General features: G+C 40.4%; 2 pseudogenes; one reads left to right on the top strand and one right to left on the bottom strand.

Moving 5' to 3' along the window:
• Positions 1–3,557: 3,557 nt before the first annotated feature.
• On the bottom strand, positions 3,558–4,021 carry LOC147826938 (small ribosomal subunit protein uS9 pseudogene; annotated as a pseudogene).
• A 34,250-nt stretch (positions 4,022–38,271) lies between these two features.
• Positions 38,272–38,440, top strand: LOC147826937 (U2 spliceosomal RNA; annotated as a pseudogene).
• Positions 38,441–72,089: the final 33,649 nt, after the last annotated feature.

The following is a 72,089-nucleotide window of genomic DNA, read 5'->3' as shown; positions in this document are numbered from 1 at the left end:
AAATTAGATAATTTGGGCGGGGGATTTAGCTCAGTGGTTTTGCCACCTGCTGCACAAGCTCAAGGACCCAAGTTCGATCTCTGATACCAAAATAAATAAATAAATAAATAAATAAGATAATTTATTACCTTCTGGAATAGCTGGGAACAAGTTTAATTTTTCTCACACTCAATAAATAATTCCTGGTTCCTTTATAGTTCTTCCAAATTTTGTTTGTTTCTTAGCTGATCTCTCTCTCTTTCTCTGTCTCTGTCTCTCTCTCTCTCTCATTGTAGCTAAAAGAAACCAGTTGGCACTTTCAACATTCACAAATGAGTTGATCTGGTGTAGCTTCTGTTTTTCATGTAGTCAATAGTGTTGCTAAACTTTCTACCACCATGTAAAAAGATTTCCTTTTCCTCTGGCTTCCAATAATTTTCTCATTTTCCTTTAAGCCCTCATCAACATCTTCTGGAGCCCTCTTAGGATTCTGCTAACAATCTTCTCAAAAAAATCTTCCAGTTTATTCCTGCCACACAGCCCCAAAACCAATGCCACATACTTTAGGCTTGCCTGACTGCCTGCCCGCCCGCCTGCCCGCCCCCCTCCCTCCCTCCCTCCCTCCCTCCCTTCCTTCCTTCTTTCCTCCCTGCCTCTCTCCTTTCCTCTTCCTTCCTCCTCCTCCCCTTCCTTCTCTCTCTTCCCCTCCTCCTCATCTCTCCTCCTCCCTCTTTTTTCACTCTCCTCTTCATCTATGTTGCTCAAGCTGGCCTTGCACTTTCATTTTGTTTGTTTTGTTTTGTTTTATTTAGTGATATAAAATAATAACCACTTTATTTTGCTCTTTATACAGATAGGGTACAAGGAAGACTTGTTATGTTCCATGACATTGGGTCCTCCAAGAGGAAGACTTGAGCACTGAGAGGACCATTTGGCTGGTGCATGAGTTCATCTAAAACACACATCCAAATGCCTGGACTAAAATGTGTCAGAGGTTCACCTGGGACTGCAGTCAGAGTGTCCACATCAAGCTTGGTCTCCTCCTAGCAAGGCTGCTGCTTTGTGAGTGGCAGCCTTCTTTTTTTTTTTTTGGTACCAGGGAATCAAACTCGGGACCTTGCACTTTTGAGGCAGGCAGCAGAACCACTGAGCTAAATCCCTGGCCCAGCAGCCTTCTGAAAGTAAGCATTCCAAGAGAACCAGGTAGCCTGGCATGGTGGTGCTGAGGCAGAAGAGAGAGCCTGGGCTACATAGTGAGTTCAAGGCCAGCCTGAACTATATAGGGACACCCTGTCTCAAAAACAGCAACAACAAAAAGAAAACCAGGTGGCAGCCAGTTCCACAGCCTTTTCTGACCTAGCATCAGATGTTACACAACATCACTTCAGTGCTTCCTGTCAGTACTGGATAGCTTTAAACCTAACTCAGCCTGAGGTTTGTAGGCCGACCCAGGTAATGTAGATCTGGGCTGTGAGCCCCACACTAAGACTGGTCTGTAGATACAACTTTTTAGGGCACTTCCTCTCTCTGGTCTGTTCAGCAACGTTTTTTGCTGTCTCCTGGGGTAAGGATGAGGATGGGTTTACTTCTGGCCCCAGACTTTATGAGGCTAGGATCCCCATTAGCCTCCCACCTTGGATGGGTCCTACCTTTATCTTCAGTGAGAACTGAGTTTCATATGTGCCAAGTTTGGTAAATCTTCTCCAAACCAGCTTCAGTGCTGCACTCACCCCTTTTGAGTCCTGTTTCCTCTTAGATTTTAGAGTAATATTCTTTTTACTATGTTGCAAGCTGCTTTTTAAAATATACTTTTGCTGTTGGTTGTGGTGGCGCATACCCACAATCCCAGCACTCAGGAGGCTGAGGCAAGAGGATCTTCACAAGTTTGAGGCCAAGCTGGGCTGCATAGTGAACTCAAGGCCAACCTGAACTGCACAGTGAAACCCTGCTTCAAAAAAAATAAAGTAAAATAAAATAAGAAAAAAAAAATCTATATATGGCTGAGAATTTAGCTCAGTGGTTCTGGCGCCTGCCTCACAAGTACAAAGTCCAGAGTTCGATCCCTGGCACCCCCCCCCCAAAAAAATTATATATACACCAGCAATCTTAGTTGTTTTCAAAAGAGGGTCAATCTTGAATACTTAGCTTGTTATGTTATTAGAAATGGAAGCCTCTACTTTAGGAAATTGTATCTTTAATCAATCGGTTGTTCATTTCAGAAACTTAGTAGTTCTTACCAGGGAAACTCGGGTCCTTGCTCTTGCAAGGCAGACGGCAGAACTAATGAGCTAAATCCCTGGCCCAGTAGTTCGTTTTTTAAAAGAGCAGCTTTATTAGAGCATAATTTACATATTATAAAATTCACCCATTTAAAGTGCACGGTTTGCCAGATGCATGTCTGCATGTCTGTAATCCCGGCAGCCTTGCGGTACTTGAGGCAGGAGAATTGTAAACTCAAGTCCGCCTGGGCAACTCAGTGACTTAACAAGATCTTGTCTCAAAATAAAAAAAAATAATAAAAAAAATAAGAAGGGCTGGAGATGTAGCTCATTGTAAATGCCATAAATAAATAAATAAATAGCACAATTCCATAGCCTTTAGTCTAGTCACAGAGTTGTATACTCATGGCCGCAATCAATTTTAGAACATTTCATTATCCCAAAAGGCATAGCCCTTAGCCACTAACACCAATTTCCTCAACCCTCCCCAGCCTCAGGCAACCAGAAATCTACTTCCTATCTCTATAGATTTGTTTATTCTAGACATTTCATATAATTGGAGCCAAGCAAAGTGTGGTCCTTGTGACTAGCTTATTTCATTTAGCATCGTGTTTTGAGCTAAATCCCTGGCCCTATCCCTTTTCTTTCCTCTCCTCCTCCTCCTTCTTCCTCCTCCTCCTCTTCCTCCTCCTCTTCTTCTTCTTCCTCCTCCTCTTCCTCTTCCTCTCCCTCTTCCTCTTCCTCTTCCTCCTCTTCCTCCTCTTCCTCTTCTTCTTCTTCTTCTTTTCTTTTTTTTTGGTAACGGGGATCAAACTCAGGACCTTGCGCTTGCAAGGCAGGCATATCCCTTTTCATTTTTTGTGATTTTTTTTTTTTTTGGTACCGGGGATCGAACTCGGGTCCTTGCGCTTGTGCAGCAGGTGGCGAAACCACTGAGCTAAATCCCCGGCCCCCTTTTCATTTTTGATACCTTCCTCCCTGTTCATTGAGTTGTTTTACTCCAGCTTTTCTGGAGCTGCTATCAACATATTATTTTTCTTTAACATGTGCTGGGCCTTTGCACTGATCTACATCCCCAGACCCTTTTTATTTGTTTATTTCTTTCTAATCTTAAAATTCCATTTTTATTGGGGCCGAGGATTTAGCTCAGTGGCACCTCGCCTGCCTCAAAAGCTCAGGGTCCTGAGTTCAATCCCTGGTATGGGGACGGGTGGAGACAAAATTCCATTTTTATTAGAAAGGTCAATGCTGACTCTTGTGATGAGTTTATGGGTAGGATTTCTGGATTTCTGGTGATGAGCAGGCCAGGGCTTCCAAACTTTTTGAATTTGCAGCGACAGGGATCAGCTACCAGGAGGGTCAGGTCTTACTAGCTGAGAATGTCTTTGATCTTCTCGGAAGCCTCATCCTCATTTCTGGGAATGGGCTCCAGGGCTTGGGAGATGGACAGACAGCATTAATTTGGGCCATATGACCATGTCCTTCACAGGGACACAGATGATTTGCCAGCAAACCGCTCCTTGCCCAGAAGCAGAACAGGCTCAGGAACTTGTATTGCAGTACATGGCTCACATGGCTAATGCATGGCTCAGTTATCTCCAGGGAACGCCCGTTCACCTTGATGAGACCATTGTCCCCTTGGCAGTGTGCCATGGCTATGACTGTCTTCTTGCGACCAAAGACCTGTACCAACTGTAGCGGTCCTTGGATGGCAGGGCTGTAAGTGTAGACTAGGGCTCCTCCCTGCATGGGCCACATCTGGAAAAGGCTATTTTTTATTTTGAGACAGGGACTCACTAAATTGCCCAGGCTGGCCTTGAACTTGTTAGTCTCCTGCCTCAGCTTCTCAGAGTACTGGGATCACAGATGTGTGCCACCATGGCCCTGGTGATGTCATCATCTTCCTTCATTAAAACAATGTCTCTGCACTTACGATAGGTACAGTGGGTTGGCTCAGGCTGTGTCCCTCCTTCCAGTGTGTGTGTATTTGGCAAAAGCTGAAACACTGAAACGTGCATATCCCAGAGTCCCTCTCACCTCCCTAGCTGATGAATCTGATTTAGACTCTGCTAAACTGGATGCGGTGGCACATGCCTGTAATCCAGAACTTGGGAGGCTGAGGCAGGAGGATCACTGTTAGTTTGAGGTCAGCCTGGGCTACATAGTGAGTTCAAGACCAGCCTGAACTACATAGCAAGACTCTGTCTCAAAAAATAAAAATAAATGGGGCCAGGGATTTAGCTCAGTGGTTTTGCCGCCTGCTGCGCATGCACAAGGACCCAAGTTCGATCCCCGGTACCAAAAAAATAATAAATTAATAAATAAATAAATATAAATAAATAAAAATAGACTCTGTTAATCAAATGCTCCCATGTGAGACTTGAATTTGCAATTGAATTAAATGGGGACAGAGTCCTGTGTTATTAGCATGGATTAAGGCAGAGGAAACAATAGACAGAGCTCCAAAGTCATCAGCTTCCTATGGGGACAGCAGGATCCTACCCCCCACTCCAAGCAGTGTGATTCTGGGGCTTGGAGATTATTCCCAGAAACTCCACATAGAACCTGCTCCTCCAGCCTTGCCAACCATGATTTCCAACCCTACTGATGGCTGGTAATAAATGGATTGTATTGTCCTTGGAAGGGACCTTTATAACCCCTATGGCTTGTCTTTCCTGCCTCCAGGAAAATGAAATTCCTAGCATTAAAGCTAGGTGATTGCCTAGCTGCCCTGTTGCTTTGTTTTGTTTTGGTTCTGGGATTGAACCCAGGGATGCTCTACCACTGAGCTACATCCCCAGCCATTTATTTATCTATCTATCTTTACTTTGAGACAGGGTCACACTATGTTGCCCAGGCAGGACTTGAATTTGGGATCTTCCTGCCTCAGTCTCCCAAAGTGCTGGGATTACAGACATTGGCACTGTGCCTGGTTTAGTTGTCTTGTTTTTAAAGATATTCTGGGACTGAAATCTTTAAACCTCTCTTCTCAAAGAACCCAAATCTCCCTCATAGTCAATTAGCTTTTCCTCATATTTTTTTTTTTTTAGCTTTTCTTCATATTGAAGTAAATACTAGGGCAGAGCTGTCCAATAAGAATATGTAGCAGGCAACATATGCAATTTCACATTTCCTAGTAGCCACATTAAAAAAGAGACTGGTGAAATTAATTTTAATGATATATTTTATGTAACCCAATATATTAAAAAATTGTTTCAATATATAATCAGTGCAAAAAGTGGCTAAGAGTGTAGACCAGCCACTTTTGAAGTGCACAGTGGCACATGTGGTTAGGAGTACCTTTAGTGGGCTGAGGATTTAGCTCCGTGGCACTGCATCTGCTTGGCAAGCAAAAGGTCCTGAGTTTGATTCCTGATGCAAAAGAAAAAGAGTACCTACAGTGGACAGAACAGTTTGAGAGCCATTTAAGACACCCACCCTGGTTTTTCCCCTGGAAAGCAACATATTAGATTCCTTAAAATAAACTTCCAGATAAAGATAAAGACCGAGTGACTGCCTCATCCTAACCACTCTTGCTCTTCCTCATTATACCACACTGTCTTCTTTCAGTTCCTTAACTGTGTCCATCCCTTTGCTGTCCCAGGGCTTTTGCACCTGCTGTACCCTGCATCCAGACTATTTTCTCCCTTCTTCTTCCTCTAATAACTCCAGTTTTTTGGTTTCTTTGGGAGGGTCTGTAAAGTCATGTTTGGGTGGGTGTAGTAAAGCATACCTATAGTATGCAGGACTTGGGAGGCTGAGGCAGGGGGATCATTGAGAATTCAAGGCCAGCCTGGGCTACATAGTGAGTTCAAGGCCAGCCTGAACTACACAGTGAAATCCTGCCTCAAAAAACCAAAAATAAAAATAAAATCATTTTTATTACTTTGATTAAAAGTTGCAGTCCAGAGTGGTTATATATTTTGCTCTTCAGAATGGTCGTGTAGTTTTAAGGATAAAATCCACATTGACAAAGAAATCACACTAATGAAAACAAAATCAGGAATGTACAGGGCAGTTCTCAGCCAGCAGTTTTCCCATTTCTTGCAATAAAGGGGATCAAAAGCAAATCTCCCTAGGAAACTCAAATAGCACCTGCAACACAACTCTTGGCTAAAGGCCACACTTGTAAACTAGTCATCCATGCTGCTCTGTTGTGAGAGAAGTCAACACAAGGCTAAAACCTGGTAGTTCTCACGTTCTCTTCTTTGCTGCATATACATTTTCTTCACACTCTTTTACTTCCTGGGTCAGAGGGTGTTTTACGACATTTGGCTAATCCCATCAGTGTCCCAAGACAAGTGCTCTGGTATGCTCCATTGCCCTGCCTGACCACTGTCCCACTACCCACCTGAATTTGATTCTCTGATTATGCTTGCCCACTATAGCACGTACTTCTCCACAGCTCTGCACACAATTTGTATTAAATTACTATTTGTGTGATTATTTTTTAATGTCTTTCTCCCCACCAGACTGTAAGCTCCCTGAAGACAGGGGTCCTTATCACTGTATCCCCAGCACCTGACTTGCTCCCTGGCAGTTGTAGCTATTCCAAGACTTATACTGAAGCCAGGTATTGTGGCAGATGCAACCCTGGGAGACTGAGACAGGAGGATTGCAAGTTTGAGTCCAGCCTGAACAGTTTATTGATTTAGCGAGAATCTATTAAAAAAGGGGGAGGGGGCTGGGGATTTAGCTCAGTGGTTCCGCCACCTGCCTCCCAAGCACAAGGTCCCGAGTTTGATCCTCGGTGTGTTCCCCCCCCCCACCACCAAAAAAGGCAGGAAGAGCCTGGGGATGTAATTGTGTGTATGAAAAGGCCCTGGATTCAATCCTCAGCACTACAAAATAAAAAACCCAATACTTTTGCCAAATGAATATATGGACAATATGACTTTTTGCTTGTCTTGTACATGGGCCATGGGTGGCCCTCCTTCTTCTGACTACCTACCCCTTCATTGGCAGGAGACTCAGCAGCAGGGTCTTCTATTCTCACTTCTTAATGCAGCAACCCATGCAAAAAAAAAAAATCACAGAAAAAAGCCAAAACAATAAGGGTTCTTTGTTGTTGTTTACAGGTGTGTGCCACCATGCCCCCGCTCAAATTTTTTCAAACAGTCTCATTGTGTAGTTCAAGTTGGTTTTGAATTCACCATGTAGTCCAGGATGGCCTTGAACTCGCAGTGATCTTCCTGCCTCAACCTCCCAAGTGCTGGGATTATGGGTGTGTGCTACCACACCTAGTTAATGATGAGTTTTAATATTGCTAATAACACAGAATAAGTAAAGTTATGTCTCTTCAATGTGCATAGGGTGTTTTCATGTTAATAATTTAAAGGCGCACAGGAAAGGCTAGGCTAAATGAAGGGGACGGAATGGCGAGACTTCTCATCAGGAATGTGGTGACATGATATGAGGCAAAACTTCAGTTGCTGGGAAGGACCCTCCTTACCTTCTCTCCAACCTCTGCCTCCCTTCCTGTGCCCAAACCAGTTATTCAGGGTCAGTCCAGAGTCCATAGTGACCTGAAATAGTGCCTAGGTGTCTTATGCCAGACACCTAGATATATAAAACGTTTGTAAGGGATCTTTCACAGTGTGTTTTTTTTTTTTTTTTGCTGGACAGTTACGATCATTCCTAGTAACCCTCCACCCTGTCCTTCTAGACCAAAGCTGGTTCACCAGGGTGGGTTGTCAATTTTCAAGCTAATCAATGACCTTTGTCCTGTTATCTGAATGCAATAGGTTCTGCTATTGTTTGGTGGTGGGGGACTGGAGGGGACAAGGCAGATATGTACTCATGGCATATTGGTGGAGCAGTGTCAGTGGGAGAGCTCACAGGGCCCTGCTACTGAAAACCCCTAGGCAGCTTTGAGCCCCAAACTCTTGCTGTTCTGGCCACAGGAAGCCCAGGACTAATGCAAGATTCTCATTATCACTCCTTGCAATAAATCCCTTTAATTTTACCTAACTTTAGTGAACCTCAATTCTTTACAATCAAATGGGTCTAAACCAAAATTGTCTGAAGTTCTAAAACACCAACTGTAATAGACACATCCCATGTTTCCATCCCATACCTTCTTTCTCCAAGAACTGCCCCTCCCCAAATGTCTGAGCATTCACAGGCTGGGATAGTGATACCTCAAGTCCTCTCAACTGGAGGACATTTGTCTATGATGCCAATGCAAGCATCTTCTGAGTCACCCGTGTGTAACTTATGAGTGCCTGCAGGTACTAACAGCTGCCAGATGCTAGGAGCAGAGACAGCCTTCCTGGACAGATGGAAAGTGAGGCTGTGTCTCACTTTATAAATTCCTGTTGCTAAGAAGCACTTTAATACAGACACCCCTCATTTAACAACCAAATTCCATTCCAGTAACTAAGCCATTAAATGAATTGGTCACTAAACAAGGAATTGTATACAGTGTGTACATTACAATATTCAGAACAAAGAAATGGTCAAAGGAAACTCCAACTTGACTCTGCTTTTTAAATTTTATTTATTTATTTATTTGAGACAATGACTCACTATAGTCCAAATTGGCCTTGAACTCATGGCGATCCTCCTGCCTCAGCCTCCTGAGTGCTGGTATTATAGGAATGAGCCACTATGCTAGGATCTGCTTTTATTTGCATAACCTATGTGTAGTACTATAATGTATAACAAAACAAAACTATAGCACTGTACTGCACAGTACAATCATCAAAAATTACAGTACTGTAGAAAGGAGGTATACTGTACCAAAAGATATCGAGGCTCTATTAACAAGATGTACAAAAGTGTACCAAAAAAGAGGTAAGTCTGAGCAGTGGGTTTTAAGTCCAAACAGCGCACCTCTGTCATAAGACCAAAAGTCGTTAAACAAGGAATATCTGTATTCATTTATTCAACAAATAATCCTGAGTGCCTACTATATCCACATAACAAAATTCGAAGAGTTTAATACATTGTATGTGAACCTGACTTTGTGGGGTGATCTGAGGCTGCAACCATTACTAGAAACATGGTTTTACAGCCCAGCACCTCCACTGTCTCCCAATTAATATTTGGCCTAGCTGATATACAAGGAGCACAGAGTAGCACAGTGTTTGTCTCACCTGAGAAAGCTGTTGACTTTCATTATTGCTTCCTGGCCAAAGTGGGAAAGGCACCAACACTGTAAGAGTCGATACTTCCACACGCAGCTGTGCCCACCAGTTCGTAAACAGCACGGAGATGGTGTAGTGTTTATTCCAGCAGGTACTGAAGACTCCTGCAGTTTTTTGTTTGTTTGTTTGTTTTGGTACCGGGGATTGAACTCGGGTCCTTGCACTTGTGCAGCAGGCGGTGAAACCACTGAGCTAAATGCCTGACCCAGACCCCTGCAGTTTCTGAAATGAATCACTGGTGGTTTACACAATTGAATTTGTTATCTGATTTAGATACTCTTTAAGGTATGTGGGCTTGTATCTATTGAATAATATTTGTACTCAAAACTTAAATTCATTCCAATAAAGATTGTGGAAGAAAAAAATATTTTCAACTGGCCGAAAATACTCTAGGAGAGTGATTCTTTATGTTTGTGAGTATAAGGATGTCAGAAAATATTTTCTTTATGATTTCAAGAGTAACATGCTCAAGAGTTGGGGTATAGCTCAATGGTACAGCATGTGCTTGGCATGCACAGGCCCTTCTTTAAATCCCCAGTTCTTAAAAAAAGTAACATGCAGGGCTAGGGATTTAGCTCAGTGGTTTTGCTGCCTGCTGCACAAGCGCAAGGACCCAAATTCAATCCCCGGTACCAAAAAAAAAAAAAAAAAGAAAAAAAGTAACATGCCAGAAATGGTGGTGCACGCCTTTAATTCCAGCTCTCTGGAGGCTGAGGCAGGAGGAATGCTCCAAGTTCAAGGGCAATTTGGGCTACACAGTGAGACCTTGTCTCAAAAAAAAAAAAAAATTAGTGCTCTCTTCAGGAGCACATATACTTAAAAAAAAAAATTAAACATTACAGAAAAGCATTCACTCAACAAGTATTTATTTAGCATTTACTGTGCATAAGGCCCTAGGCTAGACACTAGAGATTAATAGTGAGGATAAAATAGGTTCTCTCCTATAAATTCACCTTCTAGAGAAAGCATTATTAATAGTTTGGTACAGTTTGTTCCAGGCTTTGCACACGTCCATCATACTCATGGGACTAGTCTGTGGCCCTTGGCCTTGCTGTTAAGAGCCCCAGGTCAGGAACCATTGTTTCATAGGTCTTAGATGGAATATGTGACTTCACAGACTTCCACCTCTGCACTCCAGGCTACTGATAATCAAGAACCTGTAGGGCCACCCTTGACAAAAGTTTCCTTATCCAGTGTTAATTCAAGGCCAAATACCACTACGGAGCTGACTCCTCTTTCACAAACACTCATCTTGGCGGGAGCCATTTTCATGGAAGCAGATCCAAAAGCAAGCCAAGACAAATATTTCCTGTTGTCCATTTTATCAGATGTTGTTGAATGGGAAAACATCCTACTTCAGACATAGGTATTTGAACACTTAGTGTCTTGGAGCCTTAGTACCCAGTAAAGACTGTATACTACCAAAAGATGGAGGGAGGAATGAGAGAGGAGAGGAAGGGGAGGTAAAAGAATTAAGATGTGTTATGTACGTGTAAACTCACCATGATTAATATAATCGTTATCTACTGTAAACATGTGCTAGTAAAAATACAAAAAGAAAAAAATCAATGATTATCATTTTATTAGGCAATGCAAAGAACATGATCCAATCACAAGGATCAATCAGCAAAGGATCCAATCAGCAAAGTCTTGACTACAGGAAACTATGGGCTAAACAAACCCATTTCTTCAAAAGTACAGTATAAGGGAGAAGAGGGAAACAATAGTTTAAAAAACTTTTTTTGTTTTGTTTCTTGAGACTGGGTCTCCCTATGTAGTTCAGACTGGCTTTGAACTCACTATGTAGCCCAGGCTGGCCTTGAACTTGCAGAGATCCTCCTGCCTCAGTCTCCTGAGTGCTGGAACTACAGGTGTGTGCCACCATGCCCAGAGACATTTTGAAATATATCAATCTCAACGCCTTGTGATATTCACGAGACAATTGAAAATTTGAGGCTGGGGATTTAGCTCAGTAGTTCTGCTGCCTGCCTCACAAGTGCAGGGTCCCGAGTTCAATCCCCGGTACCGAAAAAAAAAAGAAAGAAAGAAAATTTGAATGCCAATTAAATATTTGGCAATATTTGAGAATAAGTGTTAAATTTCAGGTGTTATAATGGTACTATGATTAATGTATTTTTTTGAAAGAGCCCTTATCTTTTAGGGATACATGCCAAACTATTTATAGAAGATGTGACAAGGAATCTGAGATTTTCCTCAACATAATGCTGGAAGTGAGGAGTGAATGGAGGAATGGCAAACCAGCTTCTAGAAAGACCTGCAACAACCCTTGTCACCCATGGTGGACTTGGCACCAGGATGACCAGCTCTGGGGACAGCACCTTGGTGTCAGCCAACATTACTCCTGGCCCAGTGGTACTCACAGTACCGGCAGCTCCTGAGAACTTGGAACTTTGGGGTTGGCAGGCACACTATAGGCCCCAGTTCCACATCGAGAATCCAGAAAACCTGCATTCTTATTAATCTGCCTTTCTTCACATGTCTTCTTTGAAGAATTCCCGTGTGTGTGTGTGTTTGCCATATATGAGACAGATTTTACACAAATTTTCTGTCTCAGGGAAGAGGACCTGAATCGGCCACTTTTACCATAATCTGTGAAAATAAACTACAAGAGAGTTCAATGAACAGACATCATACTGGACTAAACTTTCTATCCTTGACTGGTATGCTTTTTGGAACACTACTATGCATGACTATTTTTTAATGGCTGTTTTAAAATATTCTTGACATACCAACAATATACAAGTTGATAAGTTTCGATATAAGCATATTCCCACAAAACCATTAACATAATTAAGAAAATAAACATATCTACAATGCTCAAAAAAAAGAAGACTGAATTCTGTGATCAACATTCCAGTTGTATGTGAAGGGAGGGGAGGTTTCATGTTGCTCTTATGGAGGAATTTACTAGACAGGTACATGCCCACAGAGCATTTTTTAAAGTTTTATTTTTAATAGCACACGTGTGCAGTACACAGCTTTGAAGAGTCTCTGATGTCAGCACACTCCTCTCCTGTCAAGAGATGCTTGAGGAAGTATGGTAGGTGGAGTGGCAGGATTAGCTGTCTTTCATTACTCCTTGTCTTTTGTGTTTTCAGTTTAAACTGATAGCCCAAGCTTGGGCACACAGTTTGCCATCTACTTTGAGTAGTTATCTATGAGATTAAGCTCTCCTGCAATTTTTATTTCTGTACTTACAACTAATTTAGGTCTTTTTTCTTTCTTTTTTGAGATAGCACTTTACTAGATAGCCCAGGATTGCCTCCAACTCACGATCCTCCTGCTTCAGCCTCCCACAGTTCTTCTTTAGAGATGCCTGATTTGGGAATTTTGTTCTAAATATTCAAGAAATACTTTTGTGGGGGAAAAGTTGGGGAAGTTACCTTTTATAATATATATATTGGCAATTTTAATGAAATATTTATGCCACTTGTGGTCTTCTTAGGGCTCACTTTTTTATTATTAAAATTGTTACATTTAGCTTATATTTATGCTATACAGAAACATATCTAAAATAATCCTTAAGTCAAATCTATAAATATTTTATAAGGAATACACTGAGTTGGTTCTGATCCACGTCTTCAATTTTTAAGATTTCTCCTTGTTCAAGGACAATTTTAAAATACATTTGTGTATTATTTAAGGAAGAGCTATTATTCTCTAGTCTAGACTAAGATTCCTAAACAGCATATATTTGAACTTCAAAGCCTTTATAAATATTTTTTTAAAAGCATATGGTCTTGGTGAATAATGAAGTTTGTCATCTCCAAAAACATAAAATAGTTCATTTAGCTGAGCCATCATTAAATGACTCCTCCTAGAAAGAAAACTTGTTAACAAAGGTAACAAAGTCATTTAAAATGTTTTGAGCCCCTTTTACCATTTGCCTCTCCTCTGTTTTTACCGCCTCTCCTGTAATATGCAATCAAATTGGAAAAATTCTCTTTGTAATTGAGACCGATGTTTCACACTTAATTCATATATATGCCTCAGAATACTTCAGGAGACTAATGAGCAAATTGAGGTCCTCGCAGAACCTTCCAAATTAAATTGTGGGTGGAGGTAATATGTTTTTTAATTGTAAAAGAAAACATGTTAATTGTGGTAATTTTGGAAAATGCAGATAAGGACAAAGAAGGATATAAAAATAATCAATAAAAATCCAATTCTCAAAGATAAGAAGCATTAAAAAAACAAAGATAAGAAGCATTAATATTTGAGAATAATAATGTCTTTTCCACATACATTATACAATTTAGAAAAAAACAAATTAGAATGATGCCTTATATATTGTTTTATAACTTGCTTTTTTCATCTATCAATGCAACAATATAATCATTTCCCCATACCATCATTCTTCTAACATCTGATTGTATGAAATTTCATTACCCATATGAACCACATAGATAGATTTAACTATAGTAGCCCTATATTTTACAGCTCTTTAGTTTGTGACCATATTTTTTGGGTGAGAGAAATAAATTGCAGTGAGCATTCTGGTGTATACATATTGGTGTGTATCTTTGGTCCTTTCTTTATGATAAATGGGAATTCATAGCAGCAGAATTTGGAGGGTCAAAGGTTAAGAATATTTTCAGGTCCTTGATTCACATTTAAATTGATGAAAACTGAGGATTCCCATGAGGAGCTCATTAGGGGAGTTAAGCACTTTAAGCTGGTTTTTAGTGTTGCTCTTCCCCTAATCTCATCTTGGACTTCTTAGCTCTACAAAACTGTCTGGTCGTTTTGGCACTGAAGGAAATTTCTTCTTTTTTTGGTACCAGGGATTGAACGTGGGTCCTTGCGCTTGTGAGGCAGGTGGCAGAACCACTGAGCTGAATCCCTGGCCCTGAAGGAAATTTCTGAAAAGAGTGGGCTATATTTTAAAATGATAATGTTATGGTTTGGATCTGGACTGTCCCCCCTGAGCCTCATGTGTTCAGACAAGAGGCTTTGGGAAGGAAGTTGGATCATAGGGGCACTGACTAGGCTGTGTGAGCTCTTAGGAGATTAGGCCTGGTTAGTGGGAGGTCACTGGGGTGTGACCTGGAAGGGTGTATCTCCCTCCCCAGCTCCTCCACTCTCTCTCTCTCTCTCTCTCTCTCTCTCTGCTTCCTGGCCACCAAGCAGCTTCCTCCATCATGCTTTTCCTGCCTTGGAACCGGTTGACTATGGACCCAAAGCTCTAAAAACTGTGAGCCAAAATAAACCTTTCCTCTTTTAAGATGTAGGTGTCATGCATTGTGTCTCAGTGACAAGGAAAGTGACAAAGACAGATAATAAAAGTTCATTTTAAATTGATGGCTGGTAACATGTAAACAATCCAAACAGAGAACCCTTACACTATTTTAACTGAGATGGTTTCAGAGAATAGCTAGTCTGTTCAAACCACTGCAGGTACCAATTGTTTTAGGTTGGGTTGTCCAGGAAATGGACACTGAAATGAAGATTTTTTTTTTTGGTATCAGGAATTGAACTCAGGATCTTGTGTTTGCCAGGCAGGCGTGGTGCCACTGAGCTACATCCCCAGTCCTGAAATGAAGATTTTTATGCAGGTGGTTTATTGAGGTGTGTTTTCAGGGTCAATAGCTGCAGATCTTGGTAGAAGGAAGCAATGCATATAATACATGAGGGCAATTCCCAGACAGAATTCATGCAAGTGTTGCCATCCCCACTTTCCCAGCAGTTGTAGAGAGAAAAGCCTCAGAACTGAAGGGGGATCTGGGTGGTGTACCAACCAGTATCCACCTCTGCATTCTAACTAAAACTGCAAAGATCTGAGAAAAAAGGGATTCAAAAACAGGTCATGGTGAGACTCCCATAGGTATGTGACAATGGGAAGAAGGATTGTCAGAAAAGGAGAGGCTGGAGAGAAAGAACAAGGAAAGCAGGGAGCCAGAGGACACAGGAAGCAGATGGTAGAAGTTATTAATCCAATGCCCTGACTTTAAAGATGAAGAATTCCACAGCAGAAAGACTAAGTGCTTAATTCCAGTTCATCCAGGAAATTAGTAACAAAGCCCACATGAGCATTTGGGTTTTCTGATTCCCTATGCAATGTTATTAACTCAGTTTCTCCATGGAGCCCTGTATAGATTATCTCTTTTTTATTGTCCTTGGAACAGGTAAAAGTTAAATTAGAGATTGTTAGAGAGACCGTGGAGTGTTCCGTTCATGGGGGTTTTGTTCCTAACTTTATTACCTCTCTTCTGTTGGGAGGTTTTTGGTTTTTTTTCATTTATGAGAAATTTTGAGGGCCCAAGATTTAGCTCAGTGGTTTCGCCGCCTGCTGTGCAAGCGCAACGGCCCGAGTTCGATCCCCGGTACCAAAAAACAAAACAAAACAAAAAAGAAATTTTAAAACTTGCATAAACAAAAAAGTATAAAAACTTAAGGCACAATGAATAACTATATAAGCATTACAAACTGGACTCTTTCGGATAGTGGTGAAAATAAAATTTAGAAAACATAAAACCTTCATAAGTCACTATCTTCTACAATCAGAAAGGTTCCTAGGTACTCTTAGATAGTAGAACCTCTGGTTAGTAACTAAATAGCTGAGTTAAAGGTGCTATCTCAAAGTCAAAAACAAATGGAAAGACAGGGCCAGGGATTTAGCTCAGTGGTGCTGCTGCCTGCCTTGCAAGAACAGGGTCCTGAGTTCCATCCCCGCACCAAAAAAAAAAAATGAAAGAAGTTGGGCTAGCATGCTTTAGAGCTGTTAGTAAAGCATAATTTATGGTGACATTAATTACATTATTCTCAAGATTAATTGAGCACTAAATTATATAGTTTATACTCGTGAATAAAAAGATGACCACCTAATATGAACCACCATAGCATGAATCCACATAACTAAAGACTGGGAGGGGGTTTTTTTAGAGGGGGTCTCACTAGGCAGTTCAGGCTGTTCTTGAAGTCATTATGTAGCCCAGGTTGGCCTCAAACTTGCATCCATTCTCCTGCTTCACCCTCCCGAGTGCTAGGTGTGCACCACCACACCCGGCCTCACAAAATATTCTTCAATTGTATGTTTGTTCCTCCAGTCACTTTGAATAATGTCCACAAAGTGACATTACTGAATGGGAAGGAAGTTATTAACTATAGATTATTTGTTTAAAACAGCTATAGAGGAACTTCAGGAAAATTTTTTCTCTTGAACAGACTTCACTGCTTACCCTATCATAGATTCGTGGCAGAAGCCATGGATGTTTCTTTAATTTCTCTGCTTTAAATGTAAAGTTGATAATACTTCTTTTAATTTTGGGGGGAGGGTGGGAGGGTACTGGGGATTGAACCCAGTGTTTTGTGCATGCTGGGCAAGCACTCTATCACTGAGCTACATCCCTAGTTCTTCTATGATAGGCAGCTAAATTAGAAATTAATATACAGTCAGAGAGGGACTGGGCTCTCAAGGAGGTCAGTGAAAAAGACAGATATCAGAATTGTGGCTAGAGGTACATTTGAAGAAGATAAGGCCTCAAGATAAAGTCACAATAGCCAGACTTGCATACTTCCCTAAGGGATAATCAGAACTCGAAGCTATATTGTAATTAGTGCCACCCAGTCCCTTAAATCCAGATGTGCATCAGACACCCTGGTAGAGCATCAGGACACCTGGACTCATCCCTTCCCAAAATATTTCCGTTTTAGAAGTCATAGATAAGCCAAGGTTAATGATGTCAGTCATATACCTTTCCTATGTGCCCCGCTTCCTTCTTGGATCAATATTAGCTAAGCCCTTATACTTGTAATTTTATTGATTTATTACAGTTTGACCCATGTATCCCACATTGTAACTTTGTTGTGTGAATTACACCTGACCAAGGGTGTCGGTGGCCACCCACTCGGGACCTCTCCTGTCTCTCAGGAGCTATTCCTATTCCCCAATAAACCTTTCCTACTCTTAATCTCCTTCCTTCTTTAGAATTCATTCTTTTTTTTTGGTACTGGGGATCGAACTCAGGACCTTGCCCTTGAGAGGCAGGTGCGGCGTCACTGAGCTAAATCCTGGCCCTAGAATTCATTCTTAAATTTCAGGGGACATGAGCTCAGCACATCTGACATCTAGCAGGTTGGGAGTTATATTTCTCCAATATCATTTCTGCTTTTAAATAAAACTTACCATAGTATGCCAAGATGTTTAATTCAAAAACATTTATCAGATGAGAGGGATTGAGTTATCACTGAAATGTTATAAACTAAATTAGTCTAGCATCTGCACACTTGTGTTATTTTAGACAAAAGAGTCTTGAGAAAAAAACTGGTGATTGGTGGTGGGATTAGTTCCTGAGATCTGAGATCTGGTGCTGTAACAGTTTTCTGTAACACTTTAGAGGTTGCAATTGAAAGGCCTCTTGCCTAGTTTGAGGCACAGGGACTCTACATATTATGACAACAGTGAGGTAGGGGCCGGGGGTTTAGCTCAGTGGTTCTGGCGCCTGCCTCACAAGCGCAAGGTCCCGAGTTCAATCCCCAGTACCAAAAAAAAAAAGACAACAGTGAAAAGTATAGGTTGAAATGCACAGCTAGCCTTCTGAGAACAAACAGTCTTCACAAGGGCCTGATGCCCTAAGCTGGTCCTGCTGTCACTGAACCTTCTTTTTCACAGTTAAGAACTATTGTCCTCCAGGCCAGGCATGGTGATGCATGCCTGTAATCCCAGCACTTGGGAGGTTGAGGCAGGAGAATCATCACAAATTGGAGGCCAGCCTAGGCTACATAGTGAGTTCAAGGTCACTCTGAACTACATATTGAGACCCTGTCTCAAAAAAAGAAAAAAAAAAAAATAGATTTAAAGTCCTCCATTGCTCTGAGGTCAGAAGGATCAAGGCACAATAAAGAGACCAAATATTGGCTGTAGGGACTGCACAGGGAGAACAGGGTTTTCCTTCCTCCCCCTCTCCCCTCTGCTTTCTGAGGGGAACAGAAACTTACTTTTTCATTTATTTTGCTTTTTGACACTATTGACAATGTCTTTTAATAGGCCAGTAATTTTTATTCCTATACTGCAATTACAATTCATAGAAGCATATTAAAAATATTCTTGGGCTGGGGATTTAGCTCCCTGGTAGAGCACATGCTTAGCATGTACAAGGCCCTGGGTTTGATCCCAGAATCACAAATAAATAAAAAATGAAAATAAAAAAAATTTCTGGCTCAACTGTGTATTTGCCTAACATCTAAATGGCTCTAAAAATATTTCAGTTTGTTCATGAGCAGAACTTTAGGACTGATTCCAAGGAGGCTCAGATTTAATGGATTTAGCAGCCACTTAAACTGTTAAATTCAATGATGTTGAGCAATATGATCACATTTCTCTTCAAAATAGATTTATGTATAAATAAAATTAAGTTTACTTGAGTTAATTTTTAATTCTGAGATGGGAAATGAAGTAATCCAACAAAGGAAATTTATTGAGAGACCTCAAATCTTCATTCATGTTCTAATATTAAAATAAATACATGCATACAAACATATGGGCATTGTTCTTGAAAATACCTGGAAGATTAGAATGTTCAGCTTTCAATTAAGATCTTTGCCATTGTGTTTAGAGAACATCAAGAGGCAGATTGTTCTCTCAGGAGGGAACACACATTTACAGAGCTCATCAGACTGGTATATAAAACCCAAACTCCAAGCTACTGATCTACAATGAGAAACATACTGTTGCTCAGACCTGAGACCTTGTATTAGCATAATAATGACTACATCTTCTCCCAGTAGGTGGACTTTCTAACTATTTTGTGGACCATAAAACAAGTCTCAATAATTTTAAAAGGAAGTAAGTCATTAAATTAGTGTTTTCTCTGATCAAAATTGAATTAAATAGGAAATAAATAACAGAAAGATCTCTGGAAAATCCCCAAATACCTAGAAACTAAATAATGAACTATGTAAATTTGTTGAAAGCAAAAGGGAAATGTAGAAAGTATTTTAAACTTGATGAAAAGGAAAACAACATATCAACATTTGTGGATGCAACCAAGGTATAATTTAAAGAGAAATTTACGGCACTCAACACCAATATTAGAACAAAAGAAAGATCTTAAACCAATGAATGACCTTAGCTTTCACCTTCAGAAATCAGAAACAAAAGGGCAAATTAAAACTAAAATACAAAGAAGAAAGGAAATAATAGAGATAAGAGCAGAGAAGAATGAAATAGAAAACAAAACAACAACAAAATAGAAAATATCATGAAACCGAAAGGTAGTTCTTTCACAAGATCAATAAAATTGACCACTTCTAATCAAATTCATGAGATAGAGAGGAAGAGGGAGAAAACAGAAATTACCAATATCACGAATGAAAGGGAAGCCAGATGTGGTGGCACAGGCCTGTGATCCTACCACTAGAGAGGCTGAGGCAGGAGGATTGCTGTGAGTTTGAGGCCAGACTGGGTCACATAGTAAATTCAAGAAGGCCAGTCTGAACTACATAGTGAGACCTCAAAAAAAAAAAAAAAAAAAAAAATGAAAGAGAAGACATCATCACAGATCATATAGATGTTAAAAGGACCATGATATAATATAATAAAATAACTTTTTGCCAGTACATTTAAATCGGGAATAAAAGGGAGCGTCCCTTCACTATGTAGCCCAGGCTGGCCTCAAATTTATGGCAATTCTCCTGCCACAGCTTCCTGAGTACTGGGATTATAGGCGTGCACCACCACACCCAGCTCACTCATAGATATTAACCCAAGAGAAATAAAAACAGACTCACATAAAATAGAAACAAAATCTTTGTAGTTAGGGAGGGATGGAGGGGTTGAAGGGAGGGCAGAGGAAGGGGGAAAAATAACCAAGAGAGATTATGTAAAGGTGCAAATTTCCAATAATGAATGTCATTATATTGTATACCTAAAATGTATCAATAAAATAAAATAAAATAATTTTTTAAAAAGACTCACATAAAGACTTGTACATGAATTTTTTTTTTTTTGGTACTGGAGATAGAAGTAAGACGCTGTTGGGCCAGGGATTTAGCTGAGTGGTTTCGCCGCCTGGTGAGCAAGCACAAGGACCCAAGTTCGATCCTCAGTACCAAAAAAAAAAAAGAAAGAAAGAAAGAAAACACTGTTAACATCCATCTACAAGAGCTGGAGACTTAGCTCAGTGGTTTTGCCGCCTGCTGCTCAAGCGCAAGGACCCGAGTTCAATCCCTGGTATCAGAAAAAAAAAAAGTTCCAGGCTAACCTGGGCAACAGATATATTCCACCTCCCCTTTTTTTGTACTGGGACCTGAACCCAGGGATGTTTTATTATTGAGCTATATCCCCAGCCATTTAAATTTTTTTTTGAGACAGGGTCTTACTGAGTTGCCCTGGCTGGCCTGAATTTGGTATCCTCCTGCCTCAACCTCCTCAGTAGCTGGAATTAACATAATATCTTATTTGAAAATGATCTGGATATTCAAGGAATAGCCTTATTTAATTTAACTTATCAAAAAGATTTTATAAATGATTTTTAGTAGACATTGTCTTAGCTGTGCATGGTGGTGGATGCCTGAAATCTCAGCAGTGGGGAGCCTGAGGCAGGAGGATCGCCTCAAATTCAAGGAAAGCCTGGGCTAGACAGTGAGTTCAAGGCCAGCCTGGAATACATAGCAAGACTGTCTCAAAAAAACCCCAAACAAACCCAAAACAACAACAAAAAACAAACATACAACAACAGCAACACCCCAAGTTTCTCCCAAGGATAGCCCATGAAAATAAAGACCCTCATTGTTAACAAAGCAGGGAAACTTGAGACAATTAAGACAAACTCCCCTGAGAACTGGCACCACAGGACAAAGAGAAAGTGTTCTGGACCCCAGCGAGCTGGTGAGCTGCCTGACACAATTTAGCTTCTTTTGCCCTCATCCTGTGGAGATCAGAGAATATTCTCTCCGGTCACAAAGCCACACTTTCAAGACATAAAACAAGATGAAAGAAACATCTTTTTATGATTTTTCTCCTATGACAAACCATACAAGAGATAGATACAAGGTGTGATCGAAAAGTATGAGTGTTTAAATTTTTAAAAATTATTACAGTAAAAGACACATTGCCATTAATCCCCCTCAAAACCATCCCCCTCACTTTGAACACACTCAGCTCATCATTCTTGCTACTTTCTGAAGCACTTTTGGAAGTCCTCTTTTGTGAGTGCCTTTAGTTGTAGGGCTATGGCTGCCTCCATGTCCTGAAAAGATTCAGAACACTTACCTTTCATGATTATTTTGACTTTGGGGAAGATACAGAAGTCATGAACTGCCAGACCCCATGAATAAAGTGGATGAGGACACATCGTAATGTTTTTATGAACCTGCTTTTCTGTTGGATGGTACTTGACAATAGAATCTGCCAAATTTGTTTATCACACTGTGTAAAGACACTCATGAAAGAGGACTTCTAGAACTGTTTTGGAAAGTGGCAAGGACAGTGGGATAAGTGTGTTTGAAACAAGGGACAGTATTTTGAGAGACGTTAATGGCAATGTGTCTTTTTTTTTTTCTTTTGGTGCCAGCAATCGAACTCGGGTCCTTGTGCTTGCGCAGCAGGCGGCGAAACCACTGAGCTAAATCCCCAGCCCTGCAATGTGTCTTTTATTGTAATAAATTTTAAAAATTTAAACATTCGCTGTATAGATTTTTCTCCATATAAGGAAATAAGGACTGTTCTGCAAGGCTGTCAGTCACTAACCACCAGGTATTCAGAACAAAATTCACAAGAGTCACAATCAAAAGAACTGATTTTTTTTTTTTTTGGTCACCTTTTTTTTGTTTATTTGTTTTGTTTTGTTTTTTGGTACTGGGGATCAAACTCAGGTCCTTGTGCTTTTGAGGCAGGCAGCAGAACCACTGAGCTAAATCCCCGGCCCCCAGATTTTTTTTTTTAAAGAACTGATTCTTACAAATGTTTTTCTCCTGCCAGTCTAAATTCAAAAAGGAAGGGAGTAGGACAATTTTTTAAAACTTTTCTCTCTCAACTGGGCACTATAGAGAAAGATCTGGTAGTGCTGTCTTTCAAAGGAATTCCTGCCTTCTGCCTGCCAGCTTTTGCCAGGTCTTCTAGGAGCCCGTCTGCAGGCTCCAGAGCAAGTGGGGCTGTCTCAGCCTTTTAGGATCTCATCCTTGTTGCTAGAAATGGTAGGGCAGAAAAACGTCAACACTCTCAGCCAGATCTGAGAGTTAAATGAATGTAGCACGGAAGAAAAATGTAACAGAAATTTTATGTAGCATAGGAGCCTTCAAAGAAATTAAGACCCAAAGAAGCTGTTATTGTCAGTTACTTATATTCTGGATTGTAGTCAGCTGTGAAAATGTGATAAGGCAAAGGGGCTCGGGCTTGGGTAGTTAACTGGGTAGAATAGTAGGAAGATAAGCGCTAGTTTAACAAGGCTTGTTTGTGCAGAATTCCTGGTATCTCAATTTTATTCTCTTTAATGATAAGGATGTTGCAGCTTCCTAGTATGGACAGGGCATCTTTCACATGGGAATTTAATCAGAAACAGCACGAAGGTCAAAGTCATATTCTTGCCCTGTTTTTCAAGTCTTTTGTTTTTCAGTACTAGAGATTGAACCTGGGGAGTGCTGAGCTACATCTCCAGGCAAGCTCCACCCCCATCCCCAATTTTAAAACATTTTTATTTTGAAAGAGTCTCACTAAGTTGCACAGGCAGACCTTGAATTTATAATCCTCCTACCTCCCACCTCAGCCTGGCTGCAAGTACCTTCAACTTAAATAATCAATGTGATAGAAGAACATATTTTAACTTTTTCCATTGGAATATGTAAAATATAACTTGTCCAAGATTTAATACATGGTCTTGGTGATATCTATATTGACTTGTACAATATATTTTTTTCTTTTATGGCAATGGATAATACCTAACTGCACTTTTTTTTTTTTGGTACCGGATATCGAACTCTGGTTCTTGCACTTGTGCAGTGGCAGCGAAACCACTGAGCTAAATCCCGGGCCAGATAATACCTAACTGTATGGAGGAAATAACAGCACCTATTTCAAAGGTTGTTGTAAGGCTTAACAGTGGCAAGATTGGGGATTTAGGTCAGTGGTGCCACTGCCTGCCTCACAAGCACAGGGTCCCAAGTTCAATCCCCAGTACCGAAAAAAAAAGTGGCAAGATTAATTTGAGGTAGATTTAATCCATTTATCAATTTTTAAAGTTATGAAAACAAACTAATAAGCTGGGCATGGTGGCTTTTCCCGTGGATTTAAAGAAATGGACTGTAAAAATGAATTGGTCTGTCATCATATGACATACAATTGTGGGGTTTTTTTGGTACCAGGGATCAAACTCGGGTCCTTGAGCTTGCAAGGCAGGCAGCAGAACCACTGAGCTAAATCTCCGGCCACAATTGTGTTTTTGTTAGTGGGCAATAGACAATATTCTATAGTGGGGAATAGATAAAGATAAAAATGGGCTAATACTGGAATATTTTATCACATGATTTGATCCAAATATTTTATAATTATCTTATTAAGTAACATACCAAATTTGAAAAAGGTCAGGTAAAAGCTTTATTGGCTTGTTTTAGCCAATGTGTAATGACAAATTTAATGATCTGAGAAAATTTTTTTTTTTTTAATTTTTTTTTTTTTCGGTACCAGGGATCAAACTCGGGTCCTTGAGCTTGCGAGGCAGGTGATGAAACCACTGAGCTAAATCCCCGGCCTCCTGAGAAAATTTTTGATGTTGTTTTTCCGACCTTGGACTTGTGAGGCAGGCAGCAGAACCACTAAGCTAAATCCCTGGCCCCTGTTGTCTTTGAGACAGGGTCTTGCTATGTAATTCAGGCTGGTTTTGGGCGATGTAGGCCAGGCCGGCCTTGAACTCGCGACAATCTTCCTGCCTTAGCCTCCCAAGTGCTGGGATTACAAGCATGCACCACCGTGCCCAGCTGATCCTAAAAAACATTTTAGTTACATTTAAAATAATCAACTAAGACTGGGGGTGTAGCTCAGTGATAGTGTTTGCCTAGCATATGCAAGGCCCTGGGTTTGATCACCAGCCCTGAAGCAGAAAAACTGCAAGTTTGTGGCCAGCCTGGACAACTCCGGGAGACTATGTCAAAATGAAAAATAAAAAAGGCTGAGGATGTGGCTCAGTGGTAGAACACATTCTAAGCATGCCTGAGACCCTGGGTCTAATTCCTAGTATCCCGAAAATATTGTTAAAAATGAAATAATAAACTATTTTGACCATTTTAACATCGTTCTATTGTGCTAATGACATGACTTTGGGATAGGTATTGAGAATAGCTGAAAATAATTTTTTTTTTTTGGGTACCGGGAATCGAACTCTGGTCCTTGCACTTTTGAGACAGGCAGGCAGTGGAACCACTGAGCTAAATCCCCAGTGAGAATAGCTGAAAATAATTATATTTAAGTCTGTGGAAAAACATTTGGCATTTTAAAAAACCATATTCTTTGCTTCCTTAATATCAATGCTGTCTTTGATAATTCTTAGGGGATGAAAACACCCTTATTTCTGCCATTCCACTGTACTGTATATTTTATTCGGATCATAACAAATATAAGTCCCATAACCCATTACTAAAGCCAAGTGTCACTCCTATAGTATATCAAAGGTAAGACTGCTTCTTTGTTAATCATTGAAGGAGATTTCCCCTATGTTTGATGCCTCTGTAGATATTATTCACCTGATGGGGCCATAAACTCAAATTTGAGATAAATAATGGGTATGCCTTTCTTTTGCAAAGGTGGAGAAGGGATATCGTGAACACAGGCTCTTTTTCAGGCAGGTTGGCTTTAGGAAAGAGGATGCACAGAAGATGAGTACCGATATACTGATTACCCCAAAGCTCTCCATGACTGAACACTCCTGGAAAGCTTTTGTTACTCCTGGCTGTATGAGAAGCTCCATTTGAAGACCACTGGTGTAGACTCAAAAAATGCCTTACTGTGCCTTAAGAAAATATTGCCATCTAGTGGCAACTACTCAAGTAGTAGACACAATGACCTAAGGTTCCCTTGTCCCTTTAGGGACACTGTGAATTCAGCCCCCAATAGTAAAATACTTTAAATTTAAGTTTTATGTTACACTTAACATTTTATTTCTACAAAATTATCTTTTTTAGTATTCCAAGCAAGCCCTTGAGGTAGGGATGTTATTTCCTCTTACAGATGAGACAATTGAGGATCAGAGAGGGTAACTTACCCAAGATCATCTTTTCATTTACTTGTTTAAAATCCATTTATCAAACACTACTATGTGACTGTCATTACCCTAGGCTTGGAGTAAGGGTATGGGTCATAGATAAATTCAAAGAGAACTAAGACATATGTCCTTAAGTCATTCTCAATCTTGTAGGAACAGTTATGAATGGTGGAGTCAGATTTGTATACAGGACTACTAATGTGTATCAGTGTTCTTCCTATTACACCCAGTACAGTAAACATAAATGGTACCATATACACCATGGTGCAAAAACATAAATCAATAGGGGTCTGGCCTACCCCTAGAGTTCTTGTAAGATCGGATGAGGTCAGTCATAGAGGAAGGTAGTTTCCAGGCAAAATGACTCACTGAATTAAAATGTCAGCTGAAGAGGGTGACTGTCCTCTCTCCCTTTGAATCTGTGGCTTATAATATGCTATGGGCTTGGAAACCAGATAAGCACAATCATTAAAAGGGTACTTATCATGAAAGTGAATGACCCAAGTGAAAATCCCAGAAGCTCCCTGAAGATTGCTGGGCATGACCTTTAGAGCCCAGACTTGATCACTTCTGTTTTGGCCACACTGGAGATCTTCTGAAAATGTCTTTTCTGTGTGCTGGGGCTGCCACATTAAGCATTGAGCTCTGAGAGGGCAGCATCACAGCAGAATAGATGGTGGTACCCAGTGAACATGGCAAGCTACAGAAAGTCACATTCTTATCACAGCATGCCTGCCTCCTCATGTTGCGTTAGGATCTTTTCTGTTTTTTAAACATTCCCAGTTCTTGACTCACTCAAGCCATTGTCATATCTTGACCCGTCTCCCCCTCTGCACATGGCTGGCTCCTCATCTTTCAGAATTCACCTTAAATGTCATCTTCTCAGAAAGCTCTTAGATGATTGCTCTATCTGACATAGGGCCCATCCCCTATTCCATACTCTACCAATATCTTATTGGTGTCCTAAAAATGTCCTGCAGACATTTTTCTATATCAATGGAAACCTCAGTACATTCAACCTTCTAACTGATACTGTTATGTCCATTATATTTATTGTCTAACTCCCCTCAACCAGAATGTAAGCTTTATGAGGACAGGTATTGTTTCCTCGGCTCATTTCTGTATCCCTACCATGTAGAACCCAACTTGGCATATGGTGGGCACTCAATAAATATCTGTGAATGAACTGAGTGAAAACTCTTCGTCTTTCTCAATTGGCCATTCTCAATAAACACAGCCAGCCTGGCCTGATTTTCATAAATAGATTCTAACTGTTTTATTTGGCAGCTCACAAAGCAGGAGTGGTGTTGCCAAGAAATAGAACTTCCAAGTCACCTTCTCAGGGCCCAGGCTTCTGGGGCTGGCAATCAGGCACTCATTAGATACATTAAGTTGGGACTTCCTCAGCGTACCCTCCCTAACATCTAACTTTGTCAGGTCGGACACTGGATAGCAAAGTCACGGGCTTATTCTAATGTCAGCCGAGCTTCAATCCGTGCCTAATCACCAGCTGCGCTCCTATGAGGTGTGGCTCTCTGCCTCCGTGCATCGGGTCATCAGGGGAGGGCGACCTAGGGAGAGTGGAGCTTCCCTTATTCATTCCTCCCTACTGAATAAATAATGCCAAGTTCATCTCTGCTGGTATGAAGAGTGGGGACATCTAGGGGAAAGAACTGCATAGATCCTGTGAAGGGCTGAAAAGACACCAACGTGCAGTAAGAGCCATGGAACTAGGAAGGAGCAAGGTCCCCCACACCAGCGATCTCGGGAGAGTCAAGAACATTCAGTTGGTGTTGGGCACTACTTGAAAGGGAGCAGCAGAGAACCCTGTTCTGCCCTCTTACAGGAACTCAGGGCGGGTCTGGATATTTCCCTCCAGAAGGAAATACTAGCCAGCAACGACCCGCTCCGAGGGCAGCCAGTCTTCCAGCTGCTGTCTCCACTGCCTCCCTCAGCTCACCATTCCTGAGCTCACACGTTCCATTGTTACATTGGTCCCTTTGATGTACGGAGTATTTCCCACACCACACCTGCACATGCTGTTCTCTCTGTCTCCATAAAGACGACAATCCTCTCAGCTAACATTACATACTGCCCCTGGCTTCTGTTTCTACTTCTCAATCTACCTGAACTACATTTGCCATTGTAATTACAGGTGGATCTGTTTCTAAACATTCAGATTTATGTAAGGAGAATTGATGTTTTGTGATTGTTAGTCTATCTGAGAACATGGTAGCCCTTTCCATTTATTCAAGTCTTTGTGTTTCTGAGAAATATTTAAAGTTTTCATCATATAGATCTTGTACCTTTCCTGGCAAATTTATCCTGGGAATTTATCTTTTGTTGTTGTTGCCATTATAAATAGTGTCTTTTTAGGGCCGGGGATTTAGCTCAGTGGTTCTTTTGCCTGCCTCACAAGCACAAGGTCCCAAGTTCGATCCCTGGTACCAAAACCAAAAATAAATAAATAAATAAAATATAAATAGTGTCTTTTTTCCCACTATATCTAACTCTTTGTATATATAAAGGGTATTGGTTTATATACATTAATTGGATTCTTCTTTTAATTTAAGGTAGATTTTCCACTTGATTTGCCTTCAGTGTTATGGATATATAATTATTTCACCTATAAATGGTGATATTTTATAACTCTTTTTTCCAGGTTTTGATATCATGAATTCCTTCCTCTTATGAAACTGCACTAATATATCTAGAACAACTTTAAATGACAATGGTGAAAATGGGCATCCTTATCTTTTATTTTATTTTATTTTTGGCTTTTTGGAGACAGGGTCTCACTATGTAGTTCAAGCTGGTCTTGAACTCACTATGCAGCCCAGCCTGTCCTCGTGGCAATCCTCCTGCCTCAGCCTCCTGAGTGCTGGGATTACACACATTCGCCACCACATTCAGCTGGAAAGTTTAATGTTATCCCCAGGCCTTGCAAGATTTGCCCTTGGCACATATTTCCATCTTCCCCTTCCTCATTCCCCACAGTCTTGTTCACAACTGCCTCTCAGCTCCTTGAATGTGCTAAGCACATCCCACCTCCAGACTTTGGACACTCTTCTGCCTAGCTGACCTCCTCTGCCTTTCCCTTCACAGTTTGGCTTCTTGCTCCCTCAGGAAAGGGAATCCTCACATCTCAACCCAGGTGTTATGCTCTCATTGCATCCTCTGCTTTCTTTCATGGCCCTTTTCACCACAGGACACTTACATATAACTATTCATATAATTTCTTATTGTCTGTCTTTCCTATTGGATGGTGAATTATAGCCATAAATTATACCTTGTCAATTCTATTGAAAACTATTTGTTATGGCTGGGGTGTTGTTCAGTGGTAGAAAGCTTACTTGTCTAGCATGTGTGAGACCCCATGTTTAATTCACAGTGCCACAAAAAAGCAAACAAAAGATCTATTTGATAAATAAGTGTAAATTTTTCATAATATGAATACAACAAAAGGACTGCATTACTGTGTTCTTATATAAGAAACCTCTCAAGATTTGATGGTACACATCTATAATCCCAGCACTCTGGGAGGCTGAGTTAGGAGGATCACAAGTTTGAACTCAGTCTGGGGAATTTAGTGAGATCCTATCCCAAAATAAGAAACAAAACCATAACAAACAAACAAAAATAAATAAATAATCTAAAAGGGCTGGGAATATAGCTCACAGTGAATGCCCTGGGTTCAATCCCCAGTACCACACACACACACACACACACACACACACACACACACACACAAATAAGAACCATCTCCAGTTCTGAGACTGCACAACCACGGATGAGTAATGTCTTTGCAGGGGAAAAGGCGATGTTATCAAAGCAAAACCATTAGAAAGTGAGTATATATTATATCAGACAGCGAAGAAATTTTCAAAGTCTACTCCAGCCAACCTGAAGATGCTCCCAAGTGCCAAAGATGAAACAATCTGTGTGAGGAAAAGAACTACAACAGATAGAAACACTTTAAATATGTGTAGGGTCAGGGATTTAGGTCAGTGGCACCGTGCCTGCTTCACAAGCACAAGGTCCTGAGTTTGACCCTTGGTACATAAATAAATAAATAAATAAATAAATAAATATATTTACCCCATAATAATGCTATGTAAATAAAAACAGACTTTGGCTCTGGAAGATGGTAGGAAATCAGCTTATTCTTTTGAAAATTGGTAATAAACAGGAAAAAAAAATCAAGTCTTTATTCTGTTTTTCTTACAGTGAAAGATGTGTTCCTGTTCATGATGAAAAACGAAAGAATTAAAGTATCACAGTTTTATAGACTAACTTGAATTAATCTATCTAGATGATGATTATCAACGACTGATCACATCATTATCTGGTATTTTGACCAACTATAAGTATACAATCCAATGTATAAAATGTCTTAGAAAAAACGTCAAAACTGAATCGGATTAAGAGTCTAGGTCTAAGTCCCCATTTACAAGGAATGGAGGGGACTGAGAACATGTTACAGTGTGTCATGGGGATCCCATGAAGAAGTTCAGACTGGAAGACTTTACATGTAGAAAACTCTTCCTTTATTTTCTTCCTTCTTTGCTTTCTTTTCTCTCTCCCCCCCTTTCTCTCTCTCTATCCCTACCTCTACCCTCCCTTCCTTTTTCTCTCTCTCTTGTGCTGAAGATTGGACTCAGGGCCTCTTACTCTATCGCTGAACTACACCCTCAGCCCATGACCTGATTTCTTCTAAAAACAAAAGGTTGTGAGGAATAAAAATAGAGAAGGAAGAGAACTTAATGGTTAAAGATTTGAAAGACCTCACTACCATTTGCATTGTATGGGCCTTGTTTGGTAAATGGTGTTTGAAGTTGTTGGAATTATTGGTTTTATTTAGGTGTTATAATGGCATTGTGCTTAATATTATTTTTAAAAGCCTCCCTATCTTTTAGAGACATATAGGTAAATATTTGCAAGTGAAATGATGTAATGTCTGGTATTTGCACCAACTTAATCCTGGTAGAGAGAGTGGGTGGGGGAATAAAAAGGACACAAAAGAGCCTGTGAATTGACCATTGTTAAGACTGCTTGATGGCCGCTTGGGAATTCATTACATGAATCTGCTTCTTTTGTATATGCTCAAAATTTTCAATTACGTAACAGGTAAAAATGTTTAAAATTAATAGAAAACAAAAGAAAAAGAACAACTGTTTTTTGCTGCCTTCAATATATCAGATTTAGACTAAAGCCTAAATTCTAAGAAGTATTTTTAAAAGAACGTAAATCTGGTGCTGAATGTGAAGCTATTGACAGTTTGGAGCTTGAAGGAGCAGTTGTTCCTCACTGGCTGTGGGGAATCGCAACAGAGCACACTTCAGAGCCTGAGGCCTTTGTCCTGACTTCATCCAGATGATCCAGATGGGCAAACAGAAGGAAATGACAAAGACTTCTTCCATTTTAGTATTGCTCTATACTGCCTGGATTTCCAAAAAGAAAATTGGATTCAGGGCAGTCTTTTGTGCCCAGGCCTTTTAATTTTTTGTTTCTAGTTCCAGCATGCTTACAATGGAGGGACAGAATTCATGGGAGTATATTAGATTTTTACTGAATGGAGGTAAAGAAAGCAACTACTGAGGTAGATCACTGATAGTCAATAGAACTTTCTGTGATGATGGAAACATTTTGTATTTGCAGTTTAAAATGGTAGCCAATAGCTACAAATATGGCTGTTGAGATTTAAAATGTGGCATATGATTAAGAAACTGAATTTTAAGTTTTACTTAAATTAATTTAAATAACTTTCAGCCGGGTGAGGTGGCACACACCTGTAATTCCAGCACTCAGGAGGCTGAGGCAGGAGGGGATCACCTTGAGTTCAAGGCCAGCTTGGGCTACATAGTAAGTTCAAGGCCAGTCTGAACTACATAGCGAGACCCTGACTCAAAAATAAATAAATAAATAAATAAATAAGTAAGTAAATAACCTTCTGTGGCTAGTGGCTAGTGGCTAGTGTGTTGGACAGCATAGTTTGACTCCATGTAATATCTGTAATAATTGCTTCCTTAATACTTTTCACTTTTTGCTCAATTACAAAGAATGCTTGAGTGTTTTTAGCCAAACAAATCAATCAGCATTAATTTTAGTAGACAGTCTTTTTTATTCCTAATCCTACTCCTTTGTTTAAATAATAAACTATAAGGAAACCTGTAAGGATTTCGGTTCATCACCTTTCATCCACATCCTCCAGAGGACAACTAGACGTATGCAGTACTATGGAGAGGCACCATCTAGTCCATGCTCTCCACTCTGTATAATTTATTTGAGGTCCTGGTGCATGCTAGGCAAGCACTACTACTGAGCCACATCCCCAACCCACTTTATAGAATTTTTAAACAAGTCTTTATGGAGCATCTACCTTGTCAGACACCTTATCTATTGGTTATATTGGATGCTGCCCAGTTATCCTCCTTTAAGACCAAGGCCAAGCTGGGGATTTAGCTCAGTGGTTCCACTGCTTGCCTTGCAAGTACAAGGACCCGAGTTCGATCCCCGGTACCAAAAAGAAAGAAAGAAAAAAAAGCCACCTATTGCTTTGGTGGGGAATTAGCTCAATGGTTTTGCCACCTCCTGCGCAAGCACAAGGACCCAAGTTCGATCCCCAGTACCAAAAAAACAACAACAAAAACCAGCAAAGACCCTGGCCAGCCAAAGCTGTTGATACTTACTAGTGACATCACAGTTAGGTCAGAGTAAAGAGGATATGTGTAATTGCTAGTGATATGTTGCTGATGAAGGCAAGACTTGTAAAGGAAGAGACAAAGTATTAGAATTAGGAACAGAACAAAGTATAGGTTGTGATTAATAATTAACCTTGTCTTTATTTATTTATTTGTTTATTTATATATTTATTTTGGTACCAGGGATCAAACTTGGAACCTTGAGCTTGAGAGGCAGGCAGCAGCACCACTGAGCTAAATCCCAGGCCCTTAACCTTGTCTTTTTAGTAAAGAAGGTTTTAATTTTGGGAACGGAATCTGACCTAGGCTGTCCTGTTATCTAGTCATGTAGGCTTTAGTCCAACTTACTTCTCCAAACAAGCCAATTGTAGGGTTAACTCTTTACAGCCTGCTCTGCTCACAGTCTGCTTTGGGTATAATCAATGGGGTGTTACCCCACATAGACCCACTTGCTGAAATTTGTGACAACCCTGAAAGACCATGTTTGGTCCAGAACTCCTCAAAGACCCTGAGGCCATTGTTGCAACCATATCCCAAATGAACTTGTCCCTTTGTCCAACCCAAGTCCTTACAGCTGCTCTCAACTGAATCTCCATTTCAGACAGACCTTTCTTGCCTTCATAGAGATTGTAGAATTCTGGCAGGCATGAAGAAACTGAAATCCAGAGAAGTTTAGGGACTGGCCCAAGGTCATACAGCTTATTCATAGCAGAGCCAGTACTGGAATCCACTTTCCTGGCACTCATTGTAGTACCATTTCCAGTGTATCATGTGGTCTTCTGATAAAGCACATTTCATCAGGAAATCTCAATTTGCTGTTGGGAGTAGCACTGAGGGAATAAGATGGCTTTCTGAAAGTTAAATCGGACCATAGACCCTGATTTCCACTGTGAGCTCTTCCTTCTTAGAGAAATGCTTCCCTGACTCCCCTAAACACAGGATGCTAAAGGAAGTTACTTTTTTTTTTACTATACTAAGGATCAAACTTAGGGCTCTCTACCACCAAGCTATATTCTAATTCCTATTTTCTTCTTCTTCTTCTTTTTTTGCTATTTTCTTTTTAACTGGCCTAGATCCTTCGATCACAAGGGGTGGTTGAGCGTTGGATACAAATCTTCATGGCCTGGTCATTGATGGTCCAACTGAACTCACCAGGCTAATCACAACCTTTCTTAAACGGGGCCCAGAGGTAAGCAGGCACTGTCGATCTGACTGGAAAATATGAGAATGTGCATTTGGAGGGCAGAAACAAGGCTGAGATAAAGAGGCTTCCCTGCAGTAGCTTGTGAAAACAGAGGAGTAGGAAGTCCAATGGCAATTTATGACTTCCCTAAAGCCAATGTCACCCCTGCCCTACCTAAGGCTTGATTATCTGAGACAATGCTCCTTCTCCTCTTGCTTAAGCAAGTTCAAGTTGAGTTTCTATCCTGTGGTCCCACCACCTTACCAAACTGTTCCATTTTCCATTTTGCCTTGTTACCTGTGGTTTGTATACCCATTTTTGTACAGCTTGTGTCACAGGCATATTGTTTTGTATTCTGCCTTTTTTACTTGTCTTTACTTCATATTTTTTCACAGGTGACATAATGGCCACGAGTTAGTAATTCCAAAAAGTTCATCTATCACAATCTACTTAAATGTTGGCCAAATGTAAAATAGATTGCTTTTTTACCCTCTTGTTATCACACTTAACACTGTAATGACCAATTTAGAGTATATAGCTATATAGGGGCAGGGGATTTTAGCTCAGTGGCACCGTGCCTGCTTAGCAACCGCAAAGTCCTGAGTTCAATTCCCGGTACCACCCCCCCACCCCCACCCCCACCAAAACAAAAAATACCAAAAACCAAAAAAGCAAGAGTAGAGTATATAGCTATATTCTTTGGTTTAACTAATTCTTTTTTTTTTTTGGTACCAGGGATTGAACTTGGGACCTTGCGCTTTCAAGGCAGGCAGCAGAACCACTGAACTAAATCCCTAGCCCTTGTTGAATTAATTCTTAAACTCCCAGGGTGGGAGTATTGAGTTAAAGGGTATGGATATTCTTCATGGTTGTTGATGAAAAGGTGAACATTTTTTACATTTTAGAAGTCTGGCTGGGGTTTAGCTCAGTGGTTCCACCACCTGCCTTGCAAGTGCAAAGTCCCAAGTTCGATCCCTGGTACCAAAAAAATAAAAAACCCAGTGGTTGACATTTTGGAAGAAGTTTGTTTAGAATTCAAGTTTGGTGGAAAGTCAGCATCTTTAATGGTGAGAGCCTGAGCTCACCCCCTTCCCCGCTTGCAGTCCTGCAGCAGTTGCTGCTTGTTGCTCATCAGACACATGGGGCTGGGAAGAAGCGCTGGAGGCCACAGTAGCTGGCTGTGCTGGGTTTTTGCCTTTTTCAGGAATGGAGCTCCAGGGTGTGGCGTGGGGTTCTCACGAAGGAAACAGGCTGGGCAGGCAGCCAGAAGCACCAGAAGGGGCTTTCAAAATACTCAAGTTCTCCCTGCACACAGCCAAATTTAAAATCTCATTAAGGGGAACATCATCCACAAAGATTCTGGTTACAAGTCCCTAATAAATCTTCTTGTAATATCTTCCATAGTGCCTTGGATTTTCCCTTATAGCACTTATTAGTATTGCAGATCATTACTTATGCAATTCATTGCCTCTTTTCTGGTATTTAACTAAAAAATTCATTCTTTGGGGGGCAGGCATGGTGGCACATGCCTGTAATCTCAGCACTCGGGAGGCAGAGACAGGAGGATTGCTTTGAGTTGGAGGCTAGCTTTAATAAGCTCAAGCCCAGACTGAACTATATAGGGAGACCTAGTCTCAAAAAAAAAAAAATCATTTTTTTGTTTGTTTGTTTGTTTGTTTTGAGACAGTGTCTCCCTGTCTAGTTCAGAATGGTCTCAAAGTTACTTCAAGTTTCTGTGCCCTCACAGAGATCCTCCTGCCTCAGCCTCCTGGGTGCTGAGATTATAGGCCTAGGCCACCACTTGTGGCAAAAATTCATTCTTACAAAAGTATTCACTTAAGAATTGGTTCAATAGGGCTGGGGATTTAGCTCAGTGGCACCCTGTCTGCCTAACAAACACAAAGTCCTGAGTTTGATCCCCGGTACTAAAAAAAAAAAAGTACCAAGAATTGATTCAACAGAAGGAAAAGCTATGTACATCATATTACCTACAAACTTCATGAGAGCAGAGATTTGTATGCTTTCTATTCACCCTTATATCCTAAACACCTCAAATAGTGCCTGACTCAGAGTGGGTATTGAACGAACATTTGTTGAATAAATTAGTGACTTAGCATGGTGGAAGTAATGAGGTTAACTGCGATTCTTTAATGTACTTGATGTAAACATTTTTTTCAAATCCAAATAAATAGTCCAAGGGACATATAGGAAATGCCAAGTCCATGTATTCTGGAAAAGTATGAAGAGTATGCACGACAAGTAGCTTGTGTGTTCCTCTGAAAACCCCTCGATTTGCATAGAGAGTGGCCCACCCACTTGGAGCACAGTTACTTGACTTGAGGGGAATCTTGTGGAAGTGAGTCCATCTGAGTAGCAACACCTTGATAATCTGGTGGAAAGGTAATAGTTGTCACTAATGCTCTCAGGAGAATTGGTCATTTATGAATCACTGAGCAGTTTTATAGGCTGTCCCATCTTACTGCTTCAGAAGACATCACTAAAATGCTTCTCAGAAAAGTTTGTGAGTATTTTCAGAGTACTGACATGCAAAGTTAAAAGTCTTTTGGAAAAAGAAAGTATTTTGCATATGACCAACATATCCAAATAAAAAGAGTAATTAATGCACAGAGACTTTCTCTGACCATATAAGTGAGAAATTATTCTGGCATTTAGTCACCCTGGGTATAAAGAGCTCTAGATTAGGAATCTAGATGAGTTGAGATACCTGGTTCTAATTCCAGTTCTGCTACCAAACATCTGTCTTGATCTTTAGGAGACTTTCTGAGCCTCTTCAACCCCTTCTTTAAAGTGAGAAGACTGAATTAAAAGACTATAATATTGCTTCCAGCTGGGAGAGCCAATGGGGCTTATCTGAAAGCTCATTTAATGTCTAAAAATGGTATAAGTAGCTGTGAACATGAAGAGCTGTTTAATACATTCATTGCTGTTGTTAGTATAGTCTTGGAGTCCATTACAGGGAAGTGGATGCTAAAATACAAAGTTCAAATTTCATGAACTTAAATCATGGTTGCTCTTTGGCTGAACAATTTAAAAGGCTTTCACAAAGCAGGTTGAGTAATGCCACCTTACATTTAATGCTGGCTGAGAAGAAAAGTGAAATGTGATGAAAGATACACTGAAATTAACCTGAAGCAGACCCTTTTCTATTTGCAGGTCTAAAGTAGGGCCACTTTATTCACTAGCTTTGTTCTATGACCTTATAAATGTCTCTTGAGCTTCCAGCACTCATTTTTCCCTCAGATACATTTCCCCCGTACTGCATATCTTGTAAAATTAACTACTGTGTAACAGATGTATGAGCCAAAGCTAATTTTATAAGAAACTTGAGTGAGAAGAGATCAATCTTTCAAGGTCCCTGAAATCTTGAGATCAAAAAGAAAAGAAGTAGTTTTTGACTTATTGTTTTCCTTTTTGGTTGCAGTTTTCTATTTCAGAAGCTCTCCCCCGCAAAAGTTGCATGGCATATATAGATGCTCATAAACAAATTGATGACAAAACTAGTTTGTTAGAAAAGTCACAGCTCCTGCTGCCAACCGACACAGCCAGACTGGCTTGTAAGTGGAAATTTACAACTGATAATGGGCTGCCACTTTTGCTTTAAGAGCTACGTCCACTTGGGGACCTGAAACTGTGTAGTCACCCAAATAGCTAAAAGAGGTTAATCCTTTGATTTATTGAAAGAAGCCCTATTGATCAAGTTCGTTTAAGATTATTAGTTCATTCTACACATTAATAAAGTTTACTTTTGGCAACCACAGACATTTCAGTACTTACAAGTAGTCAAATCTAATTATTGTTGCATTACGAAATCATAGGCTATGCCCATTACTGCAAGCCCAATCTTAATTCATATGCGAGTTTAAAATTCTAAGAATTGTTTTCAGCTTTTCTCTTGGTTATGAGAACTAGTGTGTTGTGTTTTTGTTATGGAAAAACGCAAATGCAATGACTGTTTTGAAAAGATCTAGGCAAAGGGTCATGATAACAATTCAGCTATTTAGCCCAACTCTCTGTAAACAAATCACCAGAGAAAGGCTTAAAGTGAGGTAATAATTCCGGCTCATTGTCAGTGAATAAACATCAGGCAGCTAGAGACATGTTTAATTAATTCCTGCACTCTCTTCAAATACAAATGAATACAAAATAGCATTTTGTGATTTGGAGATAATTGTCCACATGGCTGAGCTGTGTATCTAGAGGAGCTGTATGATCTAAGCAAGGATTTATGTATGGAACATACAAGGCTCTAAATAAATATTTTGAGATGAAGATTTATTTCACTGAAAAGGCAAATAAGGTAATGAATAAATGTTGGCAAGGGAGACACGAGACACAAGTAACAATGTCAGCCAAATTGTGCTTTGCTAGAGGTATAAACAAACTACCCCTTCGGTACCAAGGAGGAGCAATTTAATCCAGATGGGAGAATCAGTTCCATGGAGGAAGAGTTGTCCTGGGAGGATAAGAACTGCTCGGATTATTAGAGGGAGGAAGCATTCCTTCCTGTTCAAGGCATAGCACAGGCAGAGAGAGTGAAAGTATCACTTGGGAGATGTGGATAGGAATGATAAAAGGTGGGGCTGGAATTGTGGGGAATTAACATAGAAAGTGTCAATTCATCAAAGAAAGAGAACTTTTTCTGGTTTTGTGGGTTTTTAAAGTAGAACACGCATGTATATATGTGTGTGCCACATATGTATATGAATACATATATATAATAAGCACTTAAATGCTATGAAAAGTAGTGAGCAATATTGTGTGAAGTAATAATATAATTTTATAATTATAATTCTTTTATAATTCTACACTATTGCTTCTCGGCCTTTTGGCTAAGATCAAGTGTAGAATAACTCTACACTACTGGAGATAACCATATTTGGGGCAAATGGGTATGAAGAAAATTTAGTTCATCTTGTGAAATTGCTTTCTAAAAAGTTTGTATTAATATTTCCACTAATATTGGAAAGGTGTTGACATTATAATATTGGATGAAGTGTCTACATTAGATATTTCCAATCTTTTTAATCTTTGGCAATCTCATAGGACAAAAATAACATTTCACTTTTGAGCATCTTCTCTTTTATTTATTTTATTTTGAGACAGGGCCTCATTATATAGTTCAGATTGGCCTTGAACTCACTATGTAGCCCAGGCTGGCCTCGAACTTCTCATTTTATTTTAACCATTTGACTTCTTATCCTCTCATTTGAAATGTTCCCTTTATCATAAAAAAGCATTCCCAGCAGCCAACATATCTGAGGCACTCAGTGAATGAAGGAATGTGATAAGAATCACCTATTCTCCGCCCCCTGCTTCTGCCTCCTCCTCCTCCTCCTGTTCTTCCTCCCTCTCCTTGTCCTTCTTCTTTCTCCTCCTCCTTCTTCCTCTTCTTTCTTTTCTTTTTTGTGCTGGGTGCTGCTCTTTTGAGGAGTTTCTAGTTTAGGCAGTTGAGTGGATTTTGATGTAGTTATTGAAAATATGGAACCCCTAATGAGACTTGCCTCCTCCTATCCTACTATCTGTGACTATGTTTTTCTTTCTTCTTGCTTCAATTATAATGTTCCATCAGTTTTCTCTATTTGTAATCTTCAGTTTCTACTTTTCTGCTAAAGTCCTTCACCTAGAAGGATGTTCAAGTTGCTCCTTTCTCAGCTATAGCATTATTCTAGTTGTTCCTTTATTACCTCCATTGTCTCTATCCCCCTCGCCCCAGGTATTGGGTATTAATACATCCCCAGCTCTCTCTCTCTCTCTTTCTCTCTTTCTCTCCCTTTCTTTGCATTTTGAGACAGGGTCTTTCCAAGTCACAAAGTTGCCCAGGATGTGCTTGAATTTGCAATCCTCCTGCCTCATACAGTTTTTTGTGGTTTTTTTGGTACCGGGGATCGAACTCGGGTCCTTGCCGCTTGCAAGGCAGGCAACGGAACCACTGGGCTAAATCTCCAGCCCCCTCATACAGTTTTTTAAACTACCATTCATCATGCATTAACTCATTTAACTCATGTTTATGGAGAGCTTTCAGTATGTCAGGCATGATTGCAGGGCTTAGGGACTATCAGCATATAAAACAGACATAAATCCCTGCTTCCTTGAAGCTCAGATAGTATTCTATTTACTCCATATAACCTTCTAATCTGCTTTCACAATTTCCTTGAAATTTTTCTTCTGAGGGTTGACAGTAGCTTCAAAATTGTTAAATTCAAGTCTTTTCTTGGTCTCTTTGACCTTGTTGACTCACTCTTTTTCCTTAGCTTCCTCAACTCTCACCACCTCCACCCCTTCTGTTTTCCTCTCTGTTTCCTGGAATGGTCAGTTGTGTTTTTATTCCTTCTTTGTCTTCATTTGTCCCCCAGTCCTTCCTACTCAAAGATAGTCCTTCTCAGTTATGAAATCCTAGCATGTACTAGAATTACTTTGATGTATATTCTAACCAGCCCACTGTCTCCTGAAGTTTGTTCCATGGAACAGAAGTGCTTTGTGTTCAAAGAATGCTGTGATCACATACTTTTGGGAAACTTGGGGGTAAATACTAGGGTTTTCTGTGGCAGAATTTCTTAGAGCAAAAATATGCTGATGTGACTATTGAACTATCTACAGAAGAAACGCAATGTCTTTGTTGTGTCTTTGATGATAGAACTTGATAGGTCTCCCACCACCTCAGCAGCTATTATATATAGTAGCTGCCCTCTTCCTATGGTGCCTTGCCTCTTCCCCTGTGTGCCGTCATGCCAAGATGGTTGCTCCCACCAAAGAACAAACCCTTCTTCCCAGCATGCCCCTGTTCCCACCTAGAGAGTAACCTAATACTCGCTCACCTCCTACCACCTAGTGACATCACTGGCTCCTCCATTCCCTAGTCACTGCCTCAGTCAACCCTGCCTCAGCCCCTACAAACCCCACCCCAGTCTCTATAAAAGACTCTCCCTGCCCCAGCCATATTGCTTTTGTCTCTCCTTTGTTCAGAGACAGCCCGGCAGATCTATTCCCCTAATAAAGGCTTGTTGTGGCCTGGTCTGGTCTTGGTCTTTGGCCCTTTTACCTGACAGAACTGTTTTTAAAATTTTTTTTCTGGTGGGGATTTAGCTCAGTGGCGCCATGCTTGCCTTGCAAGCACAAGGTCCTGAGTTCAATCCCCGGTACCACAAAAACAAATGAAAAACAAAAAAGAAACAAAAAAATTTTTTTTCCTCTCAAAAAAGATTTAAGATTTTTTTTCCAATTTTTATTTTTTCATCCCCTTCTCCCCTTCCCTTTCACCCTCCAACCTCTTGATCCTCTTCCCATTTGCCACCCTCATTTTTTAAATTGTGTCTTGTAAAACTTTTGTCTGAAGAATATAACTTTAGGAAACATACTAGACAATAAGCTCTTTGACAGCTGAGACCTTACCATATTTATTTGTTTATTTATTCCCTAGAAAACCCTGAGAAATATTTTGGTCCCAGTAGGTATTTGGTTCATTTCAGTCAGTACATGTTAAGTTGAAGGCAGATACAAAAAACATGAAAAGTCAGGAAAGCATGGATTGTGCGTAGGAATATTTAGTGTAGTTGGGCAAATGATAAGGACAACTATGTACAATTCTATGTCAACAAATGGATAACTTACTCTTAGAAAGACACAGACTACCAAAACTAAAGAAGAAATAGACAATCTGAATAAATTTGTAACAAATGAATAGATTGGATTAATAATTTTTTTTAAAAGGCATTCACAAAAAGGCCAGGGATTTAGCTCAGTGGTTCTGGCGCCTGCCTCATAAGTGCAAGGTCCTGAGTTTGATCTCCAGTACCAAAAAAAAAAAAACTATTCACAAAGGAACACCCAGCCTAGGCCCAGATGACTCTCCTATTGAATTCTTTTTTTTTTTTCCATTACTGGGTATGGTACCCAGGACCTTTCCTCTGAGTTACATCCCCAGCACTTTTTTTATTTTGAGACAGGGTCTTTTTTTTTTTTTTTTTTGACACAGGGTCTCACTATATAGTTCAGGCTGACCTTGAACTCATGGCGATCCTCCTGCCTCAGCCTCCCAATTGAGATAGGCTCTTGCCAAGTCACTAAACCTCCTAGGCTGAACTCAACTTTTGATCCTCCTGCCTCAACCTCCCAGAGTGTTGGGATTACAAGAATGTACCGTCATGCCCAGCTTTCCACTGAATTCTAGCAAACATAGGTACAGTAGGTTAGATCAAGCCCAATGATGGAAAAATTCATACTTACCCTATCAGCAACAGACTGCTGAAGGTTAGGAAAGGAAAATGACACAGTCAGGGAGGATTAAATTCCTCTTTCCAAACAAAGATGCTGATGAATCACCTGGATCATGTACACCCCTAAACTGGGCTAGAAACAAGTCAGCTTTGGATCTGCTGGCAGTTTCTATCCCATGTACTGTTTGATCAGACATGACTCTAAGACCATGAAGAAGTCTAATAGTTCTTAGCAGAAATGGGGTATCAGAAACAGTCATAAACATCCTAAGTCCCAAAATTACCAGCAATAGGTCCTTAATGCCATATACCTGTGTAGAAACTAGTTTGAAAGTAAGTTGTGCTGATATGAATTGGGCAGCTTATTGTTGCCACAGGAAATTAGTGTCACTTTGGCTAAACCTGGCCAAGCTTGCTTTCATAAACTTTAGTAAGGAATCAAAGCTACTCAGGAAATTATGACCAAAGTTCATCTCGAACCATAGCCATAAACATCACCCCAAGTTATCTTAATACAACAGACTTACAAACTCAATTCATTTGTGAGAGCTGGTTGTAACTCAAGTTGGTCAACTGAAGGCTCAGGCTCCTCTACACAGCCTCCAAAGTCCCTCTCCTGTGTACAGCCAGATCTCAGTGTCCTTAAAGAGACACTAGCCCAGGATTTCTCAATTAACCCTGTACAGGACAGGATGTTGTAATGTTCCTTCCAGAGCTCTTTAAGGGTTAAATCTGTATCTGAGGCCATCTGGAAGCACAAGTGGCCAACATTTAGGTGATAACTCAAGACTTTGATTGTAAGTTAAAACTAAAATTCTGGTCATAACCCAAGTTGGTTGTATGTCAGGCTGATTGTAACTCGAGGGTCCATTGTATAATAAAATCTTCAAGTGAGCTTTCTTCTCATACTTCTCCATTTTTAATCCATAAAATAGTTACTGCAACATGAGCACAGGTACTTTCCTTGTTACTTCTTGACATTGCCTTACTTCTACTAAAGATATTACCAGAAGCCAGGTACGATGGTGCACACCTGTAATCCCAGCTATTCAGTAGGCTGAGGTGGAAGATTGTCACCTGAGCAGGTTGCACTAAAACGTTCAAGTAACACTAGGGGGTACTAGCCCTAAACAGTTCCAGAGACTGGCAAAGATCAGTGATAACCAGTGGCAGAGAGCAGCTGAGACTGGCAGTGATGATTAGCATTGACCGGTAATCAATGGCAACTGACAGACATTGATGCAAACCTGCGGTGACCTTCTGAGAATCTCAGTGAGTAATGGTAGCTTCTGGAAGAGCTCCAGAAAGCCATCAAGGTGACAATAAGCCTCAGCTTATGAAGAGTTGGTAGGGGTGGCTGGGACTCACTAAGAGCTGAAGCACCCAAACCCAGAACCACTAAAAACACACTTTGCCAATTCATGGTTTCTGTCCAAACTGAGCAAAAGAACCCTCATCTGATTGGTGACACAAAAAGCTGGAATGAATCAATTTTTGACAAGGGTACCAAGGCCATTCAATGAGGAAAGAATGTTCTTTTCAAAAATGTTGCTGGGATAACTGGATAATCACAAACAAAAGAATGAAGTAGGAGGGCCAGAGATTTAGCTCAGTGGTTCTGCTGCCTGCTTCACAAGCGCAAGGTCCCGAGTTCGATCCCCAGTACCAAAAACAAAACAAAACAAAAAAAACTGGACCACAGAAATAAATGTAAAAGCTAAAACGATTTAAGCTCTCCAAAGAAAACAAGAGAATGGGGTATATCTTCATGATCTTAGATTTAGCAAAGGATTCTTACATACAACACCAAAAGTATGAACAACAGAAGAAAAAAATAGATAAATCGGCTTTATCAAGTAGAAAACTATTGTATTTCAAAGGACATTTTATAGATCTTATTAAAACCTTCTAGGGCAGGGGATTTAGCTCAGTGGTGCCATGGCCTGCCTCGCAAGCACAAGGTCCCAAGTTGGATCCCCAGTACCAATAAATAAATAAATAAATAAATAAAACCTTCTGTGCTGGTTTCTTCTAACAATGATCCAGTAGGAAGGGAAGGTAGCCACAACATTACTGCCAGTTGAGAGTAGCAGTCTAGGTGGGCCTTGGAGTCTTTCAGCCTCCAGTTGGCCTCTTCGTTATTCTGTGTGGAGATGGGTTGCACAGACTTTTACTAGGCTTCCACTAATACTTCCTGGCAGGGATGGGTAGGAGGGACTCAGTAAGTTCTTCATGTTTATTCTGCTGACATCACAGGGGTGGGGGATGTGTGTGGTCTCTGTACTCATTACCACTGGTGATTGTGAAAGTCCTTACTCTCCACTTGGCTTCTTCTAACACCATACTGGTGGTGGTTGTGGGCAGAATTAGGGCACTTCATGACAATCTGGCCAAAGTGGAAATCTAAGTTCCTCAGCTGGCTTCCGCTAGTGTGGGTGGGTAGGGACCACAGTTTTTTCCTGTCTTGTTTAGCTCCAGTATAGAGGTTATAGTCAAAGTTTTCTGTCTGGCTTGCTGCTCTTTTTCAGGTCCTTTTGTTGAAGAGAGCAGGATTCTACTGGGGCTTTTCTTTGTCTGTACCAATTGTTGGCTTCTTTGGCTCCAAAGCTAGGATCTATGAGGCAGAAAGGTCACAACTGTTTCTTGGGTCCTGAGGTCTCTAGCAGTCTGCTTTCTTTTCTACCTTTCGAAATCCCCCTTGGGCTGGGGATTTAGCTCAGTGCTTCCGGCGCCTGCTTCGCAAGCACAAGGTCTCAAGTTCGATCCCCGGTACCAAAAAAACAAAACAAAACAAAAATCCCCCTGTCCGCCTTTTTTCCTATCAACTTTTAAAGCCTAAATAAATTGTGGAGTTGGTACGGTTTAATCCCCATGTTTTACCATGGGGGTAAAAAAAAGAAGCTCAGGGTTACTAGCTAGTTGTGGCAGCACTGGCAAAAGGCTCCAGTGTGTTAAGTTCCTTTTAGTTTATCATGTTACCTCAATCAGACAGCTTTGTTTCATTTAATTTTTGTGGTGCCGGTGATTGAACTCAGGTTGAGCTTGCACAGCAGGCTAAGAAACCACTGAGCTAAATCCCCGGCCCATTTGTTTCATTTAATTAAATGGGTACTCAAATTAATAAAAAAATTTTTCTTCCAGATGTTCAAAATTTAAGGAAAAAATTTCACAATATATATGTATTTTGTCCAGTGAATAAACTTCATTTGTACATTAAACTTAGGAATCATTTTGTGTTGCATAAGTTTGAATAATTTTTTATAAAAAGATACTTTATATCTGTTTTATGTAAAATATTGTGCTAGTATAGATTGTAAAATGGGCCACGTTATCAAATCACTGCTAATGTTCCATCTCAAAAAATATTCCAGTTATTTTTATTTAAAGATCCATTATTGGGCCAGCCTGGTGGTGATTTATGCCTATAATCCCAGCACTGGAGAGGCTGAGGCAGGAATGCTACAAGTTCAAGGCCAGTCTGGGCTACGTAGTGAGTTCAAGAACAGCTTGAACTATATAATAAGACTGTCTCAAAAAAAACCCCCAAAAACCAAAAACCATTTATTAAACTTGATGCTGTTCTTTTAAAGAAATTGTCTGTTTCCATGTGATGTTTGATTTAATTTTCTACTGGAGTGCCTGCCTTGTTCTAAATCTTCCTTTGATGCATGAGTCCATTGATATAATTGCCAATGGAAGATGTTCATTTTATTTAAATAGTTGCTGCACAGCTGAGTTTTCCAAGAGGATTTCCTAAATTGCCTTACAGATATGTTCAAGGACTTACTTATTTTCCTTCCAAGTATTAGGCAGATACCAAATAAAAGCTATATCATTTAGTCTGTCAAAATTCTATATAAGTAGTTGGTACTTCACTTTCCTAGTTGCAAGTTGAGACTCAAAAGGGACTAATTCTAACAGTTCTGGGTAGCATCTTTTGTTGTTGTCAAAATGATGTTAAAACACCTTTTTTTCTTTTTACAAAAAGCTATATTTGCACATTATAGAACAAACTTGACAAGCAAAAATGACCTGAAAAACATTTAAAATTCCACCATCAGAGACATCATGATGTACTATGTGATCCATATCACATAATGTGCTTTTAGACCTGTCTGTAGAATATATTAATATATACATGAATCCTTTTATTTGCAACAAACCTTCTGCTTTGGCGCTTCTACAGTATTTAACACAGGCCTCAAGGATCCTAGCCTTTTTGGAAAGATGGAAACATGTCATTAAACACAAAATTTATTTGGGGATTTGTGTTATTAATCTTTTTAGAAATATGTTAACATTTTGGGCTTATGTAGGTGTAAGCTTTTAGACTTCATTCATTTTAAACTACTCTACTTCGGTAGAAAGAGGCTTTCAACTGGAAGAGACATTTAACAACTATTTCAAGACAAGAATGAAATAAATAAGGAGGCAGAATGAGACTGGTTGATTTCTAAAATAGTCATTGGGGTTATTTCTTGTCTATTTACCATGTATAAGCAGTAAGATTTTATTCTATTAGCTATGAGCAAGAAGTCCTGTTTATGAAGCCTAAGAATTCTCTTCCTCCTCTTCCTCCTCCTCCTTTCTTCAGTACTAGGGATTCAACCCAGAGTCTCCATATTAAGCCTGTTTTTATTTCTGAGACAGGTTCTCATTAAGTCACTAAACTGCCCTGGTTGGTTTTAATTTGCAGTACTCCTGCCTCAGCTTCCCAGAGTGCTGGGATTAGCCCAGCTTCATAGTCTTTTTTTCTTTTTTTAGTAGAATTTATTATTTTCCTAATTGTTAAAAAAAATTGGGCTGGGAATGTAGCTTTGTGGTAGAGTGCTTGTCTAACACGTGCTAGGCTCTGGATTTGATCTCTAGCGTGTCCCCCCATATGTATTTCTTATGGAAAACACACTAAAGCATTCATTTATTAAAGTTGTTTCCACCTGTTTAAAATTGTTTCTAGTAAATTGTTTCTGGAATGAATCATTATACATTCTATTAATAAATTAAGAAAAGCTGTACTAGAAATTAGTTGGCGTGGAAACATTTTTGTCTCCTATAGGCTTATTATAGCTTTATTCATGTCTGAGACAATACAGCTGCTTTTATTACCAAGCAGGCTGCACTAATATTTAAGAAAGATTAAAGTGGAATGTTGAAAATAGTAACCACCAGCAGGAAGTCTAGGTGTTCACACTGAAGTCTCATCTCAGGCTCTATACTGTTATTCCCTGACTATCCTGGTATTATCTAAGTACCAAGTTGTTATGGCTTGTGTCTAAATGTCCCCCCTAAAGCCTCATGCAGTCATAGGTGGGGCTTTTTAGAGTTGACTGGATCTAGAGTGTGTGACCCTGGGTTTGATTCATGGTGCAGTGCTAGGATTAAGGGTTTGAGTGCTACCTGCCTAGCCTGGATAAGATACAAGGGGCAGAAAGAAGCTACTATTGTCACTCATCACTTGCTTGCTTCTTCCTGCCACGAACTGTTTCTCCTCTGCGATGCCACCCTGCCTTGGAGCCAGCCAACTATGGACAAAAATCTCTACAAACTGTGAGCTAAATGAACCTTTCCCCTTTAACTTTGGGTGTCAGGTATTTTGTCTCAGCAACAAGAAATGTAACTTAGACACAAGAATAGCGATTTTGCTTGTTACGCTAGACCTTTCAGAAGAGCCCTGCTGATGGAGAGCGCTGGTCAGTCTTCTCCCCCTCATGAAGGGTGCTAAGTATGTGTCCTGATCAAGTTGCTCCAAGATTCATGCTTTAGCTCATAACTATTTTCTTTTTCACCCAAGATATGTTGCTGTCTTTATGATTGCTGCTGCAAAAAACTATTCTTTTGGAAAACATAAGATTGTGCAGAATTTCTACCAGTGAAATCCAATCTGTCATATCCTATTCTGAAGCCTGTGGAGTTTGGCATTATTGGAGGGCTGTCAAAGTTGACAAATACAGACATATTTGTGTTGGGTGGATGTGGCAACTGTGGGTTTAAGTATCCCAAGAAAGCTGTTTTTAGCCAGGTGTGGTTTCACATGCCTGTAATCCCAGCACTCTGGGCCTTGTTGCTTTGGGTCACGGCAGCACAGTACATCATGGTGTGAGCCTGGTGAAGAGGCCTATTCATCTCATGGCAGCTCGGAAGCAAAGAGAAGCGGGAAAGGGATGTGGTCCCTTCAAGGGCACATCCTGGAAGACCTAACTTGCTTTTACTAGGCTCCACCTCCTAAAGATTCCACTACCTCCCAAAAGCATCACAGGCTGGGAACCAACCTTCAACATATGGGCCTTTGTGGGAAATTCACGATCCAAACTATTGACTAATCTTTCAGTGTGTATGTTAATAACATATATGCATAAAAGCATAAAATTCATTCTGCATTTTTAAAAAAACAACTTATTAGAGTATAATTTACATAAAATGCAACCATTTTAACTGTACAGCTTAACGCACTTAGATAAACATATGCTCTTGCATTCTGCATGATTTTTAATTTAGAGAGAATGGTTACCTGAGTTCAATTAAGAGAGAATGGTTACCCTAAACTGGTAACTGACTACTCATGTGACATTGGCCATTTTACTTCTCAATGCCCTGGGTTTTCTCTCTGTATAATACTAACGAACATACACAGAGTTGTGATGGTTCAGTTAAATAATGAATAGCATGTGACCAGCACACAGCCCATTTTTACCTTTTAATAAAACTAACCTTCCTATTTATAAATTTCCACCAAGGCATTTCAAATAGAAATCTATGAACTGCTTCCTTTACTGATCATTTATTCCTTAATTCTGTTAACCATATTCACTCATCCTTTACATTACAGACAAAAAGCACACTGGACAAATAGTATGATCATGTGTCTTACTTACCCACAACTTCGAATTTCCCCCATGTCCTTATCAGCACAGCAGGCATATACAGAATAGTCAAGTGTGCTTTTCACTCCATAAGTACAGTTCTACTGAGTTATTTCTAAAGGACAAAGCTTTACTAGGAGTAGCTAGTTATAAAGTCTCACGAGAACACATTTTCCTAGGCAAAAGGACGAAGAATGGCGTCTATATTTATTTCAGTGCAATGCTAAGCACTTTAAGGAGGTAAAGCGTTTTTACAATTTTTTTCGTTTCCCTCAAACTCCCTGCAAGAAGTGTGAAGGCAATGTGCTTCATTCAGCTTCGGAGAACACAGGCCAACAATTGAATGTGCTACCTCATCTAACTTCATTTTGATCACAAGGGCTTACACTAGCCAATGAGATACTTGTGAATACAATACGATGTCAGACATGAAGAAATCCAAATGGCAGTGGCTTCATGTCATTTTTTATTATGTCTGAGATCTATATTCGTTGGAGATTTTTCCCTCTCAGTGTCTTTCAGATACCCGAAGAGAACGCTAAACTACCAATCCCTATTTCCCTGCTCCACGCCTGAATTTCTCTAAACATTGCCAGCTGACCTTGGTGTTCGAGTGTTAGGTCAGGTGTCTACCGTCAACAGGCTTCCTGTGGACGGTACTTTAAAGGCAGTTTGAAATGAGGAACAACTAGATGGTAATTTTAGCCATTCCTATTTTCTGACAAATTCATCTCAAAAAATTTTAGTATTCTCTCATGCCATTTCTCCCTGATTGTTCTTCGCCTAGGGACTCCGTAGTGCGGCTGTATTCTTCTGCTTTCACCGGTAACCTTCCAGTCACTTCCACTGGGGTCGGGCTGATGAGCTAGGAGAAAGAAACGCCCCAAGAGGTCTCTTGGATCCACACTCCCCATCAGGTTTACTTCAGAGACAGCTGCACCTGAGAGAGGGCGACTCAACCCCCAGGCCATCCACCGCCGCCTCAGCCCTAGGCCTGGACGGGCCCCTAGAGGAGGAAACCTGGGCTCGCCTCCGCCCTTTCTCCAGCGAGCCTAGCCCTCGGCAATTAGGCACTCGCCGTTCAGCACTACGCCTAGGAGTCGGATTGTAGACCAAAGCTGGAAGAGGGGGCGAAGGGGGAAGTGCGCTCCCGGAGGCTCTGCCCCACACAGCTCCCCCCCCCCCCCCGCCGCCGCAGACCGGAGCCCAGGAGGCGTGGCCTCCGGGCGGGTGGGGGGCGGGACATAAAGGGGAGGGGCCCAAGGGCGGGGCAGTGGGTAGGGAAACTCCCTTAGGACTGCCTAAGAGTGCTCTGCCTTCCTCACACGCGCCTAGTGTGGTGATAAGACCAAAACTGGGCAGACAAGGTAGTTTCTGTTTTCTTTTTCGCTTTCCCAGCCTGGCCGTCGACTTGGAAGTGTAGAAGTGGCGGGGGCCAGGCCCTGGTGTCACTGCCTCCGCCCCCAGGCCTGTCCCTAAGCTGCTGAGGGCCAAGGCACAGGGGCGGCGTATGCGGGCTGATGGTCTGTAGTGTCCCCCTCCAGTACTACTGTACCCCTGTTTTTCCACCACTGAGGCGGTCCAGGACAAAATGCAAGTGCACTAGGGTCTGATATATCACTAAATATTCGTAGGCCCCAGCTATCTAAAAATACCTTTCAGGGCCGGGGATTTGGCTCAGTGGTTTCGCTGCCTGCTGCGCAAGCGCAAGGACCCGAGTTGGATCCCCGGTACCAAACAAACAAATACATAAAAATACCTTTCTGATTAAAGAGTTAACTGACTTTTCTTTCTGAGTTTGGTTTTTTGTTGTTGATTTTTGTTTTTCCTTTTAAGTAGAAAAACAGACCCCCGAAATATATGTCAGATGTGTAGTTAGTCTAGTCTGTCAGCTACAGGACAGGGAACACTTTGAGAAGTAAAGATAAGATTCTGCCTCCCTCCTAATTGTTACCTACCTGACTTGGCTCCATTCTTAGCTCCCTCCCTATATTTTTTGTTTTTTTGAGGAGCCACACATTCTTTTTTTTTTCTTTTTCTCTCAATAGTTTTCTGACACCATCTTAACTGAATTCCTCCACTTTTAGTTCATCTTGTCTTCATTGTGTCACCTACCGCAAGACCTCAGTCAAAGGACCAAGAGGGGTTGGGCATGTAGCTCAGTTGATAGACCGTTTGCCTAGTGTGGGCAAACCCCTGTGTTGGATTTCCAGCACCTTTTTTGGTTTGTTTTTTTTTTTTGGTACTGGGGATCGAACTCGGGTCCTTGCGCTTGCGAGGCAGGCGGGGGAACCACTGAGCTAAATCCCTGGCTCCAGCACCTTTTTTTGTTTTGTTTTGTTTTTTTGGTACCGGGGATCGAACTCTGGTCCTTGCTCTTGCGCAGCAGGCAGTGAAACCACTGAGCTAAATCCCCAGCCCAGCACCTTTTTAAAAAAGAAAAAAGAGTGCTCGCTTTGACAGCACATATAACAAAAAAGAAAAGAAAGAAAAAAGAACCATAAGTGGAATACTTTCACGGGAGAAAACAACAAGAACAAAAAACTGTATAATTGCCTATGCAAAGTAATTGCAACATATGTTTGGTTTAATCAACCAACTTAAGTGCTAGTCCTTGGAAAAACAAAGACAAATGTGACACAGACACTTTAATGGGGACGATGACTAGAAAGCAGCTATAATTCAGTATTATAAACTTAAAAATAAAAGCCTACACTAGACCCAAAGATAGCACAGGTAAAGGAGTAACCAATTCTATGGGGTATGGGAAATGGGAGTCTTAAAAGATTTCATCTAGGAATGATGCTCACCAGCGAGGATATCAGAAGTATAAACAGGAATGTAAAGAAAAGAAAAAGAAAGCCCATGAAATAAGTGGGCTAATGCTAGTGACAAAAATAAAGAGTAAAATGAAAAGAGGTACAGAATTTCCTCAATTTCAAATTGTCCACAAAAAGTGTTGAAAGATGGGATGAAAAGATGGAGAATTCCTTTTACTCAAACCACACTCATTATGCAAATAAAAATAATGATCCTCCATAATTCTTATTCCGGGAAAGACCATTGCTATCATATTGACATATATTCTTCCAGGCTATGTATTTATAACTGACTTCCCTTTGGGGATGCTAGAGATTGAATACAGGGCCTCGAGCATGCTAAATGTGTGCTCTACCACCCTACACCTCCTGCCCCTGACATTGTTTTCCATAGAAATGGAATCTCTTGGCAGTGGTATAGGAAAGTGGTTGAATGTGCTGGCTTTGGCTATCAGGTATTACCTAGGCTAGAATGTAAGGTCCACCACTTCTTTTTTTTTTTGGTACCAGGGATCGAACTTGGGACCTTGCACATGCAAGGCAGGTGCCAGAACCACTGAGCTAAATCCCTGGCCCTACCACTTCTTAGTTCTAACACTTTATGAAGTTTTTGTTTGTTTGTTTGTTTGTTTTGCCTTTACCGCAGCTTCTCCCTCTGCAAAATAGGGCTATATCTGAACCCACTGTCAATTGAGACTTTAAATGTGAGACAACTTTTTGTGCATAGGAAAGAACTCATCACGTTACTTGTGTTTTAATTTATTATGGCAGTAAGTTTTAAGCCTGGTGTTATTAAACATTTAACTGCATTTCTCAAATATATTTATAAATCTATCAATGTTATGTTAAAATTAAAACTTTCACTTGGTTTTTTTTTCGGTACAGGGCCTCAAACTCGGGACCTTACACTTGCAAGGCAGACGGCGGCACCGCTGAACTAAATCCCTGGCCCTCACTTGTTTTTTAATTAATGCTGTGTGCTTATTGAGATATTCAACTTCACATTTAAACACTATAAATGTAACAGAATTTTCTTAAGCATTGTATATTAAAATCACAGAAGCATACAGATCAAACAAATTAAATTCCCTTCATAGTTAACATTGTTTATAAGCTTCATTTATTAAATTTTCTCCAGGGATTCACACATTACTGTATCTGACTGTTGGAGGTATTTCACAGCCCTAACAAGGCAGATTATATTCCATGAACTATCTTGGCCCATTCTCAGCCCAGTACTGATCACTTAGCCTGTTCCTATAGGAGTCTTCAAGAGAACTAAAAAACTTTAGTTTGGCATGTGGATGTGTTAGCTTTCCATCGCTGTGACAAAATACTTGAGATAATCAACAGATGAAAAGGTTTATTTGGTTCACAGTTTTAGACGTTTCAGTCTATTTTTTTCTTTTTTCTTTTTGGTATTTTTGAGATAGGGTCTCCCTAATGTAGTCTAGGCTGGCCTCGAACTCATGATGATCCTCCTGTCTCAGCCTCCCAAATGCTGGGATTACAAGTGTGCACCATCATGCTCAGCAGTCTATAGCTTCTTGATGGTTGCTTTGGGCCCATGGTGGCACTAAACATCTTGGGGAAGCATGTGGGGGACTAGGTCTGTCACCTCGTGGCAGCTGGGAATGAAAGAGAAAAGGAGGGGCCAGAGTCTTAATATCCGCTTGTAGGGCATGTCCTCACTGACCTAACTTCCTGCCTCCACCACCTCCCAACATCATGGAGCTGAGGATCAAGATTTTAACACATGTATCTTTAAGGGACATTCCTAAATTCATTTGGGGGTAACCACCCAGACTGCTGAGCTTTGAATTCTGGTTGTGCTGCTAACTGCCACATTAATTGTGTGACTTTGGGCAGGTCATGTGACTCTGTCCCTCTGTTTCATCCTTTGAAAATGGGGATAGCAACAGTATCACAGAGTAGTTGTGAGCTTTCCCTGACTTGGTGCCCAGCAGGCACTTTTAAGCCTCAGCATTGTAGTTGGGAGTCCAGGTGCCTAATTGACACCCTTTCAGCACTCAGGAAAACTCCAACAGGAATGCTTCTCCTATTGGACAGATACTATAGATCTCATACTTTTTTTTTTTTTTTTTTTTTTTGGTACTGGGGATTGAACTCAGGACTTTGTGCTAAATCCCCAGCCCTCCTATGGGTTTCAATTAAAAATCAGTCTAGGGGGCCAGGGATTTAGCTCAGTTTTGCTGCCTGCTGCACAAGCACAAGGACCGGAGTTCGATCCCTGGTACCAAAAAAAAAAAAAATCAGTCTAGGGCTGGGGATTTACCTCAGTGGTACCAAGCCTGCCTTGCAAGCACAAGGTCCTGAATATGATCCCCACCAGAAAAAAAAAAAATCAGTTTAAAATGTCATATTTTCTTAACCTGTGAGAGTCTTCAAAACATCTAACATTTTAAATATAGATGCATATGCATACACAAGCTGCCCAATGAGGCAAAAATTTATTACATTTTGGTAAATATAACTAATACAAAGTATCATTAAATTATATTAGTTTCTTTATCATGGTCATTTGGGGTTGTATTCCTTTTCCAATGAAGGGGAAGAGATTTATTATGGGATTATTAATCTGATGTTATATAATAGGGTTGTCAGCTAAGGATTTGAGGGCTGGGGATTTAGCTCAGTGGTTCCGACGCCTGCCCCACAAGTGGAAAGACCCAAGTTCGATCCCCGGTACCAAAAAAAAAAAAAGAAAGGATTTGAGACTGGGGCTGGATTTAAGGTTCTTGGTCAAAGATTCCTACTGTGGGGAGGAAGGGAAAAGGAGGGGGTGTGCCCCCTGGGAAGTCCCCCTGTGCTGCTGGTTAACAAGCCACACCCTTGTAACAGCTGGGGTCTGCCTTCCATTTAGTGGAAGCTCAAACCATGCAATTCAGCTGGGATTTATTTTCATAACCTGAGGCATTGCCCTCCTAAGGGTAGAAATCCTACAGATTTTATCATCACCTCATTTTTATGGTAACTGCTTTCAATTTTTCTCTGCTGGGTTTAAGAGGATAGAATTCTGTAACTCCTACTGGAGAGGTTAGCTAATCTATTTGCTTATTTAAAATTAATTAAATTCTTCACCTCCTTTATATTTTACTTTCTTGTCTAATAAACAGATTAGTAACATAGGATTGTGATAAGCCTTAAATGAAATTTCATAAATCATACACACATTTAAAAAGTGATAAATATTGCCAAAGAACCCTCTAACTTGCCAATTTATATTACCATCAACAGTGTGATAGAAAAGTGATGAGGAACATAAATAGAATTCCTCACACAACATAGAGGATCATAGCTGGAGTCACATAACCCAAGTTACTTAACTGCTTTGGGAAAACCATACGTTGTATCTAGCACTATTACCCTCTGTAAATCAGGCATTTACTTAAACTGAATGTGGGTCAGGGATTTAGGGAAGTTAGAATCTGTAGCTTTAGGTTTATAAATGTGAGGACCACACTGCAAATATGGTTTTGTGATCTGCTTTCATTTTTACACTTTCAAACAAGTTGTAAGCATGTTTTTACATTTGTAGACTTCTATATTGTTGTTTATGCAATAATATATAAAACTACACTAATTTATGTAACTTGTCCTGATTATTGAACATTTAGGTTGTTTGACAAAAACAACAATACAAAGAAATATCCGTGTAGCTAGATCTTTGCTTATATCTTTAATCATTTTCCTAGGGTAAATTCCCAGAAGTGGAACTACTGGTTCAACAGATATACAAGTTTTTAGAGCTTGGGTTTGTATTTCAGGTTGTGTTCCAGGAATAGCTCCAGTTTATATTGCCAGTAGCTGAGTGTGAGAAAAGATACTGTGCTGTTACTTTAAAAACTATCCTCCTGGTAACAGAGTTTAAGACTTTGGGTGGTAGTTAAATTTTTTCTTTTTATCTTTAATTAATTAATTGACCTTTGTGATGCTGGGTAGGGAACTCAGGGCCTTGTGCTTGGTAGACAAGTTCTCTGTCGCTGAGCTACACCTCCAGCTCCCCTTTTTTAGAAAAGTTCTTTGAGATAGGGTCTTGCTATGTAGTCTGGGATGACACTGAACTCACTTGAACTCACTATGTAGCCCAGGCTGACCTCAAGCTGATCATCCTCCTGCCTCAGCCTCCCAAATTCTGGGATTACAGGTGTGCACCATCATGCCTGGCTTCCAGCCCTATTTTTAAATACTGTATTTATTTTTTTTCTGATTCTGAAGATAGCATATGAACTGTAAACATTTAAATATTAAGAAATGTGTATTATAGAAAGTGAATGTTCCTATACTTTTCATTACTAGAAATAGCAATATTGAGCAATATCCAAAGACATTTTATCAGGGATATTGGGTGTCAGTTTTTCCTGTGATTATAAAACTATACCTTAATACTCTGCAACTTGCTTTCTTCAATTAACAATACATCTTGGATACATTTCTACTCCAATATAATTAGAATTACTAGTATCTCATTTTTTTCTTTTTTCTTTCTCCCTTTCCTTCTCTGACTTTATTGCCCATTTGTTTTTCTTTCTTTCTGAATTGATCATTTATATACTTTTTTTTTTTTGGTTTTTTAAGGCAGGGTCTCACTATATAGCTCAGGCTGGCCTTAAACTCGTGACAATCCTCCTGCCTCTGCCTCCGGAGTGCTGGGATCACAGGTGACCATTTATATTCTTAGCTCAGCTTTAAAATTGTATAATTAGCTGGGTGTGGTGGCACATGCCTATAATCCTAGTATTCAGGAGGCTGAGGCAGGAGGATCATTGAAAATTCAAGGCCAGCCTGGGCTATGTAGGAGTTCAAAGCCAGCATGGACTACATAGCAAGATCCTGTCCCCGCCAAAACCAAAATACATAAATAAAATTGTATAATTGTATGTTGGTATTTGTCTTATGGCTTATGTTGACTATGTATATATTATGGATATTGCCCTTTGGATAACTTTATGGCAGATACTTTTGTCCAGTTGTTTTGTTCATTATCTTTTTATGTTGCTTTTCTAGAACGTTACTATGCATTTTCAGCAGGTGCATTTATTTTCCTGGTTGTCTTTTAGCTACATCCAGTTTCCTTTGTCCCTATTCCCCTCCTGCTCCACTACCAGGGTTGCTGATAAAACTTAACAGGCAGCTGACCATAGACCACAGTTTGTTGAATCTTTTAAAAAATATTACATTAATATATAATTGATCTCAATTGCTGAAATTTTTGTTGTACCCAAATAAGTGCTTCACTTGCCTCACCCAAGTCCTCGCCCTAAGGCTCCAGAATTCTTTGTGTCTAAGCCCATGCAAATTATGAAACTTCCGTAATTTTCAATTAGGTGAGGCATCCTGAAAAAGTAGCTTATCAAAAGTGTGTCCAATAGGGCTGGGGATTTAGCTCAGTGGTTCTGCTGCCTGTCTATAAAGCACAAGGACCTGAGTTCAATCTCCTGTACCAAAAAAAAAAAAAGTGTGTCCAATGCCAACTAAGGCACAGGATTATGTGAATTTGGTCATTGCTACTCTTTTGTTTTGCTCTTGTAAGATGGCTTGTCATCATCAAGCTCATCATCAGTGAAATAATAATAATATTTAATGGCATTTTTGGCATAATGAATGTATGTTAAAAATATGAAGTATCATACAGTAAAAAAGAAGTTATGTAATTACAAATGTTATTACTTTATCACTTTGGGGGAATAGATATTGGTAATAATCATGATTTACTTCAAGAAGTAAACACTGCCTTGTATTTGTATAAATCATTTGCACTTACCAGATATGACAGCAGCAATTCTTTGGAAAAGAAACAAAAGCCAGGAAAGTCTAGTAAATTCTCATTGGATACTGTTTAAATATGTTTGCTTAAATTATCATTTTTACGTACTTGTTTGTTTTGTTTGTTTGTTTGGTACCAGGAATCAAACTCAGGACCTTGCGCTTTCAAAGCAGGCAGCAGAACCACTGAGCTAAATCCCCAGCTATCATTTCTATTTAAAAGATGCTTGTAAACAAAACAAAACAAAACAAAACAAAAAAAGATGTTTGCACTGTGGGGCATGATAGCGCACACCTGTAATCCCAGCACTTGGGAAGCAGAGACAGGAGGATCACTGTGAGTTCGAGGCCAGCCTGGGCTATGCTTCCTCTGATTAAAATGCAAAAGAATAGTTGTCCTAAAAAATAGTTGTCCTTCAATCAAAACTTAGATACAGGATTGAAGATGTAGCTCAGCGGTAGAGAACTTACCTAGCATGTGTGAGGCTCTTGGTTCAATCCCCAGTACCAAACTGCAACAGCAGAAACCTTGTACTGCCTTATGATGAAGCATTGCAAGCTGGGTGTGGTGGCCCATGCCTGTACTCCTGGTACTCGGGAGGCTGAGGCAGGAGGATTGCCATGAGTTTGAGGCAAGCCTGGATTACACAGTGAGTTCAAGGCCAGCCTGAACTACACAGCAAGACTCTGTCTCAAAGAACCAAAACCAAAACCAAAACCAAACAAAACCACCCCCAAAAACAAAAAAATTGCATTAGTTTCTTAAACCTGCTATAACAAATTACCATAAACTCTGTGCCTTAAAATTTCATGAATTTATTATCTTACAAGTCTGAAGGTCAAAAATCCAAAACAGTCTCCTGGGGGCTAAGATTAAGGTTTTGGTAGTGGGCTACATCCCTTTCTGGAGGCTTCAAGGGTAAAGTCATTTTTGTGCTTCTTCCAGCTCCCAGAGGCTGACCTGCATTCCTTGGTTTATGATCTCTTCCTCTGGCAACTGTTGTCATTCTGACCTCTCCTCCTGTTGTCATATTGCTCCCTCCTATGGTCATATTGCCCCCTTTTGTTGTCATATTGCTCCTGCCTCCTCTTTCACATATAAGGATCCTTCTGATTACATGAGGTGCAACTGGGGCTACTATCCCTAGCTCAAAACCATAATTTAACCACATTTGCAAAATCCCTTTTGCTATATAGCTAATCTCTTCATAGATTTCAGAAATTAGGACATGGATATCTCTTGGCAGCCATTATTCTACCCATCACGGATAGTATTCTTGAAATTTCTCACATCTGGTAGTGAAACTGGGTTAGTTACTTTTCTCTCATTGCTGAGACAAAATAACCCACACCAAAAGCTAAAGGGTAAGGGCTTTATTTGGCTTACAGTTCATAGGAATTTCAGTCCATAATTGGCTGACTCCAAGGCAGGAATGACAAACAGCCATGGCAGAGGAGAAACAACATGGCACCCACACAGTAGCAAAGGCAACAAGGGAGTTTAACAACATCTTTCTGCCCCTTTTATCTTACTCAGACCACTGGGATTAGGGCGGTGCCAAACTAAACACTCACATGTAGTGTTTTAGTAATCACATGCCCTTAATCCCAGCATCACACATTCCAGATTCAACTAGCTCTGAAAAAGTCCCACCTCATCTGCAGGAGGCTTTGGGGGGACATCTAAACACAAACCATAACACAAACCAAAGGTGGTATTCTGTATCAGCAAAGAAACAGAAAGGTTTATTTCACTCTCTATGTATGCATGTAAGTAAGTATTTATTGTGATGCCAGTGACTGAACCCAGGGTCTCGGCATGCTAGGTAAGTGCTGTTCCTCTGTGTTATATATGTACAATCAGAAGTGCTACGTATTTTGGTCTATTCTATTGTTATATGTGCTACTACTACAGCTCAACTATGGATATATGTCTTCAGCCCTCCTTGTTTTTTTTTTTTTTTTTTTTTTTTTTTGGTACCAGGGATTGAACTCTGGTCCTTGCGCTTGCACAGCAAGCAGCCAAACCACTGAGCTAAATCCCCGGCCTCCTTGTCTTTTTAAAAGAATTTGGCAAATGCTAATATTGGAAGACAAACTCTTTGCTTATTTGTTTTCTTAGGTTTGGGGACTTTAGAAGATTCTGAACACCTTCCAAGCCCTCCCTCTATATATGATGTGATATGAAACTGATTTCTCATAAGGACTTAGCACCTAACACAGTGCCTGGCATACAATAGATATTAATTGCTGGTTAGATTAAATAATCACAAATAGTATTATTCTTGTTGTGAAAACGTGCTCTGACACTATCAAAGCATATTATCCTGTCTACTTCACTTTTGGTTATTCCAGACACCTGAGGTATTTAAGTGCTGACAAAGTGTTAGAGCCATAGTAGGATAGTAATAGTAGCAAATATAATAAAAAACAATAAAGCATACCAAAATACATAGCAGTTCTGATTGTCCCCTTGCTGGCAAGCTATTTGTTGTCACCTGAAATCATGGGTGATATAAGATGTACATATAAATGACATATGTATATATGCAATATCATCTCATATATCAGAACATGGCAATATTACTAAAGCTTTGAAAATAACCAACACACAGGCACACACACACACACAAGCTGTCCTGATTAGCCAAAAGAGCTGACAAAAAGGTGTTAAGACTTGTGTTTCACATGGTCAGATCCCACACTTTGGTATATATTTCTTTTTTTTTTTTTTGGTATATATTTCTATTAGTATTTACACTTGACATGCCTCTAATAAGCTTGCTTATCTCATTTCCAGTTCTTGGCTGACTTGAGCAGAAAATTAGAAAGGCAAGAAGAAAAGCTCTAGGCAAGTAAATTGATAGAACTAAAAAGCCTTGAGAAAACAATGTGACTCAATCATGTGCTATAGTTAAATAAAATTATAGGAAGCCTCTGACTTATGAATGAGTTCCATTCTGGGAGAACATTTATAATTTGGATTTGTTTGTAATCTGACAAAGTGATTCTTATACAGCATACCTGTGAATCTTATACAGTACACTGAGAAAGTTCGCAACTTGAATGTTCATTTGTCAGGAACTTACTGTACCCTAAATCTGTACATTCAAGTACAGAAAGGAAGATGGAAAAGAAGAGGTGCATTAAGTGGAATGTATAATTCCCAAATATTTGGACAATCAATGCTTCTCTGAGATTTAATTTCTCTCTATAAAAAACAGAGCACAGAATATTTGACGTTTAGTCTCCTATAGGGTTCTATAATTTTAGGTGACAACAAGTAGCTTTCTAAGGGGCAATCAGAAGAGTGCTATGTATTTTGGTTTATTCTGCCATTTTTTGTTATATTTATTACTACTGTAACACTACTATGGATCTAATACAGTATTCTACGAACATTTACATGCCTCAGGTGTCTGGGACAATTAAGAATGAAATAGACAGGAGAATACACTTTAATAAAGCCAGGCACATTTTCACAACCAGAACAATAACTAATATGTATAATAGTTTAATCTAATCTGCAATTAATAAACAGCTACCATGTGCCAGGTGGTGTGTTAGGTGCTAAGTCTTCACATGTTTCAAGAGATAGTTGGAGAGCAATTTGGCAATAACTACATTAAAACTTTTTAAGTAAGTGTTTTGGCTAAGAAATTCTTTCCAGAAGCTGTCCAAGAGAAACTTTCATGCAAGTGCCCAATTACATCTATTCAGAAATGCTTGCATTGTTTGTAATACTAAAAAAGTGGAAATGACTTAAATGTCCATCAATATAATCAGAGACCTCTGTACACTGACAAAAAATGGCCAAAATATAGTGCTAGATGACAAAAGAAAACTATGATAGTATTTTTTCTTTTGTTGACATTTAAGTATATGCACAGGATATCTGATGGTATATACAAAAAATTCTTGTTTTGGGAGTTGGGGGTACAAGGTCTCCCTATATAGTTCAGGCTGGTCTTGAACTCACTATGTAGTTTAGGCTGACCTCAAACTTATGTCGATTCTCCTGCCTCAGCCTCCCAAGTGTTGGGATTACAGGAGTGCACCACCACGCCTGAGAACAAATTCTTAATAAAGGTCAATGTTATGTGGTTTTTTTCCCTTCTTTTTTTATATGTATACTTAAAAAGAAACACATTACAGATGAAAAACAGGAAAGGTAAAACAAATATAAGAATATAAGAATAAAATGCAAGAGACTAAGCGATGAGTTCTAGTGATATTTTTATGAGGAAGTACTGCAATTTTATTGAAAGCAACATGTTTTCCAAGAATTCAGAGTGATCAGGTTGCTCCACCTTTTCTCACTGGGTAGGTCGATGCTAGAAATGCTCACTCAGTTTCCCCCCTTCCTCTTATTTGGATGTGAGTTTTCGATAAAGCTTTTCACCTAGACTACTGATGCAGGACAACAGCCAGTGCATGTGTGCTGATTTGTTTACCATGAGTCTCTCAGAAGAAATTATGTGCATCTGTCTGTTTACTTTTCCGTGGAACCTAGAAGGTCAGCTCTAAAAATAATCTTGTTCTATGTCAGAGCTTCTGTGACACAGAGGTACATACCTCACATGCTCTCCACAGTTAGTGCCCTAAGCCAGGCAGATCCAGTTCTCCAAATGACTCAGATTAGTGAGGGGGGCAGAAGCAACTGCCAGCTAAACTGTCCTGCAACGAGCTTCATTTAATAATGGATACAAAGGAAGCCCTTTCAACAATGCTGCACATCTTTTCCTGTGGCTGCCATTCTAGACTACTGATGTTGAACTTTTAGATATGTTTTTTGGCTGTTTGTATTTCTTCTGTGGCTTTCCAAAGGAAATATTAAGAGATTTTTCTGAACCATGGCTCATGTATGGTTACTTGACTTTGCAATAGATACATACAGGGTGCCTAGCCAGCCTCTACTCCTTTAGAAGGGTGCTAATGCTCTTCTTGAGTGTATGGCCCTAGGAACAACACTTGGACCTGGGGAACACACTGTATTTGCCCCTCACTTCCAGCCCACTCTTCCTTGATTGAACCTTCCATTATCCCATGCCAGGCTGGGAACACATTGTGAAAGACCTCAAAAGCCAGACTACAGAGACTGAACAAGGGAGTAAGATGAGAAGATTAACTTGGCATCGGTGTAAGATAGAGGAGTGGGAAGTGAGGAGACAGGGAGATCAGTTACAAGTCTATTTTCCAAGTCAGAAATAATGAAAACCCAATTAAAGTCATAGGCAGGAGAGAATGTAATAGAGAGATAGCAGTTGAAGAAGTGCAGCTATGGAATTTTGTAGCTGATTTGGTTCAGGGTGCAAAGGTGTTCCATTGGTCCCCCAAAATTCCAAAACTTGTCCTAAGAAATTGGTGGTGACATTACGGAGATGACCCACATTGGGCTCTGAATTCATCCTCTTTTGCCTTTACAGGGACCTCATGTCAACTACTGTTTTGTCATCTACCCTCAGTTGTCCACTTTCATTGATTCCTGTCCATTAAAGTTTATTCAAGAATCTCCTATATTTAAAAAACAAAACAAAACCAAGGTGGTGGAAAAACTTGACTACTAATGGCCTCACCTTAAAAACAGAGTCAAAAGACATTATCTGTGACTGATTGAATGAAAATGGAGCTCATTCATAAGCAATCTTTTCCTGCTTCACAGTGATGGAATTATGGGTATGTCCCACGCAGCCCAGGTATCTTTCCTTCTTTTAAGAAATATGGTGGGTTGGGGGCTGGGAATTTAGCTCAGTGGTTTTGTCGCCTGTTGCACAAGCACAAGGACCCAAGTTTGATCCCTGGTAGCCCCCCCCCAAAAAAAAGAAATATGGTGGGCACTGGGTGTGGTGGCACACGCCTGTGAACCCAGCACTTGGGAGGCTGAGGCAGGAAGATCTCCAAGAGTTCAAGGCCAGCCTGGGCTACATAGTGAGTTCAGGGCCAGCCTGAACTAAAAGCAAGACCCTGCCTCAAAAAACAAAACAAAACAAAACAAAAATATGGTGGGAAGAGAAGCCTTAAAGAAAACCCTTCCTAAATTCACATTTTCTCTCTTCTTCCTTGAAATATATTTCTTAATATAATAATTATAATGGCTACCATTTTTGAATTATTGATCTGTACCATTCATTATGCTAATTGCTTTATGTTCATCATCTCATTTAATCTCCACAATGAGGTTACTGCAACTAGATATCATGAATGGGATGTCTGCTTCTACATACCCTTGTGCTTCCCATCCAATCTCTGCTCAACCCACTGCAGACCAGCTTTTGCTGTACTAACCTCACTTACGTGGTCCTCAGTAAGGGCACCAATAGCCTCCCTGTTGTTGAAACTGGTCACATTTTTAAGTCTCTAACTCCACTTTTCTCCTCCCATTGCCTCCAGTAGACTAGACTTTCTTGGTTTTTCCTTCCACCTCTCAGGCTTCTCCTTCAAGGTCTTTGTCTTTTGCTTGTCTCCTGAATGTTGGTATTCCTGTGTTCCCTTGTCAGCCTGCTGGTCCACTCCCTCATAACCCTTTGAATTACTTATATACTCCCATTGCTCATGTTAACATCAACAACACTCAAATCTCTGACGCTGGCCCAAACAGATCTTTCTCCTCAGCTACAAACCCACAAACCACTGCCTAGCTGATCTCATCTGGCTGTGTAATGGCCGCCTCAACTCCACATGTTCCCAAGTGAAATGCATCCTCATTCCTCCACACCTGCCCCTCCTGCCATCTCTCGGCACTCTACCACCATGCACAGTTGCCTGGCCTCCAAATGGGAACATTACCCTGAACTGCCCTCCACGCCTAATCAAGCACCAAGTCTGTGCAGTCTCCATCCTGGAGATCTGTCTACTTCTCTTCATCTAAGAGGCCTCTCACCTTAATTTTACAGCCTCATTATCTCCATCTGGACTACAGTGTGGCTTGCTAATTGGGCTCTCTACCCCTACTCGAACCTCTCATGTGTCTATTTTCTCCTTGGCAGCCAGAGTGATTCTTTCTCCTGTGCAAATTTGAACCTGCCCCTCTCCTGAAAACCCTGGAGTGATTTCTCACACCCTCAACCTATGCTTTACTGGGTTCCCCTATGTTCATCCATCTCAGGCTCCTGCCACATGGAACTGCTTGGAGACCCCTGACCCTCTCCTCTCAGTTCCAAGTACTTGTACTTACTGCTCACCACTGCCTCTGGCCGAGCCACCCTTCCTACCTTGTTCTCTTCCTGTGTGATCCTTGTCCTTCATGCTTCAATGTATTTTCTCTTTGGTGGAGCTTTTCCTAACTCCAAACCCCTATCACAGCACTTTTAATACTCCTGTATTTACCTTTATTTTCTCGATCTCTCTTACTAAACTACTAACTTTTGGAAGACAGATGGTACATAGTCTATTCACTGAATTGGAGGAGGCAGACTATGCATTGGAAAGAGCATGGAGTATGAGTCAGAGGTCTGCATTTGGGGACTTTTCCCTTTCTGTGTCTCATTTTTTTCCAGCTGCAGAATGGAGATTGTAATTCCTTCTTCACAAAGACACTGTGAAGGTTAAAGTGGTACCTAGCACCGGAGAGGGCACACAGGAGCTTTATTCCCTTCCCTCCTTACAACAAGCCCCGGATCTGGGGGTTCAAGGGAAAGAAAATGAGTTCAGAGGAGAGCCATGCAGGAAGAGAGGCCACCGAGGAGCTTGGACTTGGACCTGAGGCTGATGTGGAAATTGAAGGCACAGGTTTAGGAGCAGTCAGGTTAGGGGCATGGAGCTGAGGTCTAGGAGTAAATGCAGTTGTCACAGTGACACTGTGCCTTGGGAAGGCTCAAGCCTAGAAGCAGTAACAAAAGAGTCACTGTGAAAAATCAGGCAGATGCTAGAGGAGGAGAGAAAGCAATAGCGTCACACACGGCAGAGAGGTGGAGGAGAAAGGGCCCTGCCTGTGGGTTTGGAATTACTGAGGTCACTGATGTCCTTGGAAAGAGTGTTGATGGTTGTTTTTTAAGGTTAATCATTTGTTCTAGGTCAGAGAAGAAAGAGGGGGGCCGTGGAACTTGGCGTTCCAGAGCAAAAGCCTTCTGAACTGATAAGCGGGGAAGGAAAGACTGGAGGCAGCAACCGCAGAAACGGCCCATAAATTAAGCAACCGCCAAAAATGTGTACATGAGGGAAATTATTGGTTCTGTGTTTCATGCTTCTCTCCTTACTCCTAAAAATGGTTCTCTCTGAGGAGTTGTGGGACACATGCAGCTGGAATCCTAGCCCCTTCAAGCAACACCAGAGCTGTCATCGTTGGGCAAGACTAACAGACTTTCCCAACGTCCCTGCTCTCAAAGTCCCATTGTAAAGACGGATGGTAAAATATCTTAGTTATTCTTGATTCTAAAATAAAGTAGCCTCAGTTCTTTATATATAAGTAGGAGAAAATAATAGAACGTGGACTCATATTTTTGCTGAGAGGCCTAAGTGAAACCACATATGTAAAGTGCTTAGGCCATTGTCTGAAATGTGATAAATCCTCAACTCAATCTGTGTTAACCCGATGTAAAGGATACTTCCAAGTGCATGTCACAACTTTTTTGGTCGCATGTGATAGACAGCTGATTCCAATTAAGATATTTATTGGCCACACACCAGACCGTCTTACCCACTGGAAGGAAAGGTAGAAACAATCAAACCCCAGGAGAGTGGGGAACACCTGGAGCTTAGAACGCTGCAGGCTTTCTCTCTTGTCTGTACTACTGGGTGTGTGCTTAGGGGGTGAGTGTGGATGGGTGAGTGGCTGGGGTTCATTCTTGCTCACTGCAGATGGGGCCCTTCACATGGCTGGAAATTACAGCTCCTGAGTGTCTCTCTCTCTCTCTCTGTCTTTGTTTTTTTGAGACAGAGTCTCACTACGTAGTTGAGGCTGGCTTTGAACTTACTATGTAGCCCAGGCTGGCCTCAAACTCATGGAGATCCTCCTGCCTCAGTTTCCCAAGTGCTGGGATTACAGGCATGTGCCACCATGCCTGGCTCTGAGTCTATCACTTGCAACTGCCTTCACTGAAGAGACTCTCTTCTTAGCTAAATAGAAAAACAAAAATCCAGGGAGGACCTGTGAGTAGCCTCTCTTCCACACCCATCCTTAGAACAATCATCTTGGGTAAAGTGAGCTGACACATATAAGAGCTGGTGGTTCCTGCTGGAATTCCAGAGTTTGAAGTAGGGTTTGGGTAACAAAGTTCCCCACATAAAGAAGGGTACTTGTCATGCCCAGTCATGGCTGGGACTGCCCTGAAGAAACACAGCTTCAACTCAAATACTGCAGCAGATCCCAAAGGCACTACAGCTGCAGGCTGTCAGATAACTGCTATCTTTGTAGCTTATCATGGAATTCTTTCTGGAAGAGATATTCGCACAGTGCACCTATTCATACCTGGTGCTGCACAGGGTCAGGGAGCAGCTCCTCCCTGTTCCTTCATCATGAGAGGTCATTGTGAGCTTTGAGTGATGCTATTTTCAGGCAAGGATTGCTGCATTTGTCTACTTCCAGTCACAATTCAACAGCAGCATGCCAAGAAGCACCCAAGTGGGTCACTTGAGTTCTGGGCATATTCCTCTGCTGTCACTGTGGAACAGGGACCTTGCCTCTGCTTGCTGATCAGGGACAATGATCTTTGCTAAGACACTGGCTCCCCTTCTTGCCTGCTGAGTCATGGACAGAAGGAATCCAAAGTGCCCCGAGGGCAGCCATAGCTTGTGTTTACTGTGCCCACTGGCAACGGTACACTCTCTTATTTGGTCTTTCAGCTTTGCAGGGCCCAGACTTGCAGGAATGGGAGACAGAATCCTCTGGCAGTTTGTTGGAAGTGATGGTAAGTGGAGCCATTCCTGCTTCCACTTCCTGGTCCCTAGGCACCTATTTTCTTCCTGCTGGGGACAGACCATATGAAGAGGTCACTGCACATATGATTCAGCACAAATACTGCATCCTGGAATAGCACCCTATCTTTTTTTTTGGTACTGTGGATTGAACTCAGGACCTTGCACTTTCGAAGCAGGCAGCAGCACCACTGAGTTAAATCCCCAGCCCCCTAGCACCCTATCCTTAAGAGTTTTGCCTCCACAATGACATTTCTCATCCCTCTGTCAGGTCCACAGCTTCTGATGCTCCAGTGAATCCCAAGGCCATCACCCCACACACACCTCTGTGTTCCAAACCAGAGTAAGTCTTAGTTCAGGCTTCTACAGCAAAATATCATAACTGGGTAGCTTATAATCAACAGAAATTTATTTCTCATGTTTCCGGAGGCTGGGAAATCCAAGACAAGGTCCCAGGAGGTTTGGTGTCTGGTGAGGGCCTGCTTCCTCACACATGATGCTTTCTAGCTGTGTCTTCACATGGTGGCAGAAACAAACTCCCTCTGAGCTCTTTCCTAAGGCTGCCAATCCCACAAAGGCAGATGCTTCAGGACTCAATTGCCTCCCAAATGTTCCACTTACCAATACCATCACCTTACCAGTTAGTATTTTTTTTTTCTGGTACCAGGGATCAAATTCAGGACCTTGCACTTTCGAGGCAGGCAGCAGCACCACTGAGCCAAATCCCCAGCCCCTAGGATTTCAATATATAAATTTGGCAGTGATGGAGGATGGCACACAAACATTCAGACCATGTTACCTCAGTCCCCTGGTCAGATGCCGTGTTGAGTGAGATGTTATGGTTGTGGATCTAACTCTGTAATCCCTGGAGAGTGACAATGGCTCTGGCGCTCAGGACAGGAGGAAAAATCCATATTCAAATAAGTATGTTTATCTGAGAATGAAACTCTGCCTCTTGTAAAGCGGCCCAATTTATCAACTTATTAGTGGGTCTCCTCAAGGAGTAAAACCACACTAGGGCTGAGCAATGGTCTCTATTGCTTACTGGTTGGATATTTAGAGGCAGCAATAGTGAGGTCAGATTTGTGAAGAGGAAGTCCATGGTTTTCAGCCCATACCTAGCCTGTGTCTCTGCCACTACATCTACTCTTTCATGTGGCCACTGTGGCTGCTCCAATGGCAAAGCTTGCACCCACACATCAAACTGCCCCATCTGTAACCAAACTTGAGCTTTTTCATCCGCCTTCAGCTGCTCATTCTAATGTCCCCTATAGCCACAGGAGCACTAAGGGACCACCCTCCATAGGGTGTCAAACCAACTTTTTTTTTCCTCAAATTCTTTTATTGGTACATTTTAGGTATACAATACATTTACATTTATCATTGGGTACTTATACCTGTACATGATGTATCTTGTTCTTATTTTTTCTCCATTCCCTGTCCTTCCTTCACCCCCCCTCCACCCTTCCCTATTTACAAAGACTTTGTTTCCATTTTTTCCTTTTCTCATAATTTTTCCTTTCCCTTCTTTCCTTTCCCCTTCCCCTTCCATTTCCCCTACCCCTTTGGACCTTTTTTTCCTATTTCAAATTGTCAATTATTCATTTTAATCATTTTGACCCTTATTTACACTTTCAGTTTCTCACAGAAGAGAAACTATTTGGTATTTACACATGTGTGTTCTATTTATTTCACTTAAGAGTATCGCCTCAATGTGCATCCATTTAGCTATAAATGTCTCTAGTTTCTTGTTCTTTATGGCTGAGTAGTACTCCATTTTATAAAAAACCCCATATCTTCTTTATCCAGTTTCCAGTTGATGGACACTTGGGCTGTTTCCAAGCTTCAGGAATTACAAAGTGTGCTGCTATGAACATGAGTGCACATATATCACTGTGGTATGATTCTTGTAATTCTTTTGGGAAAATGCCCAACAGGGGAATAGCTGGGCCAAATGGGACCTCTAGTTCTAGTTCTTTGAGGTATCTCCATACTGATTTCCACAGTGGTTGCACCAGTCTGTACTCCCACCAACAATGGAGAAGGGTTCCTTTCTCCCCACAACCCTGCCAGCATTTGTTATTGGTTGATTTCTTGATAGCAGCCATTCTTTCTGGGGTGAGGTAGAATCTCAGTGTTGTTTTCATCTGGATCTCTTGAATGACCAGTGATGTTGAACATTTTTTCATATGCCTGTTGCTTTTACTTCTTTGTCTGAGAAATGTCTGTTCATTTCAGATGTCCATTTTTGAATTGGGTCTTTAAATTAGGGGGGTCTGATTTTTTAAAGTTCTTTATATGTTCTAGATAGTAGTCCTTTGTCTGAGATACAGTTGCTAAATTTTTTTTCCCATATTGTAGGTTGTCTCTTAGCTCTGTTGGTGGTTTTTCTTGCAGTGCAGCTTTTTAATGAGATCCCAGTTGTTGATTCTTTGTGCTAGTTCCCATGCTACTGAGGTTTTGTTCATAAAGTCTTTTCCTATGCCAATGTCTTCAAGAGTTCTACCTAATTTATCTTCCAGCAAGTTTAGTGTTTATGTTTTAATATTTAGATCTTTAATCCACTTTGTTCTTAGTTTAGTGCATAGTGATAGATATGGGTCTAGTTTTAATCTTTGGGAAGTTGAAATCCAGTTTTTCCAACACCATTTATTAAATAGGCTAGCTTTCCTCCAGTGAGGGTGGTTGGCTCCTTTGTCAAAGATGAGGTGGCTGAGTATGTCTGAAGTTGTTTCTGCATCTTCTAATCTATTCCACTGATCCTTGGGTCTGTTTCTTTGCCAGTACCATGCTGTTTTTATCACAGTAGCTTTGTAGTATAGTTTCAATTGGGGAGTGTGATACCCCTAGCCATGTCTCTGTTGCCTAGAATTGCTTTTGCTATTCTAGGTCTCTTCTGGTTCCAAATGAATTTTTGGATTGTTTTCTCTAGTTCTGTGAAATATATTGTTGGAATTTCAACTGGCATTGCATTAAATCTATATAGCAGTTTGGGAAGTATGGCCATTTTCACTATATTGGTTCTTCCTACCCAGGAACAAGGGATGTATTTCCATTTTCTTATATCCTCCTTGATCTCCTTTTTCAGAGCACTGTAGTTTTCAGTGTAGAGGTCTTTTGCTTCTTTTGTTAAACTGATTCCTAGATATTTCATTTTTTTGGTGCTATTTTAAAAGGAATTGTTTCCCTAATTTCTCTCTCAGTGAGCCTGTTATTTTTGTATATGAAGGCTATTGTTTTTTGAGTGTTGACCTTATATCCAGCTACTCTACTGAATCTGTCAATTAAGTCTAGAAGTCTTTTGGCCGAGTTTTTTGGGTCTTCTATGTAAAGTACCATATCATCAGCAAATAAGGACAGTTTAACTTCTTCCTTTCCTATCTTTATTCCTTTTATTTCCTTCTCTTTTCTAATTGCTGTAGCTAATGTTTCCAGAACTATGGTGAACAGGAGTGTTGATAATGGGCATCCTTGTCTTGTTCCTGATTTTAGTGTGAAAGTTTTCAGTTTTTGACCATTTAGTATGATGTTGGCTGTTGGTTTTTCATAGATAGCCTTAATCAGGTTGAGATAAAGACCTTCTCTTCCAATTTTCTGTAGCGTTTTTATCATGAATGGGTGCTGGATTTTGTCGAATGCATTTTCTGCATCTATTGAGATGATCATATGGTTTTTGTCCTTGACTCTTTAATATAGTGTATTACATTTATTGATTTATGTATGTTGAACCATCCTTGCATCCCTGGGATAAATCCACCTTGGTCAGGGTGTATGATCTTCTTGATGATCCCCTGTATTCTGTTTGCCAGTACCTAGTTGAGGATTTTTGCATCTGTGTTCATTAGGGAGATTGGCCTGTAGTTCTCTGTTTTGGTTGGGTCTTTCCCTGGTTTTGGAATCAAAGTAACACTTGCTTCCAGGAATGAATTTGGAAGTATTGCTTCCCTTTCAATTTCCTTGATGAGTTTAAAGAGTAATGGCAATAGCTCTTCTTTAAATGTCTTGTAAAATTCAGCAGTGAAGCCATCCGGGCCTGGGCTTTTCTTTGTTGGTAAATATTTCATTACATTTTCAATTTCACTCATTGTAATTGGAGTGTTTAGAATTTCTATATCTTCTTCATTTAACTTTGGCAATTCATGTGTATCTAGGAATCTGTCCATTTCTTCTGTGTTTTCCATTTTATTAGAGTACAGGTTCTTGAAGTAGGTATTGATGATCCTCTGGATTTCTACTGGATCTGTTGTGACTTCACCTTTTTCATTCTTAATTGCATGGATTTGAGCCTTTTCTTTCCTTTTTTTGATAAGGTTGGCTAAAGGTTTATCAATTTTATTTATTCTTTTGAAAAATCAACTCTTTGATTCATTGATTTTTTGTATCGTTCTCTTAGTCTCCATTACACTGATTTCTGCTCTGATCTTTATAATTTCCTTCCTTGTATGTGCTTTGGGTTTGTTATGCTCTTATTTTTCTAGGAGCTTGAGGTTCAGCATTAGGTTTTTTATTTGAGCTCTCTCTGTTTTCCTAATATGGGCATTCACTGCTATGAATTTCCCTTGTAGAACTGCTTTCATTGTCTCCCATAGATTTCTGTATGTTGTACTGGCATTATCATTTACTTGTAGAAACTGTCTAATTTCTTCTTTAATTTCCTCTGTGACCCATTGCTTGTTCAGGAGGGTGTTATTCAGTGTCCATGTGTTTGTGGGTTTTTTTGTTGTTGTTTCTTTTGCTATTAATCTCCAATTTTATTGCACTATGGCCTGATAATATAAAGGGGGTAACTTCAATTCCTTTACATTTACTTAGACATGTCCTATTAGCTAGCATGTGGTCTATTTTAGAGACTGACCCGTGTGCAGCCAAAAAGAATGTATATTTTGATTTTGTGGGGTGGAACACTCTGTAAATACCTATTAAGTCCATTTGTTCAATAGCTTGGTTCAGTTCTAGAATTTCATTGTTGATTTTTTTGTCTAGATGATCTGTCTATTTGTGATAGTGGGGTATTGAGGTCCCCTACTACTATTTTTTTCCCCACTATTATTGTATTAGTGCTTATTTGGTTTTTTCATGTCCATTAATATTTGTTT

The sequence above is a fragment of the Heterocephalus glaber genome, unplaced genomic scaffold (assembly GCF_053883595.1).
Source record: "Heterocephalus glaber isolate CG9 unplaced genomic scaffold, H.glaber_assembly_v1.0 deba00001457, whole genome shotgun sequence".
Taxonomy (NCBI): domain Eukaryota; kingdom Metazoa; phylum Chordata; class Mammalia; order Rodentia; family Bathyergidae; genus Heterocephalus; species Heterocephalus glaber.
Note: the sequence above shows the minus strand (reverse complement) of the source record. Positions and strands in the feature narration are given on the sequence as shown.